Source organism: Volvox carteri (genome assembly GCF_000143455.1).
Source record: "Volvox carteri f. nagariensis unplaced genomic scaffold VOLCAscaffold_22, whole genome shotgun sequence".
In the NCBI taxonomy this organism is placed as follows: domain Eukaryota; kingdom Viridiplantae; phylum Chlorophyta; class Chlorophyceae; order Chlamydomonadales; family Volvocaceae; genus Volvox; species Volvox carteri.
Genome location: NW_003307565.1, coordinates 808,160 through 874,681, shown reverse-complemented (window position 1 = coordinate 874,681; position 66,522 = coordinate 808,160). Strand labels below are relative to the sequence as shown.

Genomic DNA, 66,522 nt, shown 5'->3' with positions numbered 1-66,522 from the left:
GCAGCGTCAGAGGCGGCGGCGGCGGCGGCGGCTTCAACACCGGCCGCAGCTGCCTCGTACGTTGGCACGACGAGCACGCCGCTGCCCGCGCTGCCCGCCAGCGTCGCGTCGGCGACACGTACGGCGGCACCGCCGCAAGCCACAACGGCGCTGCGTCCACTGTCGTCGATACGGCAGTCACGGACGTACAGTGCCGTACCTGGATCGCACGAAAGCAGCCCATGTCCCCGCGCATCCGCCACGCGGGTCGATTGCAGGTAAAGACGTGCCGCGAGGGCGGCGGCGACGCCGCCGTTCGTCACATCGCAGTTGGTGAGTACGGCAAGTGTGCCGGATCCGCGCGCCTCAATACTGAGATCGCATCCGCCAGCATTGCCGTTGGCGGCCGTCGCGGCGGCGGCGGGCTCTGCAGCCCCCGCCGCCACTGCCGCCGCCGCCGCCGGTTTTGTGTTGTCAGCGTATCGCAGTACACAGTCCGTAAGGCCCAGGCGAGCGCCGTGAAGGGCGCTGACGCAGCCGGCGGCGCCGCCTTCGTATGTTGTCTGCTCCGAAACCAAACAGCTTTTGGATCCGGCAGCGCAGCACGCCCCTGCCGTACTGTACAACAGCGAGCAGCCGCCGCCATCTGAGACGCACAGGGCCATCTGGCAACGTCCCGGCCATATGCGACAGTTGGAGACGCGGGCATAACCACCAACCACCTCAACTAATCCGTGGTTATCAACGTATTCGTTGGGATCCACAAGCTCATGCGCCGTGGCAGCTGCCACACCACCGGATCCTGGAACTGGAATTGAAAGTACGAACGGCGTGGCGCCCATAGTGCTGACAGCACGGCGCCGTACAGGCGGCAGGCCCGGCCCGCCGTTACTGCCGCCGCCGCCGCCATTGCCATCAGATGTGCCGTCGCTAACGCTAGCACGTCGGCCCGGCCCGCCGACGCCGTACACGCCGGCGTCCCGTGTCGTACGACCGGGCGACGACGTCCGCCGTACAAGTTTTGAGTACCCCGTCGCAGCGGTTGATGTCACCGCTGCCACCGCCGCCGCCGCTGCCGCCTGGGCGCCTGGCGACGCCGACGCCGCTGCCGCTGCTGCCGCCATGGAAAGTGCCCGCCGCCGTACGGCAGCTGACTGTCGTGCAGCTTCTCGGGAACATCCCAGTATCTCGACACCCTTCAACGTCAGGCTAGCGCCCGGGCCCACGTGAATGTACTGCAGGGAGGGCCAATTGTACGACAACCGCCGTACGGCGGCGCCAGCATTAGAATGCCTTACCCTAAGATTACCGCACCTTACATGTACAACCCATTAATTACGAGATAAATCAGAGACATCAAAAAAGAGAGAGAGAGAGAGAGAGATTATCAAAGGTTTAGGAAAAAACAACTCATTAAGCAGTACAATCGCACCAATCTGAGACATCAGTACGCCTTTTCGCGTAATGCATGTAGCTGTACGGTTTTTTTTATCTAAATAAACCGTCATACACGATCAAAACCTGACCAAAAAACTCCTGAAAACTGGGTTTTCATTTTCCTCAATTCTCTGTCCTTCTCCGAAACCATGTGGAAAGGCACAAATAGGGCGAAGAGATGGGTACGCAGAAAATTGCAACTTTGGCAAGGCCGGGTCCCGCATGCCCTTGGGCCAAGGGGTCGCAAGACCACGCCAAGCCATGTCGTACCACCCGGCCGTATGCCGTACAAATGGTAACTCGATTGCCGTACCTGATCGGCAGTTAGGAGCAGAGTCGCGTTGTACAATGTGATGTGCTGTCCGGGCGGGATGCTCATAACCTGCAACCGCGTATCTAGAGCAACAGAAAAAACGGTGGCGGTGGCGGTTGTGGTGGTTGTGTTAATGGTGGCGGTGGTGGCGGCGAAACTACCACGACAAAGGACAATTTTGAATTGGTTAATTTGAAACTATATTAAAGGTGGCCGACTGGTTCTGTTATTTCGGAAAAAAATTTAATAGCATACCGGACATTCTACAACAAAAAAAACAAAAAAACAAAAAATTTCGAAAAGCTGTACGTCATCAACCTCACCCACATTCCTTCGCCCACTTCCCTCGCTTTTTTTCCCTTTACAAGCGCATTGCCGTACTGAGCATTTAGTCACCGCCATCCCGTACTCGCCCATCCAACCATTTATCCGTACCATGCACGCACACATACATACATACACGGCAACACGCACTCGCTAACACGTCAGCTGCCAGCACAGCAAACCCCCTCCCGCCCTCCGTCACCCCGCCCCCCCCCTCCTTTCCCCCCACCACACCCCACAATCCCACCCGAACTCCCCCACCTGGAAGATTTCTTAGATATCTGCTGCGAGCACTCAAGTGCCCTGCAGAGCCGGTTGCAACCGTTTGGTTGAAACCAACTCGTAAAGTCTGGTGCCTGGGCGTCGTGTTGGACATCGCTGCAGCGGCAGCGGTGGCCAAGGCGGCGCCCAAATCGGCCGCAGCGGCGGCGCCGCCGCCGACGCTGCCGTCAGCACCCGCCGCCGCCGCCGCCGCCGCTGGCGTGAAAGGCCCGCTGAACTCACACCCACCCAGATCAAAAAACGTGGGGCAGTTGACCGTAGTCAGCTTGTCGAACAATTCCTGTAGGGATGTTGACCGACCCATGGGTCAGTGGGAAGAGGGGCAAAACCCAAATATCCCCTCGCGGGTCGCGACACGGCACGTTCGAAACAAATCCACACCCCACCTTTTTTCCCCTCGGGGCCATTTACTGCGTGGCACCTGTAAACTCGCTGATACGACAAAAGTACGAGACATGTCCCAGAGTACGACACACCAAAGTCGTTGCCGTACCTGGAGTCTGCCGCTCCGAAGATGCTCTGTCACCTGAAACGCCGACGGTTTCAGCCACTTGGGCGGCCGCAACGTAATCTCCGGCGCCGCCGGCACCTCCCCCGCCGCTGGCCCCGCGGCACCCCCCGCAGCAGCCAAAACACCCACGCCGGAGATATGAGCCTCACCAGGCGGGCCCGCCGCCGCCGCCGCCGACCCGGCAGCGGCACCAGCGGCGGCGGCGCCGCCGGCAGTCCCGCCGGCGGTGCGGAGGTCTGGCAGCTGCAGGCCCCTTCCTAACGCCGGTGCCGACTGTCGTGCGGCTCTTGTATGAACGAAAGGTGCAAGGCTTGACGGCGGAGTCGTCCGGCCTGGCGGGCCCGGCCGTGACGGCGCCCCTGGCGGAGGCGACGGGGGCAGCGGCGGCACAGCAGCAGGCCCCGCCGCCGCACCTGCCGCCGCCGCCATGTCGACGGCGCCGCCTAGTCCTATCGTCGCCTCCGTCAACCGCAAAACAGGCGCGCTGAATGCATTCAGTAAGAGAAGCTGTTGCGGTTGGCGTGATGAATCCTGTGTGTCGTGCTGGGCCTTATAACTTGGTTGAATAGGCTCTGGCTGTAGCTGCAGCTGCTGCTGCGGCGGCGGCAGCGGCAGCAGCGACGTAGATGTAGCCGATGGCGAGGAAAGAGGCTGTAGCCAGACGCCCTCGTTGTCCATATTCCCGTCGGCAGTAGCAGCGGTGCCCACTGGACCACGGGACAGTTGCACTTGCCGGCTCAAGGCCATGGGCGTTGGGGAGATTGTACGGGCAGCCGCAATGGGTGATACAGCGGCGGTGTGGGCGGCCGCCACAGCCTGTGCTGTCGTACCCAAACGGCTGGCTGCCGCCGCCGCCGCGGCAGCGGCGGCGGCGGCGGCACCGGGTGAAGGCAAGCCCCACCAAGCCTGTTGTTGCTGCTGCTGGCTGTTCTGTTGTCGTACATTGGTCCCGTCTGGGCTGGTGATTGGCGGCGGGGGCGGCGATGTCCCGCGGGGACTTATTCGGAGTCGCCCTTGTGAGCTCCCCGCTTGAAGACGGAGAGCAGCGAAAGGCAGCCGGGCAGCTGGCGGCGGTTGCGGTTGCGTCGTTAGTGACGGCGGTTGAGGTTCTAACGGTTGCGGTTGCAGGTTCGGAAGTTCACCGTACGATGGGGAATGCTGTACGGCATCGCGGTGCTCCAGAATAGACGAAGCGCTGTTGCGCGTGGTGGGAATGATGTTGTTGGTGAAGCTGATCTCGGCGGCCATGCCGCCGCCGCTGCTGCTTGCGGCGGCGGCGGCGGGAAGACCCCCGGCCTCCGACCGCGGCGGCGGCGGCGGCGGCGGCGACGGCGCCAGCCCCACTCCGCGGGTTGCCGCTCCAGTCGGAACCGGCAACGATGCGCCGGCAAAGCTCACGCTCCTGCTACGGCCAAATGATTTGGGTCGGTCCCGTTGCTGCTGCAGCCCCAGCTGCGGCCGCTGCTGCTGCTGCTGCTGCTGCTGCGGCGGCGGCAGGCCGTACTGTGGCGTTTGATCGTGCAGTGGCAAGTTGCTGCTACGGGTAGGCACGACAATGGACTGTCTTCCCGGCGCTGGTGCCGGGGAGGCGTCTGGGGAGGTGGTACGGCGGGGTACGGTTATTTCGTCCCTGCCGTACAGTGCCCCACCCATCGCAGTCGCCGCTGATGATGCCGCTATGGCGGCATCAGTCACCAGCGCGGCCAGACGCTGAGAGGAAGATGCGCGCTTGGATAGCAGAGGAGCATTGGGGCTGGAATTAGAGGAGGGAGCAGGAAGCACTGAAACCAGCCGCTGCTGCTGTGCCTGCGCTTCGATTCGGGAAGGACCGACCGTGGCATCCCCTGCTTCTTCGCCCTGCTGTTGCCCGGAATGGTAGCCTGCAATAGAGGCTGCATCCGATTGGCCCTGCGCAAACGGCAGGGCGGCAATCCTGCCGCGCAGACCGTTGGTCGAGTAAAGCCCGACCGGTGATACCGAGCTCATCTCCAGAAAGCCAGAATCAACGCCAATTTCATTTCCGATGCTCCATTGCTCGTCGTCCCCTGAGCTGGTAAGCAGCTCATTGGCAGGGCCCGATGAATCGGGTGCGCCGCAAGAAGTAGATCCGGTTTCCTCATCATCGTCCAAAATCACAGGCAGAGCTTGTGATGATCCACGTTTTTGTGCAGCCCAGGGCTGCGACTGCGGGTGTGAGTTTAAAGCGGGAGACGGAACGAAACATACTTCCTTTGGTTCTCGGCCAGCACGCATGATGCTAACGTTCTAAATTGAGCCATAAGAAACTGTATATTGGGGTGACACCTCCATCTGCCCGATTCGAGGGAGCATGTCGAACGAAGAAAGGTAGAAACAACAAAAGAAGCTGCGCATTTTGCAAATTAAGTTCACCATGCAAATCACATACACAACCGTAAAACTCTTACTTGTAAAAAGGTGCTTGGCAGCGCTGCACGCATGACGGCGTTATTCGACTCCCATATATGCCAGCCCACTGGAGCCGTCAGGCCTATGTCAGTACCCGGTAGCTTGCAGCCCACTAAAGGATTGAGCCCACGTCGTTGGGCATGTCAAGTCGCCTGGAAGTTGCGGGCGCCATAGCATGTAGGACTGCAGGAGAAGATATAGCTCCTTCCAGCAACACTAAACGCGCATGTGCAATATTATAAAGTATATAAAGCAATCTCATGTATTGTCAGTGCGCGAATGATGGCAGCGCACGCGTGTAAAAGTTCAGGTGTTTCAACACCGCCCTCCGTACCTTTTGACGCCAACCCACAGAAACAAATCTGGGCCTAAGCATCCAGCCCGCACACCTATATCCTAAAGGTCATCGTCTTAAACTGCACCTATTTGCATAAGGTTGGGCTAGGCATACCGATATGACAAGGTTCCGAAATATCGGTATAAATAATCTTAGCCGGCAACGTGTGGCTTCATCACAAATAGTATTAGCATTTTACAAAGATGGGGAAGACAGGGGCCGTACATGGGTTTGGAAGCGACCTGGGAAGATACTAGCATTTTCAGCGTCGACTCTAGTTCCAAAGGAGTAGGTAACCGCCGCAGGCGCACTCCCCCATATCTCCTATTTAAATGTCCAGGCATTGTCGTGGAATTGTTCGTGGACTTACGGCATCGTATGGGAAACCCAAAAATACGTTAAGAACGTGGCATCGAGGGGGTTTTCCAGGTCCTGTTCAGCGGTTTCCGGCGGAAAATCCGCTTGCTGTTGCAGAAGACCTATGCGCCCTGTACCTGATGTTAACTAAACATATTGTGCTAAATTCTGAGGTTTGCCTTGTGAAACAGGCTGTGTCCATGCTGCGAGTTGAACAGCTTTGGAACCAGGGGTCCTTCCGCGGACGCAACAGCTTCTAAGAGCTGCCCACGAGAGACCGCAGCAAGGAATAGCGACGCACAGCCTTCGATGCCCGCACCCTGCATAGATCTGTTCCTTGCACAGTCTCAAGGCAGAATAACAACTCGATGGGAAATGTCTGCGATTCGCTGCTTCCGGAGTTAATTCGATGAACGCGATGATGGGTGATATGCTATTTCTACAACTCTCCTACGCAGGCAATCGCTGACCCACATGATCCTTTCGTGACTTTGTCAAGGGATGGGGTTTTGGTCGGGGGAAGTGGCATGATAAACGTGGACGTGACCCCTTCTTAAAGCATGCCGCCGCGTCTATCCAGGAGCCGAGCTGCGCTACGTTAAGATGCACCGCTGGGGAAACATACGTACACCGGCACGCATCCGGTGACATTTGACCGTTATGCTGGACAACAGGCCGGCAACATTTCTCCTCATAATGTGGGAATCCATAAATCTTCAAGGCAGCGATTTACTCAAATGCATTGTTGTACGGTGGCGGAGGCCCCAAGAACACGCAGGCAGTGTAACAAGTTATCATGTCAAACACTTATCCTTGATAGAGTATTGGGCTCAGTTGTGCACTTGCACAGTGGAAGCACAGGACGATTAGTGGATTGCCAGGGCTCTTTCCGTCACTTACAAATTAAGAACCACGGAAGAACAACTTTGAAGACATGACTGTAACACAGTTTCGTTCCGTTGTATTAACCCTTAAATGATTTCATTATAAAGTCTGACTGGACGTGGCCGTGTTACCACAGCCTCGCGAGATGCTCCCAATCCGGCTTAGGCCGCCTGTACATCTAGCTATATGCGCAACAAATATTGAGGTGTATGCATCGCGACTTTTGCCTGGTCGCAGTTCCCTCTGCAGCCTCTTTCGGGACTGTCCGGCAGCGCGAGCTCAGCGTCGTCATGGCCGCAATAAGCGGCCAAACACAGCACAATCAGTAAATAATAGCACAACGCTCGCATCTGCAAGCCGCAGTCCGCGACAAAACACAACGACTAGCACATCCAATCAGCAGCGCTCATCCTCTTCCTCCTCTTCTACCTCGGGCGGTAATGGCGGCAGCGACCCTGACAACGAGCAGGGCAGCAGCAGCAACAACAGCTTTCAAATCGGCTTGGACCCTTTCAGCCAGCAGCTCATCATCTCAGCGCTCACAGCTGGAGCGGCATACGCCATTGCAACATTCGCACACCTGGACCTCTTACACGCGCTCCGCCTAGAGGAGGATGCGGTAGCCCTAGCCCTCCAACTATCAGCTCCGGTGCTGCTGCTGCTGCTGGCGGTAGTTGCCCCGAGATGGGCGCCGCCCTTCAAGGTAGCGAACATGGCATGTGTTCGCGACACCGGCCACCCGCCTGACTTGACAGTGCCTTGCTAGTACATGCCATGATAGAATATATTCATATGGCTACAACAGTTTTCGGGATTGCGTTTCCCAACACCTTCACAAAACCTGTTATGCGCTTGCAAAGGAGGCCCGGATTGCCATGTGGCCGGGCCGTTCTCTTGACATTCTCCCCCACTTGTGTGCGATTTGGGTCCTCCTTATCTTCTTGGATCCTTCTGGTTATCTTGCGCCCAGAAAAACGCCTCCTCTTCCTCCCCTATCCCTGCTGCTGTGGCCGTTCATGCTGTCGCCACTCCTGCCACGCGCACTCCGCTTTAGGGTTCGGAATTGGAGCGGTTGCGTCACAACTACTACATGACTGCACAGGTGAAGGGGAAGGGTGTTTGTATGTATGTACGTATGTATGGGTGGGTGGGCCAGGGTGAATGCCGGAATGGTATTGAGGTGGGGTGAGGTGGGGGGTGAGGTGAGGTGAGGTGAGGTAGGGAGGAGGAGGGAGCCAGCGCGGGAGGGGGAAGGGATGGAGCCCCTCGGGTGTTGGAGGAGTGTGTATGTATGCATATATATGTATGTATGTTTATATCTTCTGTCGTACGTACTTTATACATCGGTCCGTACAGGTATTGCAGCTGTATTTGAATTTCGATGACGAAGATGACGACACCAGCAGTGGCAGTAGCGGCAGCAGCAGTAGCGGGACGGATAGCGGCAGTAGCGATGAACGGGCGCGCGTACGGCGGCGGTTACGGTTGGAGCAGACGGTTGGGTGGGGCACCATCAGCAGCGGCCTGGCGCTGATGCAGGTACGGGAACGGGTTGCTGCGTTGTCCCTCCTGGAACGTTATTGTACGATGCACGGCGTTGCGTCCGCTCTTCTTCTTGTACGACAGCCTTCCTCTCCCCTTCTCTCTCGCCTTCCTTTCCCCTTCTCTTTCTTTCCTTATAATTTATAATTTAAAACTGATAATTTTTAAAAAGATTAGAATATAAAATGGAAATTAATATTCAAAAAATTATCCTGCGAACCCGTTCCCCTGCGACCCCTGGACTCCTCCCAGGCCTTCACGGTGCAGCCATGGAACCCCCCCACCGCTAATTCAGTGTTCGGACTCGCACTGGCCGGTAGATCAGCACAACAACTGGCTAACGAATTTCTGGTAAGCGTGATACTGACGATGCCAAAAAAAAACCGTACGGCACCTCTCTTTTTTTTTGCTCCCATTGTACGAAACACGAAATAAGTCACCTCTCCGGGAACGTCGAGGTCCTTTTTTGATCTGCCGTAATATGTTATATACCCCCACATAACACTTCCAAAACATCCTAGGTTAAAAAGTACTACTGGCAAACCGCTAACCCAGATTAATAACCTATTAAAACCTGTTAAAACCTGTATAAAAACCCTACATTGTAACCCTGTATCAAAACTTCAGGTTCGCGGTGCCGGCTGGGGCCTCCTAAGCGGCTGGGTGGCGGGGGAGCTGCAGGCAGCGGACGCCTCGGACGGGATCCTGTTCTTCGGGAAGGTGTTTGGCGGCCCGGACGCGGTCAAGTGAGTGGGGGGTTTTGCTTTGTGTGTGTTTCGTTTTTTTTGGGGGGGGGGGCCGAGAGCCGCGCAGGGAGGAGGAGAGGAAGGGGGAGAGTAGGGATGAAGTGTCGATGGCAGAGTGAGGAGGATGGGGAGAGGGGTGGATGAGTGGGAGTAGCGGGGGGGCCTCCGTACACAACAAGGAGGTTGTGATATGGCTTACCGTTACCCACTTATTATAAGGCGATAGGTTACGGGGGTTGAAGGCTGAGGGGGAAAGACCTCTCAGTCAGTCTCAGTCCGCGCGGCGGGTTTTCTACACGAGGAGGGGAATATTGTATATAAGTAAAAGAAGTAAAAATGGCGACGTCGTCACCGTTTTTTGGTATTTTTTAGGGCTTTTCATCATGTTTCCCTTCCCCCCGCCCTTGCCCTGCACCGTCGTGTGTGTTTGCCAAGGTATGCGGCGGGTTTAGCTCTGGTAGCGCTCGCGCTTCCGGGGGCCTTATGGGAGGCGAGGGCTGCCAGGAATTTCGTTCGCGCGTCTGTGGTCGGCCCCGTGAGGGACGCCGCCATCTTCTGCACTGGTGAGAGCTGCTTGTGTTAGGTTGGGGGGGGGCTCCTTGGGCTGGTGGGAGGAGGTGGGGGGCGGTGGTGGGGGCGGTGGTGGGAGGCGGAAGAGGAGGTAAGAGTTGAGGGTGGAGGTGAAGTGGGTCGGGGGGAAGGTGAGTGAGTGAGCAGGAGGGGGGGGGGCGGGCAATGTTGGTGGGTTAGGTGGATGGGCAGGTTAAAAAAGGGGGGAGGCGGTTAGTGGTGGGTAGGCAGGCAGGCAGGCGGGCAGAGGGGGGTTTGTTTTGTTTTGTTTTGTTGCCCCGGGGGTGACGGGATTAACTTTGGTTGAGGAGGGCTGAGGAGTGGGCGCTGCGTATAGTGAGCGCTACCTCAAACGCCGTGTTGTGTTTTGCGCCTCGGAGCCGTCGACTGTGTGCCACCTGGTCCTCCTAGCTGTCTGTGCTCCTGTCTCCCTTGACCGTATTCTCGTGGCTCGACCGACTCTATAACGCGCTTGCTGACCGTGCCTTTGAAGGTTGGGATGGGAAGGGGGGAGGCCAGCTGCCAAGGGCCCTTACACTGCAGAAACTAAAACTGCAGATCTTGTAGGTCTGTTTGTTTATATGTCACTTCCAGCCGAAAATCGGCTTGCCTGTGTGGACCGTACCCATTCCCGAGACATACATACATACATACATACATACATACATTCAAACAAACAAACAAACGAAGTGGTGCTAATTTTGCCGTTGTGCACGCGCCGTACAGGCAACGGTGTGGACGAGCCGGCGTACTGCGACCCAACGGGATTTGCGATGATGGCGGCCCGGCGGCCCGCCAATGCCGCACCGGTTGCTGACGTGGTGACGAGGACTCGCGGCTGGCGGTCTGGTGAGGCGCCTCGGATAATAGTAACGTGTTTAGAGACGTGACAATGTGTTTTTGGGGGTATGTGTTTTGATGATGCGATGATGTGATGTTTTGATGATGCGTTTCGGGGGTTGGGGTTTGTGAAAAGGGGGGTTTGTGTGAGGGAGGAATGTGGGTGGGAGCGAAGAGAAGGGGAGAGGGGAAGGTCCTATGTTTTGTGTATTCTTGTGTGTTTCAGTTTTACTTTACTTACTAGGCGGAGTTTTCCTTGGGACGTGTTTTGCTCTGCACCGTCCCCGCACATTTTGCAAACCGTGTGTTGAAATGAAGTGAACTGAGTCGCGGAAAGCGACTGGTGCGGGGAATGAATGTCGTCAGCTTTGGGCAGCTTTACTGAAAAAGAATGCAAAAAGTCCAATGGGCAATCACGTGATGGAAATTGCTATGTGGCACTTGTGCCCCATGCCGTACTGGTACGACAGGCCCGGAGGCATCGTACAGCAGTGTGAGCTCTCTGGGTTCTCTGGACGTGGCGGAGTTGGACGAGCTGTCCGAGGACCAGCGAGGGGAGGCGGAGAAGAAGGGCCAGCCGCTGGGGAGAAGTACGGCTCCCTCCTCCACCATCCCCTCCCCCCCGTCCTTCACCTCCGCGGCCGCCGCCTCGTCATTGCACCGTTCTGCATCCGCTGCAGCTACCTCGCCCTCCGCGTCCTCGCCCTCCGCGTCCTCGCCCTCCGCGTCCTCGCCCTCCCCCTCCGCTGGATCAGAAGCGTCCCAGCCGTTGTCGCCTCCTCACCTCGCCTCCTCCTCCTCCCCCGTTCCCACGTCGGGTTCGGCTCCGGAACCTTCATCCCATGCGACGACGGAAAGTAGCTCCCCTTGGACGCCCATTTCGCATTCGGGTCCCCCGACTTCCTCTTCCTCCTCCTCGTCTTCGTCTTCGTCGTCGTCTGCCTCTTCCTTCCCTCCACCATCCTCCCCTACCTCCGCCGCCACCGGCACGACGTCGCCATCTCCGGCACCCGTTGTTCCGGACCCTCCCCCTCCCCCTCCCCCTCCATCCCCCTCAACAACCCTCCCCCCGCCCATCTCAGTGGGACCCACCCTATCCACCAGCAGTACGGCATTCGAGTGGGACTCGGAGGATATGGGTGTACTGCTTAAGGTGGAGACATTGCAGGTCAGATCGGGTCGGGTTTGGGTTTTAGGATTTAGGGGGAATTTTCAAGGCGCGGGTGTTATATCATATATCATATATGTAACACCCGATCCCGTTTGGGTTTGTATATATATATATATATATATATATATATATAATATACACATATACTATATGTATATAGGTTTGTGTGTGGCGGGGGGTACTTTCCAGCGGTGAGCTGTATTTGTACATGTTTGCGTGTATGTATGTATGTACATGTCGCTGTAAGTGGATGCTTTGGGGGGCTAGTGGGAGCGGGAGGAGAAATGCAAAGTGTTATGGTGATGGTGTGTTGTGTGGGAAAGTTGGGGCAAAAGAGGGAATGAAAGGATATTGGGGGAATGGCTGGATTGTTTTTGAGTGCGCTGCTCTCTGCGGACTTTTCCTTCCCACTCAGCTACCTTTGGGTCTGGTCATTATGGGTTGGGGTACTGTGCTAAAAAGGCAGTTAACAGGCGAAGCAGTACCCGAAAAAACGAGCTCGCCAGCTTCCTGGGTCTCTCAGCCAAGATTAAAAAGTAGGGTGGTGGTTAGGAGGGTGTGTGGCACGCATGGTGTGTGGAGGGAGGAGGAGCATGGTGTGTGGAGGGAGGATCATCAGCGGAACTCCTCACGTGGGGAGTTTGTGGGGTGTTTCAGGGTGTCTGGGCGGTTTTAGTGATGAAGGAACATCAGGGAAATGTTTTAGGGAGTGACTTCCCCACCTCTCAAATCACCTCCTCTTCTCCCCATCACCCATCTAAGCACCCTCTCTATTATGCATCCCACACCTACCGCAGATTGCCCTTGGTGCACTTGGCCATGTCCCCGCCGGTGTCACTCGTACTCCTATCTACTGCCTTATCCGTCTAGTTTTTTTGGTTTTTGGATTTGTTTCATTCGCCAGTGGTTCATCTTACTCCTACTCCTATCGCAGTTGGCTTCGGTATGCTTTTGCGTTGATTCTGGCCGTGTGACTCCTCTTGCCCTCCCCTTCTCTCCCCTCTTTTTATCTACAGGACAAGATTGCTTTTTCGTCGTCCATGTACTACCAGCTCCTGGCCGCCTTCGCTATCAACGGGGCCTTTTTGGCCTCAGACTGCAACTTGCTGGCGTCGTTTCTGGCGGCTTGGCTGCTGCGAACTGGACCGCTGCTGCTCAGTGAACTGCGTGCTCGTGCAGCAGCAGATGCAGCGATGAGGACGATGTGAAGAAGCGCGTTGGGAAACAAGTGCTTGGAAAGGCGAAAAGACGGGAAAGAAAAGACACATGAAAAAAGTTAGAGGCTAGAGGAAGTGTCTGCTTACAAAAGAAGAAATTTAAGTGCACAGATATCGTTGAAGTTTAATGAGCGACTGATGAATGAGTTAATAAATGAATGATGAGAAAGGAAGGCTACTCTGCATGAAGTATAAAATGGTTTGGAAAAGGAGGAAGTTTCGTTCAGGAGAGTACCCAGGGAGAGGGAAATGGGGGGAAATGGGGGAAGGGAGGGAAAGGGAGGAATTCACAGGCAGGACGTCACTGTGAAGGGAGGAGACAGGAACTACCGGTGCCGGGAAGCAGACATCATGTGTGTGGTCCGTGTCTCTCAGCAGGATTGCAGATGCTGGGGGGTGGGGTGAGGGTGGAAGATGCTGGTTGTTTAGGTACCCATGTTTTGTTTGTGACGTATTGCTTTTTGTTCACTTTCCCACGTAATAAGTAGGCTTTCGATTGGCTGCGTGGGTATCTGTATACATGCATAACATAAGAGTTAATGGTATTTCGCTCTGCGAGTGAATACTTGTGTGTGTGTATTGGTAGGCATTAGCAGCAGCAGTCTTGAGTTGGTTGGCGGTCTTTACTTAGTTGTGTGTCGGCAGCACACGTGTTTGTAGGATGGATGGATGCGTGGCAAAAAAAAACACTTAAGCAACCGGCGGTGGCATCACTCTATGGGCGTATGCAGAGTGTTCGGAGGCGCATGCAAGGAGCGCATGCTTCTCTGTGTGTAGGTTTTAGTTAGCAGCAGGGGTTGGCAAATCGTGTAAGTTGGCTGCAGGCCGGCGGCGGTACTCTAGTTCTACAATTTCCCTGGCGCCTCTGCCGAGAAAAAGCTGCACATGGTGTACGAGCCTCTTTCTGTTCGAGTCTACACAGCGTGAGCCAGTCCATAGAACCACAGATGTGTACGGCTGAATATAAATATTGTCAAGAGTCGTCGACTGATGCTAGCTTTGCTACCTATGTGATAAATCGATGTTATCGGTCGTACCTCTACTGCAGGTCGTATATGGCAACAAACAATGCGGTTACCAAATGTTTGGCATCGGTTTGATATCGCTCTCTCCTTGGCCCGCGTCCCGCACATGGCCCTGAAATCCTGATTAAACCTGTCATGACCTCATGTACCGATCAGTTAGTCCGTATCCTCTCGTTCTCCTATCACAAAAAGGTCCGACGGTGGTTTACTCCGGGATCGCCATTGCTTTCAGGGCTTCCCCCCATCGTCCAGCCGTGGGTGAGATGCATGCTGTCATCCTTCGGCATTGAGACACATGGCCTTCCGCATACAACCCAGGGCGGTGTCACACGGGCATCATGGCTGTAATGAATACTGAAGGAGAAGTACAGCCTTCAGAATAGACCAACCAATAGTATGACAGGCACCAAAACTGAAGGTACTTCTGACATCACACCGAGCGCTGCTGAGTTACCTATAATCACCTCCAAACATGTGCTGCAATGTCAATAGGAGATGCATGGCTGGAGAACCCTCATATGGCCTCTACCTGGAACAGCTCCCCAACTAGCCCCAGACCTGCCCACCACTGCACACCACCACCTCAGCAATACCTATGCCCAACCAGGGCCGCTGTCCAACCAACGGATGTGCACCCAACTCCCCCTCTCAGGTCTTAGACCACCTGCCCAGCACGTCGTGGATGATCACAAGCCAGGACGCCCTCAACTGGAGGGAGGATAATGTTGTATCCTGGACTTGTCAGAAGATTCTGACATCCGCTAATCGGTACTTTTCTGAAGTCGTGATACAACAAGGGACCGGTGTGGGAAGGGGGAGGAAGGGGGGGGACTCATGTAGAGGCAATCGATGCTGTTGAAAGGCTGTGAGCAGTACAACATCCCCCTGCCCTGATCACTATGCCCATGGCCTCCCGTCGGATCCAGCAGTCTGAAAGGAAAGGGCACCGTAAACCAGGATCACCATACCTCAAGGGCAGCAAAATGCATGTATTACCGGGCCCCCTGGGTGCCTCCACCACAGCCGGCCTGACCGGCCACCACCGAGGGAAACCCTTTGTCATCCAACAGGCACAGTAAGGCGCCAGTGCGCCCTCTTTCTTATGGTGGTTCTTCCAGTGCGGCCGCCATAAGTGCTGGAGTGGAAACTGGCCTGGAAACTGGCCAGGGTGTCCGGAGGTATAAAAATGTCCCCCCTGTGTCCTCAACGTAGGTTATGTGACATGTGGCCTGGGGTTCGGCTGTGAGCGACAAGATGGTGGCGGGGTTTACTGTCAGCTTTGGCAGATGCAAAGGTGAGGCGCCCGCAGGCCGCCACCGCACCAGGCCACGAAGTGGATCACCCACGCCTCCTCTGTGGCTAATCCTGCCAGGACGGCTTGGACAGCGTTTACCCCATGCAGGTTGGGAGCAATGGCAGCAGCAGCTCTCCAGTTTAGTGGCACTGGAGTGCCCGGGCTGCAGTTGCTGGTTGTTAGTTGCTGGTTGTTGGAGCGGGAAAGCGCCCCAACGGCGGTTACCTTCGGGAAAGAGGTCGGCAAATCGGTTTCCACGGCTGCAGGAGGGCATGATTTCGGTCGTGACAGCCTTTTACGAAGTCAAACACAGAGCTCGAGTCCAGCACGCGGTCCTACGGGACGCAATGGGGGCTGCAAATCACGTCTTTTGGTCAAATTTTGGTCATTAGTGGCCCGCAGCCGGGGCCTTAAGCCGAATTTCGGCTGCGCGTACTGTGGTACGGACCCGCAGCAACCCTCTGCAACCCTCTGCCCGCAGTACCCACAGGGTGTGCCGACCTCGGCTTCGGACCTATTGCTTTGTCGCAGATTCGAGAGGTGTGATAGCTTTAGTTAATCTTGATCACCCGTGGCCACAACGATCATTTATAGGGCAACGTTTTAGAAAAGCTACCTATATATCGAGTCCTAACAATGTGAACATAACCGAACTACTTCGATTTTAGCACGGAAACTAATATTTAAATTTTCCCCAAGCATGTTCACGCTTATGTCTGCGGATCCTTAATGTGGAACAGGTATGGTGTGAGCAATTCGTGACTCGACAATGTATACGACGACAATCACAGTGCGAACTGTCAAGTCTCAAACTATCGGTCAAATCATTCGCCGGTAAACTCGTATCTGTCAGGTGCAATAATTTCAACAACGACATCGCGGCCGGTAAGTGTTTGGTCGCTTCGGGGCGCTATCGGCGGAGGGCCGCTCTGCGCACGGCCAGGAGCGTGCTCGTCAGTGGGCCAGCCCGATTGCACGAATGCAGCCTTTGAAGAAAAAGATACGGCCAGGCCGCAAAAACTTCTCCCTGAGTCGCAGGCACCAGTGCCGGGGGGGGGGACTGCCATTCCTACTGTTCTGGAGGTGTAGCGCGAAACCGCGCCGGAAATTGCGGAACGCTAAGTGTTTGCAACAGTTGATTTCAGACGAAACAGGGCAGCATTTCGAGTACGTATTGTGACCACAGTGCCTTCGTATCAATTACCAGAACAAAAGGCTTTGGGTCACGATACGCGAGATTGGGCAAAAAACGTAGCAGGAAGTTTGTTTGACGTATGCCCCAAAAGATGTCATTTAAATTATTATTGCACATCCTATCGGCCATCTTAGTTCACATGAACTTATGGAGTGCCGCGTTTGTGGGCGGTTGAATTTCACACAGTAGGTTGATGCGAACGTTACGCGCGACCCTCCTACCTCCCAACCCTCCAACCCTCCTCTCCGTTGTATGCCTAGCATAACATACGTTTAAGGAATTTCAAACATTATAAGAACTTGTACTCATTGTTGTGGAACGTTTAAAGTGCTTATATACAGTGCGTCTTATTGCTGCGTTGACCGTTATCGTTCGAGGACATTCGCAAAGCTTACTTCGCTTAGCTCCAGTTGCAGGTGCGTGTGGTAAATGCTGATTAATCTGTCATCTAGTAGTTTCCTCTATGTGCATTTGCGCTGGAGCCGCCAGTTGTGCCGATTGAATAACCGGAACGGCGTATTGAGCTTCTGCTTCCATTTGACTTTTTGACGGCTTCCGCGTTACGCTTCTCGCAGGCTTTCATACCAATTTCCAAAAATGGTTTCTATGACAATGAACGATACGCTGAACCAGGTGGAGCACACGCCGCCCGTTCATAAGCGCATCCTGGACATTCTGCCCGGCATTTCAGGTGGCGTTGCAAGAGTCATGGTAGGTGTCTGATTTATTGGACGTATTTTCCTGTGTCTCCAGCTGTACAGGTATCCTGCATTCAATGTTTGCTTGGTCTGAGAGAAGCCATGTCAATGTGTGTGTGGTCATCCTAACTGTTGGAGCTCTGATACACGTATACAAACAAATCCTGATCATAATTTGTCCGTGCTCTGCACCCTGATCATAATTGTGGCGTTGAGGCCTCGTCCTGCTGGGAGGGGGAATATAAGTAAAGAGGTGAACGCGCCTTGCTTTATTAGTTTATTGGCCGTCAGTAAAGAATACCTAAATTATTTGCAAAATCTCCATGTACTGTCACATTTGGAAGTATCTGAAGACTTGCTGCGTTTTTCCCGCCGCGCAAATTAAAAGTGCTCTGCATCAGCAGCAAAAGCCTTCCCGACCGACGTCCCGTGCAATGCCTATACATGTAGCACCAGCAGGCCACCGCCAAAGCTTCCATCCGCCTCCTCATCCTCCCCGCTGTCGCTTTTTACGCAGATTGGCCAGCCGTTTGATACAATCAAGGTACGGCTACAAGTGCTCGGTCAAGGCACCGCGCTCGCGGCGCAGCTTCCGCCTTCTGAGGTGTACAAGGATTCATTGGACTGCGTCCGCAAGATGGTTCGCAACGAGGGCCCGTTGTCCTTCTACAAGGGTACCGTCGCACCGCTAGTGGGCAATATGGTGCTTCTGGGCATTCATTTCCCCACGTTCTCCTACGTGCGCAAGCAGCTTGAGGGCGACGACCACTATACAAACTTCTCCTACACCAACACGCTTCTGTCCGGAGCCGCTGCCGGAGCCGCGGGTTCGCTGGTATCTACTCCAGTAGAGCTGGTGCGCACCAAGATGCAGCTGCAGGTCGGTATCGAAAGCGGACGACGTGATAGGGTGGTGTCAGTTCCGTGTGCAAAGCAAATGTACGTCTTATCTGTGTGTGTGCGTGTGTGTGTGTGTGTGTGTGTGTGTGTGCATGTGTGTGTGTGTGTGTGTGTATTTTGGCGAAAGGGAAGGATGCAAAGTTTGGGCCATGGGAATTGAGGTGACCGTGCGCACAGCAATATAGACATTAATCGGACATGCTGACGTTTTGTTATAAACTCCTTATCTAGCATTTATATTAGTGACACTTCGATGTTTTGGCGGTTATAGTTGTCCATGTTGAATAGGGTGGCCTTGGCTTTTGGTGCGCCTCCCCGCCGCGCCGCGCCGATCTCTCTTTCTCCGGAATTTTAATCCCATGGCCGGTTGATAACGGAGGGGGTTAACGACCTTTGCCTCTCATTTGCAGGAAAGCCATGTCACGGTTTTTTCTGCGCACATACGCCTTCTTTTGCTTTACCTAGCCGAGCCATGTACGACGACACCAACCGTCACCAACCACCCTATCGTGTTCCCAAGCCAAGGAACAACATTAACACCATCCATAATCACGCACCCTGGTCTCTCAATTATTCCACTCAGGATCTACATTCACTTGCTATTTCTCAATCTATTAACCCTGCTTGCCACCCTCCCCACGAACCCTTGGATTGCGCTGTATCTCTAAACGCCAGCGCCGCGCCGCACTTGCCAGTTCTGTGGGTAAGTCCGCCGCCTCGTCCGCTTCGGATGAGTTTTACAAGGGCTCAGTGGACTGCTTCAAGCAGGTGCTGTCGAAGTACGGCATTAAAGGACTTTACCGAGGATTTACTGCCACTGTGTTGCGAGACATGCAGGTGCGGTGTGTACGTGTGTGTGCGTGAGTATGTGTGTGTACGTGTGTGTATGTGTGTGTACGTGAGTGTGTGTGTACGTGTGTGTATGTGTGTGTACGTGAGTATGTGTGTGTACGTGTGTGTATCTGCATGATGCTGTTCATTAGCAATATTCCACGACTCCCTATCTACCTAATATGACGTGCGCTTCTATCTAAATGACGTACACATGAGCTCAGAGGAAGTGTTCTTGTAAAAGGAATTGCGCAACGTGGCGGCTTGGGGAGGAGGTTAGATGGGTGGGAGCAGGTCATGAATTGGGAAGTCGTGGTCGCGTGCTCAGTGCACGCGGCTCGCTGGATGAGGCAACCAGCGGCCGGTTCCCGCCCTTGCATCCGCAACAACAACCCCCCACATCAACAGGGCACATCAATCAAATCTGTTGTGCAATGAATGGCCCCAGTTCAGCTCCGTTCAATGAGCCGTTGCCCGTTTGCCCGTTTGCTTTCCTCCACACGCACCTGTGACGTTTGCTGGGTCTCTCACTCACCCAAACCCTTGCTGCATACATACATCCCCATTTCGCTACATACAAAAGCTGCTGACTTAAAAAATGAAAAAGATGTTATATTATTATTATTATTATTATTATTATTATACCTGATCTGTCTTGTGCTTTGTTGACGTCTTGTCTCAGGGCTATGCATGGTTCTTCCTGGGCTACGAGTCGACTGTGAACTACTTCCTGCAAAAGGCAGGCCCAGGGCTGCACAGCAAGGCCGACCTCAACTACATGCAAGTCATGTCTGCGGGTGTGGTGGCGGGTTTCGGACTGTGGGGTTCCATGTTCCCCATCGACACCGTCAAATCAAAGCTGCAGGTGCGATGAATGCGGAATGGAATCATTCCTTGGACGCTCAGCTGCGTCCCCCCCCCCCCCCGTTAGGATTGCCGGGAATTGCATGTATGCACACACCGAGATATTTTTACTGCATTTTCTCATCGAGACCCTCCGGCACGTATCTTCGCTTCGTCTGTATGTGTATGCCCCTGGGCCGTCCCCTCGCCCCGCTGTGTGTGTATGTGTGTATGTCCTCCACAGTTCTCACACTTCCTACCCGCCTATCATCCGCAGTATATATCCCCCAACAGCTCAGCCCCGTGTAAAGCTCATGTAGTCACACACCCACGCAACCACTCCCAACGCACGCATACTCGTCTATGTCGTGTCGACCCTGCAGGCTGACACGCTGGCCACGCCTCAGTACCGCAGCACTTACGACTGCCTGTCCAAAGTGCTCAAGTCCGAGGGCCAGGCCGGCCTCTGGCGCGGCTTCTCGGCCGCCATGTACCGCGCCATCCCAGTCAATGCGGGCATTTTCCTGGCGGTGGAGGGCACCCGACAAGGTATCAAGTGGTATGAGGAGAATGTGGAGCACTTATACGGAGGCGTTGTTGGCCCGGCCACTCCCGCCGCCACCAGCTAAGGGCCATCGAGCGGTACGGGGGCATGGATGATGGGTGGATGATGGGTGATGGGCGGGCCGGCACGCCCGCATGCCTGCGAGACGGGGGAGGATGCATGGTGAAGGTTTGGGTTGGGTACTCCTGGTTGAATGGTTGGGGGTGAGAGGCGATAGGGGCCGCCAGCCTGGATGCCTCCGGAAAAGAGAAATGAGATTGGTACAGGTTTGGGTACCGTATCGGCGGCTGCAATGCAAAGGTACGGCCGGTGGGGTAGACGAGCCCCGAGAGATGCGGTTGCAGCAGCGCGATGATGGCGGCCTTTGGATGGCCAGGTGCATCTGCTGCTGGCTTTTTGGCTTATTCTATTTAGCAAGTGCCATGTGCTGGATGCTTCTTTTTATTTTGTACTTTAGTTGCTGATCTGACCTTTTTTTCGCAACTCGACGGCTTTGGGTTTTTCCGGAAAGTGGATTTGGCAGGGAGAGGGAGGGAGAGGGAGTTATGGAGAGAGGTAGGAAGAAGTAGGAATGGGCATGAGAGAGATATGTTAGGGTGGGCTCGCCATCGCGAATGGAAATCCCTCAAAACCGTGAGATCAGAAGATATGCAGCAGGTCTGGTTTGCAGCTTTAATGAAGTGCAGACAGGCAGCTTGGAGGACGGTTGGGGTGGTTGTTGGTTGTTGGTTGGTCGATCCTGTGTGCCGTTTCAGTTGAGTTTTACCACGAGCGTCCTCATATGCTCTTTTGAGTTACATCGCAATTTGCAATGCGGTGCAACCTGTCTCCGCGGAGTCGGGTTGAGCTGTTGCGCAAAAATTATATGACTAAAGCGTCGCATTGGATATGTCTGCTGCGGCAGGCATGCAAAATACTTCTGAGGGAGAAGTGGATGTTTTAGCGAAGAGTGGTGAGGGAATGCGGCGACTGGATGTACAGAGTCGGAAGGCTGCAGGGAGCACAGTGAATTTGAGACTGTATAGTGGCGAAAGTCTGAAATGAATGCAAGCTGATATGGTTCCGAAGTGGATATTTGCGCGAAGCGTGATGTGGCTGTGTTTATCTTGAACTAAGTCTATCTGCAGTTGAGGACTGTACTGCACGTGTACTGAGTACATGAAGGGTCTGCAAATCGGCGCTGAGGGCGGGCTGTGGTTCGTTGTGAGAGTGTGAGCATGTACAATTTCGCTTTACAAGTGCATTTTAAAATTTGGAAAAACAAATCGATGCCGTATCCAAATCGGAAGCTACAAATAGCAGCGTATTTTATAATTGTACGCCGTACTGCAAATAGTTCTGCTGTGCGCTCTCCTAATCTCTTACTTTTATTTCTTTTAGATCTGCTAGATTTGGTTGGATGCTGGTGGTGAGTTGCTGAACCCAACGAATACATTCTGAAGCCGGATGGGGTGAATGGATTAGGGTGCCCCTCTCGCAGGGGAGAGCAGGGAACTGCCTCGGGAAAGCGGGCCGCTGGTGAAGCTATACCACCCTGTAACAACGTACATACATACATCCACCTCTCCATTGTCCGCAACCGGTGCAAGCAAAATCTTTATCAGATTTCGACATGTTTTCCCATTAAAATTACAGCTACGAAGCCAATGAAACCAATCCGTACGGTTTGGGAATTCCTTGTTGGACCGTTCGTTAGCTAACGTCAAATGTAAGACTCATGACAAGCCTCGCCCAACTCAGATGGGAATGGAAACGTCGTCATATTATCATATCATCCGCCCGTCTACCTGACTACCCCCCGCGGTGCAGCCCACAGACGGATCCATCTAGCTCGCCAACTTGGCGGCCCCCACTACCATCACCACTGGGTCCGCTATTCATATGCCGTCAAAGCTGGAACGTGCCGTGACCCTCTGGAACCTTTGTACGGCAACCCTGTGCATGTGGCTAAATATGTAGATATATAGATATGGCTTCGGTGAATTGCGGGGCTTGAAAACGCAATCCTTTACATTGCGTGCATAGCTTCCGGGTGTGTGTGGATCAGTGCGGATATAGTGCAGATGCACCCCGGGTTTTATCTGTAGATGCTGCAGGCTTTTGATTCAAGGTGTTCAAACGCGGTATCCCGCTTTCTGCCGTGTCGTACTACACGGTACTGCAGAAACCTGTCAGGGTGTGCAACTTTCGTTCTGCCTGCTTCTTATGTTTCCAGTTTTAGTTCATTTTATCATGTACCCGCTGTAGAATTGGATTAAGGGTTACTTTTATATGCGCGCTTGCGTTGCCATCGCCTCGCGCCTGAACGGCATTGTGTGTTTCCGTGTCACGGCACCCAGCTGGATTAGGACTGGGCCCCCCATGCCAAAATTAAGGTTACAGTCACACGACGACGACGACGACTGCAAAACAGCAGCAGCTACACGATAAAGATTACGACACGGCCAACAGGATTAGGATTTGGACCGGGGTAAGGCCTCGAGGTTTGCGGCACTGGCGGGCAGGATTAGAACTGGGATACTGCAGCGGAATTTGGATTACAACCACCCGCCCCTAGGAGATGGATAAGACCAGACCACCGCTCTAGGATGACGCATGATGAGGAGTGGTACAGCGCTCTCTCAGAGGACTCAGGCTGACCCGCACCCGCCTCATCGAGATGAACCTTACGTTCGCAAAAGGGCACCCGTGCGTATTACCAGGTCTCGTGAACACGGCGTGTTCGCGCAATAAGCTACAAGATGATGATAGACTGAAGAAATGCATTTCATCTATTAAGATCCATGCACCTGAAGAAATGCATGCACCTGAAGAAATGCATTTCATCTATTAAGATCCACTTTAGGGGCTGTAGCGGTTGCTGCAATGTCCGTCTGCTGCACGACACATAGACACCTTGAGTGCCTACTGTTCTTAAACCCGGATGGTTCCACTGAGCTGATAGGTGCGATGGAGAACTTCTGCAGCTTTTTGCCTTTTGGCCGGCAACAGGGTCAGGCAACGAGAGATGGAGCACACTCGACAGGGAGAGTGGCAGCCCGTTTGGCCTTTGTTTGCTCGTCGGCATCTGTCAGCATATGCCCTTAATCGTTAGCGCAAAAAGGGCAGTGATGACGGAAACATGTATGCTTCAACAAACTCGAGCATCGTTCAGCAAAATGGTGGCAACAAACGGAGTGTACATGGCGGAACACATGAACATAAGGCACAGCTTTATTTGTGCTTAAACTGTACGACGACGACGCTCTTGAAATCAGAAAACCAGCACATGTCGTCACATAAGAGGCGCTTGCATCAGCAGCTGTCCTCACTTCATGCTGCAAACCTTTCAAATCGTTTTATATCATTCAGCAGAGTCTTCCGAGCTGAAAAGAAAAGCTTCAACAAGCGCTCCTAATAAAATATGCTTTATCGACACCGGAAAAAAAGTTGATCTTCGTTCCAGACCTGCCTCCAAACCCCGAAAAACGCAATTTATACTATAGCGCAAGCAAGCTGGATCCAGAGAAAGACACACAAGCAAATGCTCGGAATGAATCTACAACTAGCGCAAACTCCCCACCGGACTGCGATCGCAGGCATGTTGCCATGTGTGACATCCCACATATATTTCTCCTCACAAGCACCACGCAAAAGCAAAACGTTAAAAAACAGCGAACACGCCACGCTTTATGAAACACACCACTTGCCCCCCCACCCTCTTCCTCTTCCCACCCATCCACTGCCCTCGCACCCCAAATCCTCCATTTCACCCGCCGTACAAAATATAACTGGCAATGATGACAAGCGTAAAAGGCAACATCAGCTCCCCAGCTGCACAAAGTCGCGTGTGTCTCCTCCTAGACCACGGAAAGGCAGAACGCGGTGCAGCAACGTGCGGCCGTGCCACCTCAAAGAAACAGGCCCTCTCCGTCTTCTCCTCCGTCCACCCTACGGCCCGGAGAAAACGGCAAGGCCAGACCACTGCAACTTCAGATCACATGAGATAAAGCCATGTGAGCGCGCGCGAGAACACATACAACACAACAACACATACAAACACACATCACCACTTGCTTCGATTACGTTACTCGTATGCCATCTTCCTCCCCATTTCCACCTCCTAGCTTAGGGGTCAGGTCAATCCACCTAAACACACAGTCAACTAAACACTCGCCGAGGCAAACAGAGATCAGTTTTGTTCATTGAGCACACGACAAGACCCGTGGTGTACACAGTCGCGCCACTGGCAGCTGCAGTTCCCGTTCCTTTCCCGTTACGCTTAAACGTTCTGCATATGTCTGTCTGTCTGTCTGTCTGTCTGTATGCATGTATGTATGTAAAGGCAGCGAAAAGCCCCCTAGGATGCTCACGTAGTGATTCAATCCTCCTCCTCCCGCTTTGCCTGGCCTCGTCAGTTACCATAAGTTACGTAACTCCCAACTCCCAACCAACCGTGGAGGTAGGTTCCCATATACGTCAATCTCGTAACCTTGGGCTGTACCGCCAATCTCCGTACACCACAGCGGCAGCGGCGATGACGACGGCAGCAGTACCGACGACGGCAACGGCGATAGCAACCACCCGAAGTTTTGACCTGGCGTATCCGTTTTACTGATACACACGAACGTGTAAGTGTCGGTACGAGCTTGTTTTGTTATTTTAATTAAAGCAGAGACCAGAATGATGATGATGATGAAGAAGAAGATGGAGAAGTGCCTGGAGCAGCTGCCAGTCAACGGGGTCCGCGCTCTGCCCTCCTGTACGGGCAACCATACCCAGTGCGCCATGCGCCGTGTAACGCTCGGCGCGCCCCGCAGGGCCCCCTGCTGCCTCCAGCGTGTTGCCCCTCCAGCGTGTTGCCCCTCCAGCGTGTTGCCCCCCCCACCACCAACACCACCACAACAGCATCCTCGGCTCTGAAGTAGCACCGGAACCTAACCGCCGTCTTTGCCAGCAACAACAGCAGCAGCAGCAGCACCGCCGCCGCCGCTTCCACCGCGGCCGCCGCCACCGCCGCCCGACGACCCGCCGCGACTTCCAGCACCGCGCTGCTGTTGCTGCTGCGGCTGTTGCTGCTGTTGCTGCGGCTGTCTGGATCCCCTTCCGCTGGGGTCCTGGGGCCGCGCGTCGGCCGTCTCCGCGGCTTCTGGTTCCGGAGCTGGTTCCGGCAGGGCTTCCAGCCTTAGCCAGGTGGTGAACATGGAGCCCTGACCGATGATGTCCAGGCGGCCGCGGGGGGAGAGCTGTAGCAGCGGGTCATCTGGCACGGGTTTTAGGGTTTTAGGGATGGGAAAACAGTGGGTTTTAGCGCGAAGTAGGGGTGATTAAGTGAGGGAGTGCATATATAGGGTTTCGGGTTTTAGGGTATTCATTAGGGTTTTTATAGGGTCTATACTGTTGGGTTTATGTTCTAGGGTATTCATTGGCTCACCCGTCCCAATGGGCCCAACTTCGCCGCGACCCATGGGTCACCTACTCAATGATGAATCACGCCGATCTAGCTCCATCATAACTATTGCTACACTTCTTCTGAAATAGCCGTACGCATCCTGTCCAACTGAAAAACTCCAAAGACAAACCAACGGGACCCATGGGTCCGCACCGCGACCGACCCGGGGGTCGAACCCGCGCACGACCGACTCATGGGTCACCCAGACCGCGACTCACTCGCTTTTGTGAGCAGCTCCGATGTTCTATCTGACACGTGGATCGCCATAGCCCGGGAGGTGGCCTCCATGAAATAGGCCACATCCACGACATCACCTGAGGGAATGAAGCCGGGGGCAGAGAGTACGACAATGAAGGACAGAAAACTAGCTAGAAGGAAAAACCCCCAGACGGATACTCGGAGTCGGGGAGAAGAGACGAATGCCATGGAGTGAGGGCACAGGTAGGGGGCATGGAAATGAAAAAAATCCTAGATGGGCAGGAATGCCGTGAAGAGCGTCTGTATGTGCCTGTGTCTGTCTGTCTGTCTGTCTGTCTGCGTGTTGTCTTTTTGTTATACCGTGAGATAAACTTTTCGCAAGGTAACATCAGTGTGCCGTACGAAAGAACAAGCGACGAAATAGGAAACGAAATAGGAAACAGACACCACTTGGCAGTTAGCCCCAATCTGTTAGTCAGTTATCAGTTAGTTACTTGGCACGTGGCACGTGGAGGGCGAAAAGAAGTTTTTCCTTTCTCCACTTTTCCGTACCTCTACCCCACCGTTACCCCACTTTTCACCCGCCGAATATAACCAAGCAACCGCGATCCCCGCCCCTCTCTCTTGCCCTCTTGCGGGGCCGGGTGACACACACAACCCATACGGAGGCTGCTCCCCCAGTGACATAACCCGCAGCGATACCTAACCCTAAGCTGTAGCTCTAGCTGTACAAACGTACGTATGTACGAATGTACGACTGTATTGTACGACTTAACCAATTGTATGATTTCACGACCGTGCCTTCTTGCGCAATGCCGCATATATCCCTAATCGGTCAGTCCAGGCTGCTGCTTTCCTCAAAAGGTGGAGGAGGAGGAGGAGGAGGAGGAGGAGGCGGAGGAGGAGGCGGAGGCGGAGAGTACGTTGGGAGGAATGGGCTCCACCGAAAACTCACCGAAAAGTGAAAATCGCGGCATCTTTGAACCCACCACCGCCGCCGCGGCCGGACCTGCAAAGAGGGGCCAGGTTCAAAAGGAAATTCGGACGGGCGGGAAGCTGGATGATGGGGCGCAGGTCGATTTCCTTCCTCTCACGAAAAGAACACCGGGGCTGTCTTTCCGAGACATAACTACCTAGCATGATGATGCAAACGGATGACCGAATTCCTCTCACCAGCCTCACGACAGCGGAAGTGCGACAGGGGGTGCGTGTGTGTGAGGGGCAAGAACACACCAGGGGCACGGCCACCTCCAAACCCGCTCAGCTCATCACACCCGCTCAGCTGATTCCCCGACAGACCGCCCGGACTCGCCCCATCTAGACAACACCCCTTCCCCCCTCCCTCTCTCTCCCCTCCCCCCTGCACCCCGTCTTTTCCCCATCTTCCCCCTCTCTCCTCTCTCCTCGCCTTCCCTTTCCCCTCCCGCCGCCAAAAATATTTCAAACCCCTTTTTCCCCCTTCCCCCCGGGTGGATGCACTCACCGGAATGCAAACCCACACGAATCTGGACGCGGAAGCCCCCCACGCCCCGAAACCGCGATGTGGCCAGCACCAGGTCCCGGGCGCATGCAGCCACACGGGTCGCCACCGTCACCGGCTCGTCAGGTGTGGGACAGCCGCCCACACACAGGAAGGACTCGCCTGTATGAGGGAGCGTGGGTGGTGTGTATGATGTGTGTGGGGGGTTTGGGGTTGTGGGGGGGGGGAGGGGGGGAAGGACGAACCACGAACGAGTGAAGCTGCTGCCCCAGGGCAAGAGAGTACCCGGGTGCGAGGGGGGGTGCGTGCGTGGGTGTGGGGTGCAAGGCGCAAGCTATCAACAGGGACGCCTGCTGTAACGGTATGTGTGTGTGTGTGTATGTGTGCGTTACATATCGATCCGGGCCTGGCACTGGCCAGTATGTACGTAAGCATGTATGCATCTCTTACCGCTTCTACGAATGCGAACCAAGCCGTATTTCTCAATAATCGATTCGTACATCGCGTGTACGTCATTCAGCAGCTTGACTACCTGCGTGGCACCATCACCATCACCATCATCATCATCAAGTGCGGAAGTGCGGAGGGAAAGAATTAACTGAAACAACTAACTCCTGGGGTGGAAAAGTAGGAATGCAAAACTTACGGAAGAGAAGTCGTACTATATTGCCGTACTGTCGTACCGTATTTGATAATGCTGCCGTACATACCTCCAGGGTGGGTACTGAGTCTCCCTGCTGCGGCTTGGCGGTGGTGTACCGTACGACATCCGCGTACAACACCGTAACACAGTCGAAGTGTTGGTAGTAATTGGATCCGGTGCCCAGGACGCGGATAACCTGTGCGAGCGGTTGGTGGTGGTTGGTTAGTTGGGTTGTTGATGGTTGGAATGGTTGAGGGGATGGGCGTCCAAGGGTAATCAAGGGTATGCGCTGATGATGACATAGGTGCTAGCTAGCCCGCAGTAAGAAAGCTGTCAAGCTGTGAATCGAAAACGGCCGTCGCAATCACAAACACTAACTCACAGTTACAAAAGTAGCGGTTGAATTTCAGTTACAGCACAAAATACGATGACGATCAGGACAAAATCAGGAAAAGAATTGTGTGTAGCTACATTCGTCCGAACGCCCATATACACTTTTCCTCACGGTTGTCGTACATACACACGTACACACGTACACGACGTACCTTTTCCGGCAGCATCGCCTGCAGCATGGCCATATGGCGCCAATAATTGAAGAGCATCGAGAAGAAGAACGCGCTCAGCACCAAGGACGCCACAACAGTCGCCGCGATCAGGGGCCCCTCCCAGGCGGTTTGCCAGGCTGTTAAACAGCATTCCATTCAAGATGGAGTTGGGGGGATGGATGGGTCGAAGAAGCGCGGGTTTGGCGCGGGTTTGGGCGGGCCGCGGAGCCCGATCAAAACATGGTGACTTCTAGGTCTGTTCGTCTGTTTTCGGTCAGGGACGCACCCGATAGGGCGGCTGTACCCTGAAGCGGGTCGCGGAATGTCAGTAGTAGTTGTAGTTGGGAGTAGTTGGAGAGGGGCAATGTCAACCGTTGTGGTGGTTAGTGGGGAGGAGGGCGACACAGACAACTAGCTAGGTGGGGGTACGGCAGGGCTGAGGGACCGCAGCATGGTAGGGGTGGTAGAGGCAGTAGCGGGTGATAGGGTGGTTGTGGGTGGTTGTGGGTGGTTGTGGGTGGTTGTGGGTGGTTGTTGTGGGGCATTGACACCCGTATGTTACCAATTTGCTGAACTCACAAAGGGACATTTCGCAGAGAAGCCGGGAGAGGTGCAAATGCAGAGATAAAAAATAAACAAAGCGCATGGAGAGAGATATGGATACACCTACAGATGTACGTACAGATGCACGTACATATATGCGTGTGTGTTAGGGTGTGTGTGTTTTTCGATCGCACCGTCATCGTGATCGACAAGCAGCTCCGCCCCCGTCTCTGCCACCGCAGCCGCAGACCCCGACCGCGGTCCTGCTAGCCGTACGGGTACGGCTGCCGTACCCTGCCGTGCACGTGGCGGCGGTGCACTGGCCGCTATGTCCACCCCCTGAGATCCGCCACTGCCGCTGGGAAGTACGGTGAGCCTGAAACCAACCAGGAAAGCAAACAGCCACAGTATGCATCTTCATACATGCATACTTACATGCATACTTACATACATACATACATACATACATACATACATACATACATACATACATACATACGCATGCGCGACACATACACACACAGACTCCTCTTTTTGGAAGGGTTTTGCTTGCTGTTTTTAACGCTTTTGTTCTCCAAAATGTTGCTAGTGCTTCCACTCTTCAGATTAGCCCCGTACGATTCAACAGTATCCGTACGGAAAGAAGTGCTGCGAGACCAGATATGTGACATCGACGTTCATGCTGGAACGAGCTTAAGGTCCGAGCTGGGGTGTCGTACACACACACACACACACACACACCGCAGCGTTCAGACAGCCGGCACAAGGCAAACGCAATAGCCCAGCCCAGCCACGCATGCAGTGCCGAGATGTTCAAAACCCCCCGCGCCGTACATCCGATTCCGTACGCCGTACCTGTACTGATAATTCTTGTCCGACAGGCCTTGTAGTCCCGTATCGGGGCTGTTAGCCAACGCATTGAGCGAGCCCAAGGCCACAACAAAACCCCACAGCTTGGTTTCGGATCTGTACACGCACACGGTTATCATCAAGTCGTACGGCAGTTGTACGGCAAAAAGGGCACGGGGGAGCACAGGGCAACGATTACGAGGTCAATGGAGCATAAGGTTAAGCCCACGCCAGTACCGTGTCAGGATAGAGGCGGAGGGAGGAGCGGAGGGAAGAGGTCGCTGACAAGATTTGCTGAGTGTGTTCCTGTGTCACACGCTCCTTAATTAACAGACACAATACCACGACGCCACAACGGCAACCGTCCCCCTCATCCTCCTCCTCCCTCCCCTCCCCTTCCCCCTCCCCAATCCATGCTCCTCTGCCCCCCCATTACTTCGTTCCCAACCCCAACTATCTCCCTACTTCCACCCTCCCCCCCCCTCCATTCCCTTTCCTCCCCTCCTCCGTTCGTGGTTGGTCTTTCTCCCTTTCGGAAGAGCACCAGCAGGAGGGCGAGGAGAGCTCGCGGTGGGTGGGTGGGAGGTGACGAGGACAGCTCGCAGGGCCCCGCGGGGAGAGGAATGGCGCCAAAGAGGGCAACATCGGAATCTTTTCAACACCTGCCTCCCCTTCAAACCCCGTCCCGGGTACCTCCAACACCCCCACGCCACGCCACGCCACGTCACGCAACAAAACCCAACGCACGATCCTACAGCGGCTCGGCCCACCTGGAGTCATAACAGGCTCCGGAGCCACATATCCTGTTTAGGACATCATTCGATAAAGCGTTACCCCAGGTTTCCCCCGCGGTCACCCCGGTCACATAGACAGGATGGTAAACGGCGACCAGCACCTCGGAACGGCCGTTGGCAGTGGTTGTGGCGATTGTGATGGTGGTTGCAACGACCGGCAACTGCAGCGCAAAAATAAGGAATTATGGTTCTCGGTCAGTTCTGTCTGTCGGCGGTATGACAGTGAGTGCGGATGCATTGACGGGCCCCCTTGGAAACCGCGTGCCTGCTTGCAAGATCACGGGTTGCCTAAAGAGGAGGCATGTTGTAGACGTGTGTTTGTGAGTGCATGTGGCTTAAAATGATACGGGCCGCCGCCCGGACAGCGGTTGACGCAAGGGGTGGGGGGCACCGTCACCGCCACCGCCACCTACTATGGGGGAACCTAGGGGGGCCCCCCGGGTGGCGGGGACCCGCACTTGTGTTTTGCGTGTGTACGTCCTACCTAGCCGGATTGGCAGCTAGCCGTTAAGATGTTGCTAAGGCTGTGCGTTCCTTAAGAACAGGTACCCGAGTGCTCGGTGTGTGTGTGTGTGTATTGTACTACGACTGTTCTTGTAGTAGAGGTTCGGGGCGAGTGTCCGCTGTCCGGAGCGAACACGCCTGTTGTGATGAGTGTTGTGATGGGTGTTGTGATGGGTGTTGCAAACATGCAGGAACCTGGAACCACCCTGGATGGCAGGGCGCTGTCATCAACGTCACGTCAGCTGACGTGATGCTGAAGTGAGCGTGCGGCGCTCCTCCCCTCCGACGCCGTCACCCACCACCACCTACCTGCTCTTGAACTGCAAGCGCTACCGCCGCCGCCGCCGCCGCCACCGTCCCCTCCGCGCCCCGTTGATCCAGTAAACTGCTCCCAACCGAAAACAGGCCACTGCTGCTACCACTGCTAGCGCTGCTGTCAACCGGTGACGTCAGCAGCGAGTACGACGCGTTGACGGTACCAAACGGCGCCAGCAGCACCTGCCGCAGCACTTGCGCAGCCGTCGTGGGCGCCTCCGCCTCCGTCGTCGTCTGATGGGTGTAAGCCCATCATGTAGCAGCATCACGGCAAATTGCGAATGCAGCGAAGACGGAGCATTATGTAGTGTCCCGTGCGATTGTAGGGTTGCGTTTACGGCTGTTGGAATGTGACCGACACTCGTATACGAAGAATGGTAGCAGCAGTAATGGGACCCGGGGAGGGGGTCCAAGGCGCTTTGCTGTGTTTAACAACGACACCCAGACACAGGGGAATGACACCCGGGAGGTTGGGTTGGGTTGGGTGGCCATTCCTGCCCTCCTCCTCCTCCTCGTACCCGTCCCCCTCTTCCTCCGCCTGCTCCTCCTCCCTCGCTCAAAGTCCCCCCCGGCACTTCTTCGGAACTCCCTAACTAACTCCCTAACTAACTAACTTCCCACCTGCCGCCCGGGCAGTAGTCGGGGCAGTAGCGGCGGCACAGCGAGGCTCAGCACCGCCATACTAGGCTGTTGCCGCACCAAAGACGCCAGCGATGCCGCCGGTTGTAGCATTTGCGTGTCCAAAACAAGCTCCAGCATGGAGGCCGCTTGCCTGGCCACCGTGGCAGTGTTGTCCTGATTAGGAAACGGGGGGACAAGGAAGGGAAGCCGCCGTACGGCCCAACACGTATGGCATGCATCAGCAACGGGGGGGGGCTGAAATGTCACTGCGGCAACTCAAAGCGCTGATTGGAGAAACTCGCTCTCTCTCCCCTCTCTTCCTATATCTGTCTGCCCCACCCGTCCACTGCATTTTTGGAAAAAAAAGGACCGGACCAACCATACATGCAACATACATACATACAAACATTCCACACGGCACTGAGTGGGTGTGCTTTATGCGTGCTCTGAAGATTTGAGCCGGGGGGCCCGGGGAAATGGAGGGCCGATTGGGGGCCAGTGCGAACCACTGGCGAGTGAAGCAGATACCAGAAACGAGGAATAGCACAGACATGCGGCCTTCTGAGATATCTGGGGCCGCCTTCTTCTCGGAAACGAGGGCTGCCAGAACACCCACTGGGATTTCGATATCCTTCGTCGTTATCATCATCATCATCATCACCACCATCATCATCATCTTCTTCTTTTCCTTCTTTATAATGAGGGGTAACAAGAGCCCACAATTGAGCTTTGATACGGACGGGGCCCGATACGGAACGGACAAGGACTGACCGGTGGACACAGCATACACGCCCATCATCATTTTTTAACTCCCCCTCCTCCCGACCTGCCGTATACTATTGCCATATGTGCCTTGCCATGTCGTACCCGTGCGTGTTGCTCGGCATGCTGCGCAGCTATAACCACTCCCGCAACCCCTCCGGCGATGCAAGCTACCAGAAGCAACAGAGGCGCCACGACAACTGAGGGATGGCGGCGGGCGACCTCCACAACCGTCTGACGTTTGAATTCGAATTTGAAATTTGAAAGGGAATATGGAGGGGTTGGGGGACGGGCATGCGGAGATCAAGGAAATGCGTCCTGTGGGGATGCGTCCTGCTCTGTCAACACGTCGGCAACACGTCGTGGACGGTAATCGGAGGAGCCAGCGCAATGGTGGCGAAGTGTCGCCTTCTTCTTCCATGGTGAGTGCAGGAGGACTGGGGTGCCCACCCAGGGGCAAAACCCCTGGCGGCGGATGGTCGCCTCTTTGCCCTCGCTGGTGTAGCGGGGGTGATATGTGAACCACCGAGGTGAATGCACTCCCCCCCCATGTCATCGCCACGCCGGGACCATAACCCCGTCAGGCCGGCCGCACCCGCTCTTGGTTCCAAATTTTAGTTGGACTAATCCTTGGCAGTACGGGGAGTTATATAGAGATCTTTTTAAGAGGCACCGTTATTTATGTACTCCGCACCCGGTTCTCCGTCCCCCGTCCTTCACTAAACCCCTTCTCATTTTCGCCCACCTAGTCCATTCTTTTCTTCAAAATGTAATGGGCCCAACCCCCTTCCACAGTTCACCTTACGATACGCTTAATCATCAATCAGGTACCCCTTCTAAGCAAAACGAGTCTACCAGCATCACCTTCAACCAGTAGACCAGAGTGGAGCGGGCGTCGCAAGCAATTCCGTTCGCAGGCTCCTGACCTGGTGTATCCACCGCTGACCAAAAAGCCCGCCGACTTTGCCATCGCATAAGCCCGCTTGTAGCTTGTTTAAAATAGCTGCTGCTTTGGTGGAGAAGGCTGGTCTGTTTGGAAAGGGCGACTTCTTTGGCATCGGCCTTGTTGCTTTGAATTGAATTGCGCGCAAAGTCACTTGTATGGACATAGACATTTTGCTGGGATGAGCGATCCGCAGCCGTGAACAGCGGCTCGTAAGGAGGCTCGCTCGGCTCAGCCATCGCTATCCACAGTACGGATACAGGGATCTGATTTGCCTAATGCGAAAAAATACTATACAGATAGAAACAAATACTATGAGGAGGACAGTGGCCTTGAACAGCTTAAGTCGTAGGAGGGTCTGCGAACGTAGGAGGTTGTGGGCAGGTTTGCATGCTTGTAAGTCATGTCGGCAATCATAAGAGATATTCCAAAATCTATAGGCAGGTCCAAGTTTGCAGACCGTATATGCTTAAATTTGGCGAGTGCCGAGAAAGCGGGATAGTACGGCACAGGCAGCTTTATTAGTGATATGGCGAAGGTTGGCTCTTGGTCGGATAACCTGCTTTGTAGACATTAGTCCTAGGTATTTCATGTGACAACATCGGTTATCATAGAAATCTCGACTGATCCTGCGTTAATAATGCTTGGTCGGTGGCGGTTGCCTGCGTACGAGACCATATACATAGAGCTTTTTACTGAGCACATCATGAAAGCCAGCAATTAGGTTCTTCTCAAATGAGGCACTTTTTGATTTCTGTAATGCCGTAGCTGTCGAAATTTTGACCATGTGGAAAAGCAAAGAAGGCAAGGAGCGGTTTCACCGAAGGATATTACAAGCTCGACAAACAAGGGCTTATTAAACGAAGCCGCTGAGCCATGCTTGTCGTCATTGCAGACGTGGATAAACTTCTTAGGTAGACTACCTGTTCGTATCAACGTACACTGCATAATTCACTTTATGTAATCTTTTTTTAAAACAAGTATTTCACAAAGGGCATTTAGGTGTGACAAATTTGCGAGTTGGGAAACCGCTCCCCATACGCGGCTCTTGTGTACACGTTCGATTGCTGATGGTGCGCGAGGCGGTGCGGCTTGGCAATAGAACATGTTTTGGCGTCGCACGCACATGGTTTGTAAAAATGCGGGCATGAACAAGTGGCGTTGCGCGGCACACACGGCAACACTTCATGAGCGCTGTGAGGGATGCACGCGCGCGCACACGCACGCACACGCACACACACACACACACACATTCGTACACACACATACATACATACACACACACACATACATACACACATACATACACACACATACTTGCAAGTGTTCACTAACTTCCACAATTTCCAAACACGACGCCAATACGATCGATCGATCACCATTAGAAGCTGAGCCAGCAAGAACTAGCACGAACATTTCGTTGCTCTTCTCTTCTCTTTAGGACGTACGAAAGCGTTAATAAAGGCGCAGCTTCGAGTGAAATATTATTCACTTTGCTGCATTCAAATATAACCAAAATAAAAGCAACGACGGCGGTTTTATGATGTGGGCGAAGCATTGATAGAAGACCGCTCATGTCACCCAGGACACCACCTCCAAATCTTTACGCACGCATCAATCCAGTCCAATCTCAGCATGGCTGAGTTCGAGGATCAATGGATTCGCGCAGGAAACTTCTCGTCATTGTCTGCACTAAGGGTGATAGGTAACAGATTGTGCACCAACCATAAATCGAACCAGCCTATATCAAACGAGCATACAGTACCGGTACAACTTTGGAGGTACATGTCGATGTACGGGAAATTGGGCTACGTGCGAGTAATAACCCCCCTAACTTAGGGGCCCTAAGTGTGCGTGATGATGAGTAATGCTACATGCCAACCACATACACCACACAAAATCAACCAACCAGCACAGATAGTACGACACTCCCCTGACGTACATTCCAAACTCTTGTGGGGCCTCGCGCGAGTGAGTGCACGGACGCATGGCGGAAACTCTACATTTTTTTCGACTTTCGTATGATTCTACCAGGTAATGCGATTTCGCTCGGTGCTTTGCTGCGAGCAGCCCGACAGGCTCACTATATATATATATATATATATATATGTGTGTGTGTGTGTGTTACATGGTCGTGGGGGTGCGTTCCCCGTACCTGCAAACCGCCCTAATACGAGCCGAGGGCTCAAGGGCTGCCAGATCGCCTATAAGCACACCATCCTACCTCGCACTTCAGACAGAGCAAGTGATAAAGGATACTAACGACCAAAGGGAACGATATAGAGTTGCGGTGGGACCGTGATATACGCTTCAGCTCCTTGCCAGGCGTTCAGGTTCCCACTTCATAGCGTCCTTCATATGCTCGAAGCGTGGGAAATCCATACCAGATCTGATTTTGTCGTACACCGGGCAGTCCAGAGAGAAGCAAAATGTGCTTCTCATCCTCGCTATGGCTATCACTGCCGCAGCAGGGGCATACTCGCTCCTCTCTAAGTATATAACGCCGTCCCTGTAACGCTTACTGTATCCAGGCGGCCGATCGAAAAAACTAGATCCAAACCCTAAAGCCGCCGCCACGCAAATAGCGTCTAAGCCAAAAGTCTAGATTCTGCCAAAATCGTCCGCACCGACCAAAGTTAAGCTTAGAAAACCCTAAGACCAAACCAGACGCGAAACAATCCAACAAAGTTCTCGAGGATTACGTACTCACGAAGCATTACAAGCCGTCCAACCCCGCCTGCTGACATTTGAAACAGGGAGGCAGGTGTACAGGAGATCGCGGCCAAAGTGGGTGCGTAACACGCAAAGATGCAAATTATTATTTCACACCAAAAGGACGCGTACACGTCACACAGAAGCTGACGCGCATTCTACGCGCACTACACACAAAGGCCCTGGGATGTTGCTTTTGGCAACTCACAAACGGGGGAAAAAGGATATACCTGCAGACTGCGAAATAATACATGCAGCAAAACATATACGTATGCTCCTTGTTGAGAAATCCTTCGACCTGGCGGGGCACACGCGACCACTAAAATCCGCTTCGAAGTTATCATACATCAGAAAATACGGGAGAATCGCACGCGCGTGAAGATAGACCGGAATAGAAGCGCGATCCCTGCCTTCTTCATTCCGCCGTTCCGTCCCACTTATTAACCAAAACAATACTCCAACGTCATTCCACTTACCAGCTATCTTAATAACAACAACTGCGGCGAAACTGTATCACGTATGGCTCATGGCGACAACGGGCGCAACGGTATATGCACAAATATACTGTATTTTACAAGGCCGTACATACAGCCGATTACATAATTACCACCATACATCAACCCAAATGCTATCGCTCATCACAACCAACAACACAAATTCAAATCCACTAACAACGGTGCCGCTTTTCCCACCTTACACTCCGATCGCGCGCCGTTCAAAATAATAAGTAAAACGCACCAAGGATTGTGAAAAAGGAGGCACCAGGATTATTGGCGCTTGCTTCTCCATAGGCAGGCGCGCGCATATTGGACTTTTTAGCGCAATAACAACTTATCTTAATGATACTGATCGCGATAATCGCAGCAGTGGCGTTGATGAGGCGGGAAACTGCGAATCTACAGGATCTCGCATCCAAACATCATTCCACACCGCACCAATGCGCAACAATAACAGCCGTACATGACGAATTGCAGTACATAAAGTCGGGCCATGACTTACGCGCCTACGAGCTTTAAAGTGCCTTTAGGCGGAGCCTGGTCATCACGTGATGTATGTGCACGTCATCATGCATATCATAGTTCAAAACATGACTCAATAAAAACGAAACGAAAACGCAGAGACGAGGAATACTTCAGATTACGACATCTACAGACACTACATGCCGGAACCCCCCCAATGCCGTAGCAGGACCGGCGAATCTTCGGACTCTCTACGGGGGTGATGGGCGATGGGGACAGAAGGGAAGCGTGACCGTGTCGCGTGACATCGCCACGTGACGTCGCCGCGTGACGGCGTGACGGGTTAGATGACACCACGAGGCATCGTGACGTACGTTCGGTACGGCAACCGCCATAATTCTAAGCAACACCGTGAGGGGCTCCGAAGAGCCGCTGAGAAGCAACAACCAGCAGCGCAGCGCAACCTAGCTGAGCATAAGCCAGCTGCTGCAGATAACGCCCAAAGAGACCCTCCGCAGGCGGAGCCCCAAACATACAGGCGGCCGAAACCCGCGAAACCCGCACGGGGCGCGAACAGTAATCGTTCCGGCTCGTTGGATGTGTCCACTAGGGAGCTCCATGATGGCCAGCACCGAACACGCACAACGTTGGTTTACGTCTTCCTGACGGCCTCTGGCCGCCTAGTACTGTATCGAAGCAGATCGAAGCAACCAAACCATGGCCAAATAAATACATGACTGAACAACCAACCAACTGGATAGACAAACAGCCGCCGAACAATGCTTAAGCAGCACTTGATTATAATGCTGCTGTAAAAAAGGAACTGAATGACCACCTCTTTACAACTGCATGGTACACATGTGTATAACAGACATACATCCAGTGAACATGCGCAACAGAGACCGCGTGGTTCAGCTCCTCGATGTGGGCCGGGAGCACACCTAGGCACCAAGGCACACGCGCGCGGGGCTTCGTTGTCATCAGCAGCGCTGCCGGACATCAGCATCGGCTGACCAGTTTTACCTAGTAGCATGAACAAAGCCGACTACCAGCAGCAAAACCTTCCACATACGAGCTCACGCAAATTCAACATCAGCACGAGCCGTAGAACAAATCCTTCCTAGCAGAGCACGGAGTGGCGCTGCTGCTGTTCTTACCTGTTATGAAATCAAACTGCAGGCCTTTCTCAGGGAACATTATTATTATTATTATTATTATTATTATTATTATTATAATTTTTAAATTATAGTTTTGATAAAACCATTGGATTAAATAGAAGCACAGCTTTTTTCCTCGCCTCCCTCCACGCGTCCTACTTTTTTCGCCGATTCGCCGTCCAGGGTTTTTTTACTTCTCCGTAGACTTAATCTCTCCATATAGTTCTCTAATCCCTACAATAATGGAGGTCAAATCAAACACATGGCGTGTGCAAGCCCTTGCGCGCGCGGTGCCTTCCTCCGCAACATACAGCCATCGCCATTTTTTGGCCAATAAAACGCCTTTGCCCGCTACTGAACGCCCCCATCAGGCAGATGAGGATGGTGATGGTGATGAGGATGGTGAGGATGAGGATGGTGATGAGGACCCGTTTTTCGACACACCGCAAAGGAAGCATTGAGCGGCGGCAGTGACCTGCAAAGTGGACTTTGGCGGCACATACATGAAGAGCTGGAAAGCCGGAGCCCATAATGAACCACACCATTTCGACAATCCCTTACTTCGCACATCGTACAAGCCCCGCATTAATTAACTTACTACTCCTCGTATCCATTTAATATGTTGGCCCACAACTCCCCCATGGCCGGCCTAAAAAGACGGTCCAAGACGCAAAATTAGGGAGGGGAATGTGCTGTTTTATAAATGAAAGGGTAGGCCGACCGGGGGCGTATGCCCACGGCCGCATGCGCGTCCCACTGTTGCAGCCGCACTTGGAATTGCAATCGCCCGGGCGACTCAGCAGCAGTCAGCAAGCAATAACGCTGCGCATTGAAAATGTCTTTCTTCTAAACCACTGACCGAGTCGGCAAAAATCCGGTACAGATAACACACACACACACACACACACACACACACACACACACACACACACACACACACACACACACACACACACACACACACACACACACACACACACACACACACACACACACACACACACACAAATTGCAAATAGCCGTTTGACGCTTTAAAAAGCCCCAAAAAGTTTCAAAAGGCTTCAAAAAGCTTCGAAAAGCGCCAAACAAGCTATCCGCAGCGTACGCAAAGCTCATTTTTATCTTTGTGTGTGCTGCGCTCCTCGCATGCGGAATAGATGAATTGATCGATTGCTGCTGGTTGGTAGGCAAAAGCGGGTTCAACGCGCAGATCGCAACAAACAAACGAACAAAAAGCGCGCCCAAATAAGCTGCACATACTGGTACCACGCCACGAAAAAGCAAAACCGCTACACAATCAGCTCACTGCAGCATACAGCTTTCCCTTATATCACTTAGTGTTTTCATACTTCTCGAAGGAAGACGGAGAAGTAATATAGGTACATTCCTCCCTTCGACTCGGTCTCGTTTTGAGCGAGTCGTCGCACAAGAGACAAGCACAGAAAAAGTTCAACTCTTACATCTGACAACCTAACACTGTAGCAGCAACCACCAACACCGCTTGACATGCGCACGCAGACATTCATGCACCCACATCGGCGGCTTGTTTTCCTATTTCAGCTTCAGATTGATAAAAGAAACACAAAGATTCGTTCATCCTGTCCCCTGCGTAGCTATACCGTACAGCGATATGGGATGTGCACACACGTTTTGATCGGCGTTTTCCACGTCTTACAAACCCCCCAGTAATAAGCTTGCATCATGGGGCGATCAGTGCCCCGACTAATGCTGCTTTGGACTGCCTGTGTGTGCCTATGTGCTTACCGGCTTGACCACCACCCCGTTTGACAACATGATTGCCCCCTCTCCCACGCAGACCGCACCCTAAGTTGCCGTTACTCATCAAATCAAATACTTTGTCCTTCGCCAGTTTCTCGAACAGTATCTCGCAGCCGTTAATTAATCTTGTCTTCGCGCTGTATTAATTACTACGCGTACTTCGTACTTGGCGTCTCTTCTCTTCGTCGGGGATGGATATAGATTCAAAAATGCACGCCGCGGCGTACCAACCGTGCCGTTATCCCTCGCACACGCATATACGCCGCAACAACCAGCACCACCACCGTCGTCCAATCTCTCGAAGGTCAAAACTTTCACACGTATATCCATTTCATATCGTATACAAAATCTCACACATCAATGATGCGCCGGCAGTCCCTCACCTGCCGTACATTTACCAGTGGCTTGTTGTACTGTCATGAGTCCGTCGGCGTTACACTTCGCCGTCTGCTTCCCCATTGCCGCCGCGGCCGCCACCTCCGAAACACGTCAGCACTATACCAGTGTAGAGGCGCGGGGGGCGAAAGAGCGCAAGGATCCCGCGGGCCCCGCAACCCCCCCCACCGCCGCCGCCGCTGTCGCTGCGCTTGCTGCCCCTGCAGCGGAAGTTGATATTAGGCGACGTCAACTTTAGCGGGCGCGCCGCCGCTGCAGCCTCTGTCGTGCCAAAGTGCCCTGCCGCCGCCGTCTTGCTGTCGTCGCACTCACGCCACGCCGCCATCTCCTCGAGCCATGCATCATCCGAGTCGCAAAGCGACCTGTGGATGCCGTACGAACGGGCCTGGACGTGTGCGCCGTCGCCATCGCCGACGCCGACGCTGACGTCAAATACGCCTTCCAGCGCCGCAGCTGCTTGCTGCCCGGAGGAGCCGCAGGCCGCGCCCTCCTCGGCAATACAGTCCATGCCGCAGGGCGCCCCAAGAGAGACAGGAAGGCTGCCGACAATCGCCTCCTCGTCCATCGCCAGCCCTGAAGTTGCAGCACAGCTGCCTGCTGCCGCCGGCCCCGTCGGCAGCGGCAGCGGCACCGGAGCTGCCGCCAACGCCGACCCCGCGGGGAGAGATGCACCCGCATACGGGATTGCGACGCCAGCTGCGGAGACGTAGCCCAGACAAGTCCGCCGCCAGCGATGTGATCCCGTGGCGCATAGCTGGTGATTGCGATGGTGGTTGTGGTGTTTGAGAGTTCCAAGATTGTAGTTATTGGCGCCGCCGTCGTTGAGATCCAAAGAAGGGAACTCCGATGAGACAGAACATACGGTGCCATCGCCGTCGCCGTCGCTGCCGCTGGCATCGGGGATGTCGTTAAAGAGAGCTTTCCAAGCTGCTAACACGGCGGCATGGCGAGGTTCGACGCCGCCACCGCCGCCACCGCGGCCGTACTCGACCATGTCGCCGCTTCCGCCAATGCTAGCAGGCACCTCCACAGATTCGTACCGCTGTGGCGCTTGTGGGGTGTGGCGGAGGCTTAGTGAGGCGCTGTGGTAACCGCTATCGCCATCAACACCATCATGCCCTCTGGCACCTACTCCATTGACAGCATCCACCCTCGGGAAGTCCTTGCCGGTGCCGGCCGCGGCATAATTGTTTTCCTCAATGTTTCCGTACATATCCACAGTAGACCGCAGTTGCTGTTTGAAGCTGCCGTTGGCACCACGGGCGCCTGCGGGTTCCACACCCGCCGCTACTGCCGCCTCCGCTACATAAGCCGTACAGGTATCGGGCCCGTTATGCCGTTGGGACGCGTGCTGGAATTGAGGGGCGCTACAGCCGCTGTACGACAGGACTTCGGCGGTGCCCCAATAGTAGCCTGACTGCGACCACGCGCTACGCGGCAAAGGCGATGGGCCCTTGACGACGCGTCGTACAGCTGCGCCGCCTCCATAACCAGTGACTGCAGCTCCTATCCAAAACGCATTCTCCGGTGTCAAAACATCTTGGCAATACAGGGGATCGTCCTGGCTGTACTGCACGAGATCAGGCGCTGAGGAGTTGCGGTTCATTTTGTTGCCTGCGACGACCGGTCCTTTGGTTACCGCCGCTGCTGCGGCGGGTGCTGCTGCTGCTGCTGCTGCAGCCGCCGCCGCCGCCTCCGCTACAGCGGCCGGTAGTACAGCCGGCAGCTGTGGCTTTGGCGGCGGCGGCGGCGGCATCTGAAGCTTCTTCACTCGGCCCGGCCGGAACCTGGGTTTCTGAAAGGCCCTGCCGGCGGCGGTGGCGGCGGCGGCCGCAGCTGCAGCGGCGGCGCCGCCGTGCAACTGGAAGGAACGGGAACCTGCCACCGTCACTGATGCTGCCGATGATGTTTGGCTTGGGCGCTGAACCGCACTTTGGTAATGACCCCGGGCGCTCCGGGGGCCCAGGCGGCTCAACACGGAATCCATGGACATGGCCTTGGGAAGCGTGCCACCCTGCTGCTGCTGCTGCTGCTGCTGCTGTTGATAATGCTGCTGCTGCTGCGTCCTAGAACACGCTTGGGCCCGCTGCGGGAGGGGCGCTGCAGGGGTCGACATCGCCGTCCTCGCCGCTGCTGCGGCCGGTGTCACGATGGTGGCGTCATGACACCTCAGCACCGCGGAGTACGGCTGCTGGTACTGCGGTTGCGGCGGCGGCGGCGGTGGCGGCGGCAAGACTTGCTGGGAGATGGCTGTTCCCGGCGCCATCAACTTGCGATTGCCTGGCGTCGGCGGCGCCGGTGTTGTCGGTGGAGCCGCTGACGTCAGCGACGGCGCCTCGCTCGACTGCACCAGTGCACCGCTGGGGCCCGAGGATAGCATCCCAAAGTCCGACGGCCATGCTGCCGCTGTGACCTGCCTATCACCAGCCTGCGCCAGCGGCCATCGCCATAGCGTCCGTGTGCCGTCAAGCTTTGAGTCCTGTGCCTCGATACGACTGCCGGCGGACAAGCTGCGGCGGTGGCGGGACACTGTCGTACCCGCTGGCGACCGTACATCCTGCAGAAGATGGGTATCCTCCGCCATGGCCACCGTCACATGCTCTCCGAGAGACAGCGGCGGCGGCGGCGGCACTGTCACTGCCGCCGCCGCCACCACCGCTGCCGCCAGCGAAGACGGCGGCGGCGGCGGAAGCTGAGCCCCGATGCTCGGATGCTCCCGCGCCTGGCAGATGCCCTGTACGGCACTCCCGCAGCTCCGAGCCTGACCAGGTGCGGTAGGATCTGCCACGGCGCCGTACATGGCCCAAGCGCCATCGCGGAGAGGCGCTTCGTCATCGTCTCGAAGCTTCGTCATCGCCAATTCCCGCTCAGCTCCGCCAGCGCTATCGCTTGCAGCCATCGCCTTCGCCTTCGCCTCTGCCATCTCCTCTGCCAGTGCATCAAAGAGCCCCTTCAGCACAGGATTGCCAGCGATTACCTCGCCCACGTCCGCTAGGAACGGCATACGCAGTAGCTCCTCTGCCGTCAGCCGAGCCTCCGGGTCCAGCCGCAAGCACGCCATAATGAAATCCACGAGCGCGGGCTCCAGCGGCGCAGAACCACCACCACCACCGCCGCCGCCGCCGCCGCCGCCGCCGCTGCTTTCACCACCACCGCTGACTCCACCGCCGCAGCCACGTAGGCGCTCCAGCAGCGGCGGGCCCGGCAGCTGCTTGGGCCGTAGAAGCTCCTGGGGGACCTTGTGTCCCAGGGCTGCGGGGTCCAGCGCCCGCAGGTGTTCCACTGCTCTTGCCAGCAGAGGCGGCCAGGGTCCCGGCAGTGCACCAAGGATGCGCCACAGCTGGTCCAAGGAAGAGGTGCCCCGCAGGAGCACCTCCCCCCGGGCCATCTCAGCCAGGGTGGCGCCCAGGGCCCAGATATCTGTAGGCGTGCGTTCCGCAGGCACATGTGTGCCAGCGTGGCACAGCACAGCACAGCACAGCACGGCATGACGTGTGGGGGTTAGGGTTGGGGGCCGGGGGGTTACAAGATACCTAGAGGGGGGTTAGGGACTCCCCGGGGGAGGATTGACATTTGGGGATGGCTATGGCCTATGGGAGGCCTCAGGTGCTGTTGGAGCTAAGGTGGACCGGGGAGATAGTCGGACCCGCAAAGGGGACTCGTCTTCTGGGTGGGAGGCGAAATGTGGAGCCCAGATGCGGTCCGGTTCGGGAGGGGCGGTGGTAGGGGCGGCACATCCTGCTCGATCGGAACGGCGCCGTACCTGCGGGAGCTCCGTACTCATGGCCGAGCAGTACTTCAGGTGCACGGTATGGACGCGTCTGGACGTACGGCGTCAGCGCGTCCTTTATGCCGCCAGCTGCTGCCGTCGCTGTTGCTGTTGCTGTTGCTGCTGCTGTTGCAGAGCCCAGCTGAGGCGGTGCCGGTGCTGCGGCGTCCACCAGCTCAGCTCCCGGCACCCGCCGCGCAAAGCCGAAATCGCATAGACGTATTGTTCCGTCGCTAGAGAGCAGCACGTTCGCCGGCTTGACGTCTCTGTGTAGTATCTGGAAGGGCAGGGTGGCCACGCATCCGCGCCGGAGAACGGTTTGGGATGCTCACACTCTAGGATTCGAAGAAGCAGCATTCCTAAGCACCATAAAAAAACCGCAGGGCCGATATGTAATAGTAGTAACTGTTAAAGCGCCGGACCCCCCCTTGGTTCCTATTACTGCTTTCAACCACACACACACACACACACACACACACACACACACACACACACACACACACACACACACACACACACACACACACACACACACACACACAGACACAGACACAGACACAGACACAGACACACACACACACACACACAGACACACACACACACAGACACACACACACACACACAGACACACACACACAGACACACACACAGACACACACACAGACACACACACAGACACACACACAGACACACACACACTGCTTTCAACATATCCTGGTATGTATGAGTGTCGGTCACTTTCCAACAGTAACTGGAACTTAGACAGAAGAAGGTTGCAAAGGTTGATTAAGGCATGCGGAAAGGAGATTTGGAAGGCGCAAAATAACCTTGGCCAACGCCTCTCAGCCATGTGGCATAAACTGTCACAGAAGGCTTTATGCCCTCAGCAGGACGTGAGAGAGGCTCAATCCTTTTACTAACATGTTATTAACCGGGTTAAGTGAGTTTGGTATGCAGACGAACGAACAAGGAGATAAGAATGCATGTTCAGAACCTTATGGCAGCTACGCTGCTATCCGGGTGAGCAGTACAACGTGGAATGCCAGTCCGGGTTTTGAATTTGGGGGGAGTTGGCTTGGCCTTTCACGGTATCGCCTCTTGTTGCTTTTGAACATTTGAAGCAGTTGGGATTTGCTTGCTGGCGCGTTTTGTTAACAAGGAGTAACGTTCTGAAGCCTGTGCCAGTGTTTTGCCGCACTAGTAGCCCTCCAGCCACAACATCGATAAAACTATGAGCACTTCGCGCTTTTTTCATATAAGACGCCTACAAATATTACTCTCAAACCTTATCCCTTCTGGCAGCCGTAGCCCGTAGGACTACTGTGCGTGTGTTACATGGTTGGGGGTGCGTGACCCCATACCTGTAAGACTACCCATACGAGCCGAAGGCCCAAGGGCAATACTACAAAGCCATGGAGGAAAGGAAAACACCGCACATCAGCCCAGACTAGCGTCCAAAGGGGGTAATTGAGTTTCGGTGAGCCCACATACGTTCCAACATCCTCGCCAGACGTGGTGGTTCCCATATCATGGACTACTGACTGTGACTGGGTTTTTGGGTGCTGGCGAAGGTCAGGCACCTTTTTTCTTCGAGCGAGGAACGTCAACGACTTGTGCTCCAAAGCAACCAAGTCCTACTTTGAGTTGTATTTAAAGGACCAGTTTAAGAATATTACAATCAGCCTGCACGATTATTGTGTACGTAGGGTCTTCAGCGCCAGCACGAAACTCCTCCGCTGCGGGACAATTCACGTGCACGTGCTAGGATGGACTTCCATTATGGGAATCTGACGTCGACGGAAACTAAGTGTAACGTATAGAGGGGTGATGGCCTGTAGTAACTAGCCAGGGTACCTACGCGCATCTTTAACAGGGTCAAACACATCAGGCGTCACCGATGGCATCCAAGCCCAAGGTAGCGCCCATTTTATGCATAGCGACTCCATGCCCCAAAAATTAACAAATGCAAAAGGGGGATTTGGGTGCCCAAAACGCTATAGCTACTTTCTAGCGTGCGTGCGTGCGTATATTATTTGAAGCCGAAGGGCGGCACACCGAAAGAAAGGAAGCCATCAACATAAAATTGTTCGTTGCGTGAGTTGTTGTAGCGCTGTTTTGTCCCACCTTCCGCTGGTGGAGGTACCGGAGAGCCAGACAGAGCTGCCAGGCAAAGGACTTGAGCAACACAGGAGGCATCCCGCGAGGATACGTCTTGCTCAGGACACTTTGCGCACACCCCACGTCGATGAAGGGAAAGACGGCGTATAGCCTGCAGTTACGACTGTGGCATGGAAAGGCAGAGCGCAAAGCCCGCCTGTTAGGTCTAGTGCGTGAGAGTTGCTAAGTTGTTCCGACTGAACTCCGACTCTGCGCTAGTATCGACAGTGTTTTGTAAGCATAAAAGAAAAGTCAGCTGCGGCGCAACGTACCTGAAAAATGCTCGTTGCAGCTTTATAATGAGCGGATGGTCCAAGCTCTTTAGCAGGCGGATTTCACGTAGCGCCAGTCTCAGACCCTTCGGAATAGGGAAAGAAACGTTTACCTTGAGAACCTGGGCCTTTGCGGCACCGACCTGCTTTGCCCCATTCGGTCCCTACCTCGATGCGTACCTAGCGTACCTAAGCGCTTACAGGGCATGGCACAATTCATTCCGCCAGTGCCGCAAAACTTACCACGTTATCATTGTGAGCCCATTTAAACTTCTTGACAGCAACCAGCGACGGTGTCGTCTGACCATGTGCTCCTTTCTCCTCGCCGGCTGAACGCTCGCGACAAAGCAAGACACTGCCATACGAGCCCTCACCCAAACGCGAAACGTAGACATATTGGCTTTCCCAGTCCTGTAGGCATGCGCCGTCGCGCGCAACATGAGCGAAAGAGTATCGAAAGTTTTCGGCGTCGTTGCAGGCAAATTCTACCTGCATCGCGTTTTCCTCCTGTCGTTTCTCGCCCATAAAAGCAGAGCAAGCAGCCCGGCTCCAAATTTGGAGCTAGCGGTTGCCGTCAAAGGAAGGGGGACCCCATCAGACATGCAAACCGGTAATATAATGCATAATAAGTAAGTGGTCCACGTGATATCCTAAGGGTGTGCGATGAAATTCCTCGTCAGCAGAAAAAAATGTGCTCTGTACGAACCAGGCAAGTTACGAAACTACACCTTTTAGAGCTGGCAAGCTTCGTATGCCCCGGATGCTGCAACCTTATATGTTATGTTGATACTTAACCGGCCGCAAGCAAAATGGCGCTACAGCGTATTTGTCCTTGTTCTCATTCGATCAATAAAGCTCGCATAAACCCAGGAAACTTGACAGTTTAGGAATGAAGATTTATAACAGGTCCGGAATGATGAAAGACAAGAATGCATCGAAGGAATGAATACTTGGCCCCCCTTCAGGCAGTTTTTCGAACCACGTGACCGCAAAGTGTCTTGTAATTGATTTCCTCGGCGTGATCTTATCACGTGGTGCTTGGTACTCATTTCTCGAACTTTCTCTTAAAACGTTGAAGGTTACAGCATCCCTGCAGGCAGGAGTGAGCAAGTCGAACTATGTTTCTATGGAGTATGTGGAACCTTGGCGAAGTTTGTGGAACCCATGGAGTGTTGTGTATGTACCTACTCCTCCGACGTTGCTAGGGAAACGAAAGCCATGTTGCGTTTATTATTGAAGCTTATGCAAAGGTAAGTCAGTGCCGCCACTGTCTGAGTTACCAGACCACGTGTTATCCGAAAGTTTCTAAGCAAACCGTCTAGAAAGTTAAGGTTTTATGTGAATTCGGAGTGCCACTGTGCGATGTACGGACTTGAGTGGTTATGTGTCGCTGCGAGCGACTGTGCTGGTTACCTCGGGTTTGGGTGCTGCCCTGAAGCGGTTGGTCTGCAGGCCTAGTTGTCGCTTCGGGGCAGTGCGCCCACACCCGGCCGCTTTTCATCTTCATTAAGTGCTCCTGCTACGCACTCGCATGATCTGGTTTATGTCACCGGCATCGACACCAACGCGGCTGTGGCGAAAACACAGGGTTGGCGAGGGAGGTGATTATCCCAGCTGATGGCTCATCCGATGCATCATGTGTGTGCCGTCTTTGCCATCTGATTCTGAGTCTATGCAAAATACCTCTGGACGTACAGGCTCCTCTATGACCCGTAGTAGTGCACCTAGGCGCTGCCCTGCAGGCCCTGAGTCGGCTCGGGCACCAGCCACATCCACCCGAGTTGACTCGTGGTGCTCCCAGTTGAGGTTGGGACGGCTTTGCAACTTTGCTTGACACCTTGTCTGGCGCCGCTCCCCTGAAGATGTCCCTTTCACCACATTTGGGGTCTTTACTTGGGCCGTCCGCGGGCCGTCATCACCCGGGTTGCTGGACCAACAGAACTGCCTCATCTCACGCTACCAATGGAAACACGTCACACGTCGCAACACTGCTTGGTAGCCCGCTCTAATGACAACAGCAACGGGGACCGGCACTCAGACTGAGCGCCAAGTGAGCGACTGCGCACATCTGCACATGCAATGTCGAAAGGCTGCTGATAAGGAACTAATTAATTAAGGGAGCTAATTCCAGAAATAAATAAAAAGGCGATAACAGAAGAAAGCTTCGGCTGGCTTACGCTTTCAGTGCAAAGGGGCTATGGCTGATTTGGTGCTGGCGTTGTAGTTCAAGGGCATAACCATGTGTGCTGCCTCTAGTCAAGTGCCAGGAATGCCCCATAAAAGGGCATTAGTGCTTCCAGTGCTCCATGGCACGCCCCTCCCAAATTTTCCACTCCCACCATATGTAGGGCCATGAGGGTCCAGGCATTTAGCCACGAATGCATCTCCCAGCTTGTAAGACCTGGTGAAGTGCCTGCTGTATAGCCATCCCTAGGTCCCCCAGGTCATTTCCCCCATGTGCTTCACAGGATTCCTACCTCCCCCCCTGCCCGGACCACAACACCAGTCGACGTAAGTGCCCTACATTCACACAGTCCGGGGTGACAATGTTCTAGTCCCGGCCTATCAGTGCCACATTTATCCTGAGGTTGTAGCTATACCCTCGGGATTAAATCAATTACCAATATTGGTAATGGAACATCATCCACCAAGAGTCGCAGTCTTTGGTCGCGGATCAGTAGCTGAAACACCGGGCGAACATCATAATGGCATAAGGAGGCCATCCATCAGTACCCGGCTCCATGAGTGTCACTGCCATCTCCGAGGATGCAGAGTCTGACACACACACATTGTAACACCAGGCAAAGAGTACTCAGGGAGATGCTAAGGGAGCTGAACCCTTCTTACACATCTAATGGCCAACTAGCACAACTAGCACAACTCTGACATGCAGCTACAAAGGCAGGGCCCCAGACCCTCCCACTGAGGGGTACCCTGGGAGCAGCTTACATGGAACGCCCATTGCTCCTTCACCTGGGTCATGCCCCGATCCACCAGGCGAGCAGTAGCCTCTCCCAACGATCTCTCTCTTATCACCCTCGATGGAGGGAGACCCCGTGATCCATTTGCCATGTTGCTGGGCTTTGGAGGCAAACAGAGCACGAAGGGCCAAGCACCATGTCCCCAGGGAGCAGCGGTTTTGCCGCCGTTGTGGCACCAATAGCCAAGTCAAGGATGAAAAACACGTGTTATTGGAATGCCCAGCCTATAATGATATTCGTGTGAAAGAGGATTCGATCATCAACAGAGCATGTTGGAGGCCATGAAATGGGAGCCAGCACGTCTGGCGAGGATGTTGGAACGTATGTTGGGAGAGGGGGTTCATATCTTTACCATGCGCCCGCTACCCAGCAGACCCTGCCTTCCCCGACACCCTCATCCAGTCACCCCAGCCAACTTCCTTGTGGATCGCTCAGGTTCCGCACCCACCAAAGGCATTCGACGGAATCTGCCGGATCATCGGCGGCTCAACTCCGTTCTTGGTCAGCTCGCAAGTTAACGTTTATCCCAGGTCACCATCGTCCATCGACTTTTACCTTCCGTCACTGGAAGGATTTTCCGACCCTGACAAGCCTCGATCCCCAAACCTCCGGGGGCATCGGCGTTTGCTTTACCAGTAGTGCCTGACCTAGTATGTAGGATCGTATGTGGGCTCGTACCGCAACTCAGTTATTCCCGCTGGACGCTAGTCTGGGCTGATGTGCGGTGTTTTCCTTTTCTCCGTGGCTTTTAGGCGTTTAGGTATTGCCCTTGGGCCTTCGGCTCGAATGGGTAGTTTTACAGGTATGGCATCACGCACCCCCAACCATGTAACACACACACACACACACACACACACACACACACACACACACACACACACACACACACACACACACACACACACACACACATATATATATGTATATATATGCCATGCAATGCGGTGAACACCAGACACAGCCGCACCGGAGGCTTGGCCAAATGTTGATAAGAACAGCTGTGATAATATCCTCTCATATCTCTTTAATGACTTTGTTCTCTTGATCCGCCCACCCCATCCTAGGGGGTCGCCGATTGTAACTTTTATTTTCCCAGCTGCATGCAGCAGGGCGCGCCACAGCCGAGAGCCACCGAGCCCAGTTTAACTGTAAATTCCTGACATCGTTCTCATTTCCATGCCAGCTCCTCTGACCTGACATCAGCTAGGGAGGGCTAGGGCCTCGTCGAGCCCACTGATGAGTCAAATTAGTTCCCCTTTGCGTTTACCTTGTAGCACCAAGACAAATTCCCGCATAGAACATTAGCAAAAGGGCATTGGTGGCGGCTAATATAATTGCGAATCATGCTCGCGACCATTTATGCCTTCGGAATCGTTCGAGCTGATGCAAACAGCCTGATGGAAACAGGATGGAATCGCCACGCACGGTTTAGCAGGTTTAGCACAGGTGCGGGAGTCAACGGCTGTTGAGCGAGATTTCATAACCCAATTAAAATTCAAATAATGTGCCACGTTGTTATTACACTTGAGTTTTGTACACGAAGTGCCCAGTGCTTCAGCAGCTAAAACCGAGGAAAGTAATATGGTGCTTCGATGCTGCGGATATGGCGGATAGATTGCCCGGAGGCAGACGTGTTCGACAGCTTACCAGCAGGCTATAGTAGACTAGAGGCTGACGGACATGAGGTTTCAGTGAAGGCCATCTTGCGAAGATACCGTCTGAAACGCGGCAGGATCGAAGGGACCAGTTGCGGCTTAATGCCCGGCTAGGCCGTAACTCAGGCGCGATCGCGTTACAGTCGTCCACATATTAAATAAAAAAAATTATTAGATTAATTTGACGCATTAACACCTTGAGACCGGGTCATAGTCGACTAGATTGGAAGCGTCGAAGAAGTCGGAACGGTTTCTAACCGTGTCGAAGCTTTTCGATGATTCCCTAGCAATCTGGTAGCACGACTGGTGGCATACGCATCACTGTCAAAAGTATGAACTTATCAATCCACCGTTCCCGAACTGCCTGGATAGCTGAAAAGGGAATCGTCCACCGTACCAATAATGTATTGCCGCCGCGGCGGGATGCATTGACTGTCTTCCATGTCCAAGCTAAACCGATTAAACCGTTTTGGGGCAGTTACGCCTACGAGTGCCTACCAGGAAGTCTATTGAAGTCCAGTTTCATGAACCGAAGCAACCAACACCGAAATGTCAGACCCTCACGATTAATGTCAGACAAACTGAGAAGAGATGCTAGGCCAAACATATGTGGCTAATTTTAATATCAGGGTTAAGCACAAGGCCCAAGTCCGTGAAACTGCACGATATAAATTCCTTCACCAGCGATTTTTAGTCAATCGTTTGACATCCTACAACTGTAATTACCGATCTTAAATTAAGTATATAGCGACATATTGATTAACACGACATGGAAATGATGGCAGCACGGATGTATGCCGCGCTCTTGTTTGCCGCGCTTTGCTTCTTCAAAACAACTTATGCTTGCATATATAAATATGGGACATCGCTTGACTCACTGGTATGTGTTAAGACCAGCAGAGCGCCGGAACCCCCCGGGTCCTATTATTGGTCACATTTCAGCTGCCAGCGGCCGGCATGCATGCCTGTATCCAACCATCGGTAGCCGCATTACTACCGATATCCATATTCTCAAACATGCATATAGTATGAGCAGTTATCACGCTTTTGCGCAGTTACTTAACCGCTAATGCACTGGACACCGTGATTCGCCGTAGCGCCGGCAGGTTAAATCCATCCGATGTGCCTGCCAACTGTGCTAACTGCAGGCGGCTCCTAACGGCGGAACCCCCTGGGATCATGGCTTGCATGGAGACGACTGGTAAGCATGCCTGCGCTGTCGAAACACTCGTGCAGCCCCCTAGCCTTGTTTACACGGCCGCGCTTGCAGTATCATCGTTGCTACCGTTCGTTAGTCGACTTCCATTGCGGTTCCTTCCTTCCTTCCTTTCTTCAGGATTGGTGTGGACGCAACTGGAAAGCCTTGGGCCTGCATGAGCGGAATTCGCCAAAGCCCTATCAATTTGCCAAACGCAAATATCCTTGGTAGGACAGGACAACTTCGTGGTCTGCAAAGGGGAAATTCGTAGTCTTGCTTTGAAGGGGAATACTCACACCCACGTCCAGTAATCGGCACATTATTTTATTGATTTTGAAATTTTCGTCTCGATAAATAGCGGAACTAGCTTGTCGGTTGCGACATGATACGCCCTGTAATGCATGTTGCATGGAGCGCGGGGCTCGCATCGTATGGCTGGCTGTCGTTATCCTTGCACTTATGGGAAGCTTCTAAATAGATATCTTTAAACTAAAAGCCAGTTAGTTGCCCTGGTGAAGGCCTGGCTCCATCGCGACTCGTCGCGACAATTCAAACTTAGGGCTCAGCGACGAACGCGAGTCAAGCAATCGCACCATCGTACCTTCAGCTGAAAGTCATTAAAGGTTGGGGCGCTGGCAAAACCTTTCCGATTTCCCCGATTTTCAACCCTGTCGGCTGTCGTGTGCCACTCATGTCCACGAGTAAATTTGTGGAGCTCGTCGCATGGCGCAACCCAGCTTATGAAATCCAGAATCCTTCCCCTTTCGATAGCGTCCGGTCGTTCCGGAATCTGCACGCATTTTTTGTGTGTGTATATATATGTGTGTGTGTTTGGTTGGTTGGTTGGTTGGTCGTTACAGTGGGCTCTAGACTCGCGAATCGTAACGCCAGCGGGCCATTTGCTGGCCGTGCATTATTACTGCACCTGAGACGATCAGGGCCGTCGAGACACCCATCCAGACCAGACAACGCAAATGTCACCTAGATAGACAGCAGAAGGCGAGCCCAAAGGGAAGAAGGCTTCGAAACCCACAACCACGGGGGAATACATATTTGTCAATAGGCTCTCCAATTGGCGAAAGTCCTCGGATCGCCACCAGAAGGCCCACCAGCGAATACTGACAGGAGCTAGACGCGCATCGTGTTGAGGCTTCTTCAGCAATCCATCAGCAGCCCACGCAGGTCTCTTGACTTGAAACCCGTATCGATAATCGCTTGGAACTTTGCGTGTTTTTTGCTAGCACCTATTGTTGTGCGACCATATATCGCCTGCAGACAATCGCGGCAGCCGCATACCGCGCAAGTTCCGTACCCAATGGTCGTACCCAACCATCTACTCTAACGGCTCTAATGTGGAGGTTATCAACACAGGACACACCATTCAGGTTGAGTGGCTGTCGCCGTACGCAGCCGACGTCGAGATTGTGGTCCCAGGTGTGTCGTACTACGCGCCGTACATTCTTTTGCATGTCACAATGCGTGGGTCTGATGTGAACACCCTTATAATCATGTCTGCCATGCCCGCTTGCTTCGCCATTACAACCTTACTGCGACTTGACCCTGAAGTCATTAACTTATAAGCTGTCCCCCATCCCTGTCTGTTAGCGTTATGTTACTTGCTGCGCACATTCTGCAACGTTGCAGCTCAGACGATGCAGCTTTCGGCGACCTTTTGAATGACCACAATGTGTTTCCTTCAATCCCATGTTTCGACCACCGCAAAACTCCATTTTTCTTCCCTCAGCACGCCAGGACCGCAACACACAGATTACCGCAGTGCTGAGTATGAATGAGAACGATCAGGCCACAACCGTCCAGGCCACGCCGCTACAGTTCCACTTCCACACGGTCTCCGAGCACCTGATTGGAGGTAGGTGGCGCGAAGCATTGCCGTGCACTTGCCTCTTCTGGCTATGTGGTACGATGTGGGGGACAGGGGGCCACATCTTCACCCGTGGCCGCTACCCGGCAAAATCCTGCCTTCCTCAGTATTTCGGGGCACCCTCATCTAGTCACCCTAGCCGACTTCTCAGTGGATCGCTCAGGTTCCGCACCCACCACCGGCATCCAACGGAATCTGCCAGATCGACGGCGGCTCATTTCTATTCCTGCTCAGCTCACAGGTCTACTTATCCCAGGTCACCACCGTCCATCGACTAGGGGCACGCTTACCTTCCACCATCGGAAGGAATTTCGACCTTGACAGGTCTCAATCCCGGAACCTCCGGGGGCATCGATGTGTGCGCTACCAGTAGTGCCTGAACTAATGGTATTTTGGTCAGGAACGAATGGTGCATGGGCCACCGGATATACCCTCAGCCAACAAACATTGGGTAGAATGGGACGTGGAGATAGATCGGCCCCTTCTCCGTCTAACGTCTGAGGATCCTGCTCCTTGATCGTCATTTTGGATTAATCTGCCACCATGGTTACGTGGCGCGGGGCGCCCGCATTACGGTGCTCTGCTGTTGTAAGGATCTCTCTCTTACCATGTCGACATACTAAATTCTTTTCGGTTCCAAACGACATCCAGCTCCATTCACTCTGCTGCGCCCTTGGTGTCCTCCTCCTCCGCCTGCTCGCGCTCCCTCCCCTTCGTCAGGCGAGTACCACCCTCTTGAGCTTCACATCGTCCACCGTGTGACTGACCTGCCCGCCTGCACCGCCGGCTGCTTCTCCGTGACGGGGGTGCTGTTCGAGCTGACTCAGTCGGAGGACAACCCCTTCCTGGAGGCCATCTGGGCGGCCATGCCCATGCGCGAAGGGGTGAGGAGGAGAATGGGTGAAGGAATGGGTGAAGGAGGGGCTGCGGTTAGGCCGAGGATGTGGTCGGGTTTTGGTCGGTTTGGAACCTGGTAGCCGACTCGAGGCTTTCGCAATGAGTTCTCGAATCAGCAAGTTCCTGCATTACAGATTTTTCAAGGACGGTCAGGTGAGGCTGCTAACAGCAGTAGTCGTCTTGGGGGTGCGGGAGGGTTTTTCCCCCACTAAAAGGCGGTTTAATTTCTGTGTTAAAGCGGAAAACATCCGCTTCAAGAGCATGAGCAGAGGTAAGCCCTTCCCCAATCACCCCCATCCATTGTAAATCAACCCGGTGCCCTATCGCGCAAAAAAACGAAACCCCTGCAGGCCATCAACTATTTGCCTCCGGACGCTCAAATCCGTCTTGAGGAGCTTCTCCCTCCCCCCTCCTCCCGCGAGTATGTCACCTACGAGGGCAGCCTCACCACCCCGCCCTGCTCGGAGGGGCTGCTGTGGCACGTGATGCTCAAGCCGCAGAAAATTAGCATGGCGCAGGTGAGAAACCCTGTTCCCTGATCAGGTCTGTCGAGGAGAGGGGGAAAGAGTTCGCGCAGATGTGTACGCAGGAAATGGCTATATAGATGGGAAGCACGTGCCGGGGACTTGGTTGCGTCAAACGGTGCGGACCTGTCGAGAGCTTCGATCAGCTCCCGCACTTCATGAGACCCACCTGATCGACGAATCGCACCCGCGGTCTTTGTGCTCGTGTGTGTTTGTTTTCTAATGATGTTTGTGCGAGAGAGCACGACATCGTGTATGCACGTGTCTACATGATAACATATAATAGTGTGTGTGGTTGTTACAGTGGGTATGTGTTGTTACAGTGGGTATGTGTTTACATGATGACATGTGGTGTATGTGGCTTCCGCGCTGCTTCAGTGCCCTCCCTGGCCCACGCACCCAGGTATCTAAGCACTCTTCTCTTTCTGCAAAATCACTTTGTGGACTTGTCCCAACCCCTCCGGACTTGGCCGTTTTAGTGGACCAAGTACAAGACGGCTGTGGGTTTCAAGGAGTGCAGCCTCAAGAACGCCACCGCCACCGCCACCCCCAGCGCCAAGTCTGGAAGCCGGCAGCCTCGCCACCACCACAGCCGTCACCTGGCTGCAGCGGCCCCTGGCAACCCCGATGACTGTAAGCTGGTTCCTGTGCCATGGATTGATGTGCTCCTTACTATGTGATAAGAGTGCAACCTGCATGTCTTGCAAGGTCAAGTTCACGAAGAGTGGAGACCGGTGTGCTGCAATTCTGCTTGCCTAACATTGCACTACGCATCTGCGCATTCACTCCTATTACCTTTACCACTTCCCAACTCTGCTGCTAAGATTCCTGAAAGTAGGAATCTGGCCAGGGCTATGGGGAATGATATGTACCAATAGCAGCTGCTATTAGTACATAGTACATTAGTTTCTGCAGATACTAACTACAAGTGCCGTGCCGTGCCGTGGTTCAATCCAAACTAATCTACTGATGCGCCAGCCACCATTTACTTGATCTCTCTCTATATATGTACCCATGGCGTGCATGCAGATACCTGCAATGTCGTGGCGTACGGCACCAACTTCCGTACGCCCCAGCGTCTGTTCGGCCGGGCAGTCAAGCTCGCTTCTTAGTAATAAACTGAGGTATTGAATGTACTGGTGCAAACACCGGTCTCCAGCAAATTTGGATCATTGCCTCTTTATTGAAGTAATACCTTCCATGTCCTCACAGGATGTCGTATGTCGTACTAGGATAACGAAACGTCCGCAGATGAAGATATGAAAGATACGTCGAGTAGGAACTACTAGTGATCTGAGAGATAGGTTTTCCTCCCGCGCGTTGCGTTAGCTTCAAAGCTGTGAGTAATTGGGCAGCGTGCTCGGCTGAGCTTCCGCCGAAGACATGCATATGAGAGAGTCGAATGAAGAGACTGACCTTTCCCAGGATAGAGGGGTTCAGGATTAAAAGCAAGAGAGTGGCCAGGCCCGTGCATTTTATCATTTTTTTTGTCTCATTTCGCGAATCGGTCATGTACTTATGCTTTCCATTTTTCCTGTCCATCCTGACGCTTTTTTGGTTTTCAAATAGTCAGGGCAGGACGCCGCTATAACAGATAGCTACGGCCAAGTTTATGTGTGCTTTTAGCGGAGTTTAGACGCGCCTCAGGGGTCTCGGAGAGTTTTCGATGCTACCTGCGTGTGCTGATGGTCTCCACCGTCGCGAATTTAATATCGCAAAGCTTGGGGGATTTAGACAACTTAGGTTGTGCGCATTTGCGCATTACGTACATAAGAGTAGTATTTTTTGTTGCGGTCCTGCTCATGCGAGAAATATCTCTGACTCAGAGTTAGACAGCTTAGCAGCTGCAGCATAGATGGGTGCGCATATGCGCGCATGATATGCGTGGAGTCGTATTCTTATTACATTATTTCTCGTCTTCGAGAGACACCGCCTAAAGTGTATTCTTTAACAGCAGCTGCTTGCGGAGCGTGAGAGCCACCTACCTTGCGGCCCCATGTGCGGCAGTGCGCCGTGCGGTGGTGCGATTTGAGGTACCGAGAGGCGGCGGAAGCTGCGGAAGGAGTGCGCCACGTAGAGCCACGTGCTGAATCGCAGATGCCAGGTCCTCAGGCTTGCATTTCCGTGGCGAAATCTTTTAGAGAGCGCCGAGCGTAAAACGCAGTGTCTGGGAATGCCGAGATGTTATAGAGCGGTGTGGTAAGATGGAGTTTGGTGTGGTTCGGCATGTTGGATGGGCAGTCGCGGCGCTGCGCATCTATCCTGATGCCACAAGTGGGGCGCAACACCGCGGTTTTCATTAATAGCAATGACTGCTTTTTCGGAGAAAAATCTCGGAGGGAAAATTGGAGCCTCATTGTGTCGAAGGTAATACGGTGTTTGGCGGTTTTTTTCCTCTGCCGGTTTCGGTGTTATAATAGGATGCGGTAACAACGAGGTGGCTGACCAGGATAAGAGTTGAACTCACGACGCCTTACTTTACTCATTCAATTGAAAAAAAGTTTGTCTTAACGGCCGTTGCATATTGTGAGATCGCTGTATGTAATGACGCTGAAATAACTAAAGAATGCTGGCGCGCCTTGTGCGCATGCATCCCATCTCACGACACCATAATTAGTGTGACAGACCCTTAAGCAGTCTAGAGCCCACTGTAGCACACACACCCGCACGCATGCTATCGTGTCTCTCAAGTACTACCCCGGTACCGCCTCCGACGCCGAGTAATTGCCAGCGAACTACTGTTGAAGAGCAGCAGGTGTATGTGCCTGCCTTTGCCTTGCTTTTGCTCCCTTTAATTTCCCGTCTATTTCTGCTGTATATGTGGCAAAAAATAAGAAGGCTTGCACAAGGCTTCTCGTTTCAGGGGGCGTATGTAAGTATGTGCAGGGGTGGGCCCCTCCAAGGCAGCACGTTACAGCGCATTTCAGAGGTTGCGTGGGGCCAAACGCAGCAGTCAAGTATTGATAGGTGAGGGCAACCTTTGAACATATCTGCCGGATGCATTTGGGACCAAGTGATAATCGGAAGAAACACGCTTACCGCATGGGAAAGGACCCTGTCGTAGGTTCAAAGGCGGCAGAATTTCATCGAACAAATTTATTCAATATGCAAGAGGAGGTTGATGTGATGTTTTGCGAGGACGCTAAGGCGTGCTAAAAGGAAAAGAAGCGAAGAAACCCTAGCGACTACGTAATCTGACTAAGACTTCCGGCGAGGCAAGGGCAGCCAATCCTTGGGTTCATTATGCCGGTATCCTCCAGAAGAAAACAAGGTAATAATAAATTAACCCACTTCAGCCATCCCTCGGTGCCTCACAAGTCCAGATGCAATCGTTGTCCGTACTAATGACGTTCGACATTTCATTAGCTTACTCCGCAATTTTCCAAGGTGAATTTTAATTACCAAAGTACTTCCATTCTTACCGTACCCTCTATCCTATATCGTCAATTGGTGTCTACTCAGGTCCCGACCTAATCAGGTACCAACCTAACAGGCACGTTGGGCCAATGCCGACCAGCGGGAACTGTATGGCTTTGGAAAGTGAGAAGAGGTGCAATGCCAGCTAACGCATTTGAAGTCAAACTTGGTTTCGGTTTCAGCGCAGGGCCCACGACCGTTCACATCCACAATTAAATCTTGAACGAATCAGATGTTGCCAAGGAGCCCAATAACTATTTTCCTACTACTCTTCTTCCAATTGTATTCTAGGCTCAATCCCACGCGCTTACGTCCCCAAGATACCGAGAGATGGCGGCAGCACGTTTGTGTGCGGCGCTGATATTTGCAGCTCTATGCTTCCTTAGCCATGTCACTGCTTGTGTATTCAAGTATGGGACTTCGCCTGATTCACTGGTGCGCAGTGTCGGGCGGCCGTTGTTGTCAGAAAGTATGGCTTCTTACGTCTATTTATGGCAATAAGAATATCCGAGAATAAATAGTTGCACGATTTTGCGCTTGTGTACGCATATGAGGCGCTGGGCACCCATTCGAACGCAGCCATTATGACACTGCATTTGGCGGATTGTAATTCGCCGAAACTAAGCCCAGAACAATCTGTAAACTAACTGCAGGAAGCCCCTCACGCCGGCACTCATTGGGATCACGGCTTGAATGGAGATGACTGGTAAGCATGTCGGCGCTGGCGCCATGCTGGCCTTGCCCATATTTGCATACCATGATTCGCACGTCGGCTTCATTTTTGTTCGATTAAGGTGGTTAAAGAGTCTTTGGGCTCGTTTGGAACGCAGAAGCTTGTGAAACTCGTAATCTATCCAAGTCGATTTCCATTTCGGTTCTTTCCTTCATTTCTTCAGGACTGGTGTGGACGCAACTGGAAAGCCTTGGGCCTGCATGAGCGGAATTCGCCAAAGCCCTATCAATTTGCCAAACGCGGAAACTCTCAGTAAGTCTGTGAACATCTTTCTGTGTCCTTAGATTGGCTTTTGAATTGCTGGATAAAATTGAGGAGAAAAGTTTGGGGGTTGGGGCATATCGGCGGCACCGGAGTACAGAACCGGGAGGGCCCCAAAGCTTACGCATCAGGATGATCTATCGTACGCCTGTCCTTCATGCTCATACCGTAAGCTTAAAGCCTGGAAAAGGCCTCCAATATTAGGGTTACTGTTTCGGTACTAGAATGACTTGGGAAGCTACAGCTCCAATCGCATCCACTGGCACGGCATAGTGCTCCTATGGTAATGCTATCCCTGGTGTGGGCCTATTCTCTGTCGGCAACCCTTGATGCTCATGACAGGAAAATGTTTCTATCCGCTGTCCACCTGCAGAAAATCGCGGCAGCAACATCCCGGACAAGTTCCGTACCCGCTGGTCGTACCCAACCATCTACTCTAACGGCTCCAATGTGGAGGTTATCAACACAGGACACGCCATCCAGATTGAGTGGCTGTCGCCGTTCGCAGCCGACGTCGCAATTGTCGTCCCAGGTGTGCCGTACTGCATGATTTCGTTCATGTATTTCACTTAGTTCCCGAGCGTGCTTGCATTCCCGCCCCGTCGCATTATTACGTACACTGCAACGGGGCCATGTCGCTGTAGCAATTTTCACACCTACAGGCGCCGCTGCCCCCATTTTCTAGCTTGCTAGCTGAGCCCGGCCACACGACCTAACGAAGCTCTAATGCATGCTTTGTGTCAGGCATCTTTAGCACGTGCTGTCCTCTGAGATCCCTAAGCCCTAAAGAACTGGATGTGCCATGCTCTATTTCATTTCCCCGCCCATAGCACGCCAGGACAGCAACACAAGGATCACCTCTGTGTTGGGCATGACCGAAACCGATCAGGCAACCACCGTCAAAGCCACGCCGCTGCAGTTCCACTTCCACACGGTCTCCGAGCACCTGGTTGGAGGTAGGTGCAGGAGTGCCATCCCATGCAATGCAAAGTAGCAGCAATGTGGTGAGCGATGTGGGTGACGGAAGATCACCGGCAAAACGGGCACTTGTAAAACCTGGTATGGACGAGTAGTGTGTCGGTTTTACCGGTGCAACTACCGTATGGTGGCAGCTACATGCCTGTTTGTTAAGAAATCTTGCCAGCCAGGCAAATCATTCCAATGTACTTAGGGTTGGAATGCATGGCCGACATAAGCCAGCTAGCTCCCGCAAGATTTGCACGAGTCGTCACAGTCACCCGTGTGGAACAAGCCACTCTCATAGGTTGTGACTTCCGGCAAGCGCGAGGCTTAGCTCGTTCTTAGCGGCGACAGATGTAGCGTCTAAGCGTCGTTGATGCTGGTACCAGCTAGACTCTGATTGATTGAGCGTCCAAGCCTTGCTAATTCAACCTATTCCTGGCTTCACCCTCCCCCGGTTACTGCCACTCAAACCTGGCGCCGCCCTTTGCCCTCCTCCCATAACGCCGCCTGGAGTTTTAGGCAAGCACTACCCTCTTGAGCTTCACATCGTCCACCGTGTGACTGACCTGCCCGCCTGCACCGCCGGCTGCTTCTCCGTGACGGGGGTGCTGTTCGAGCTGACTCAGTCGGAGGACAACCCCTTCCTGGAGGCCATCTGGGCAGCCTTGCCCATGCGTGAAGGGGTGAGGAGGAGAATGGGTGAAGGAGTGGGTGAAGGAGTGGCTGCGGTTAGGCCGAGGATGTGGTCGGTTTGGAACCTGGTAGCCGACTCGAGGCTTTCGCAATGAGTTCTCGAGTCAGCAAGTTCCTGCATTACAGATTTTTAAGATGTTACGGAGTGGATGGCTTCTGGTCCATGCCTGGATTTGGATTACAAACTAAGCAAGCCCGGGTCGCTAGCTGCTGCTGGTGGTGGTGCTGCCAGCAGCCACACCAAGGACGGTGAGGTGAGGCTGCGAGCAGTGGTAGTCCGCTTGGGGTGCGGGAGGTTCTTTCCCCCCCTGAAGGCGGTTTGGGGTTAATTTGTGTGTTACAGCGTAAGACGTCGGCTGCAAAAGCATGGGCAGTGGCATGCCCTTCCGCAATCACCCCCATCCATTTCAACTCGGTGCCCTATCGTGCAAAAAAACGAAATTCCTTCAGGCCATCAACTATTTGCCTCCGGACGCTGAGGTCCGTCTTGAGGAGCTTCTCCCTCCCCCCTCCTCCCGCGAGTATGTCACCTACGAGGGCAGCCTCACCACCCCGCCCTGCTCGGAGGGGCTGCTGTGGCACGTGATGCTCAAGCCGCAGAAAATCAGCATGGCGCAGGTGAGCGGTGTGGCAAACGAGTTCCTGGGAACGGTTTACCAAGTCATGCTCAGGGCAGGCTGCACGTAACGGGAGTTGTGAGCCGGTTGCGCCAGCTCTCACATCGCAATCATTAGCCACGTGGTGCTTGATTCGCTTTGATATATCAAAGTATGCGCATAATGATACGCCGGTCTAAATCACATTTACTTCCCAGCTTATGTATCTGCGCCAACGCTACCCTCCACCCAGCCACCTCGCTCTAACCCTCTCTTTGCTCGCCATCCGGCTTCTCAATTTGTCTTATTGCGTAATCTTGTTTCCTGTTTGCCCATCTCGCCTTGCACACAAAACGTCCCGGTTTTCCGCTCCATGGTCACAGTGGACCAAGTACAAGACGGCTGTGGGTTATAAGGACTGCAGCCTCAAGAACGGGACCGCTTCTGCCGGCAATGTTCACCAGCATCACCACCACCGCCGTTCTCTGGCTGCAGAGGAGGCCACGGGCAACGCCGAAGACTGTGAGTACCTACCTAGGCCTCTTGATGTGACCGGTGTGTTTTCTGGTTTGCTCACTTTGCGGGGCCCCGCTGAAGTGTGATGAGGAGGACGCACGGCCTGCAGTGTACAGCAAGCACAACGGCACCTGCAGCCCGGTGGTGCTGTAGGATCCCCTCCTGCCCAAAGGGCCTACTGCATCTGGGGCCACTTGGTCATCTGCCTTCACATTGCATCACGGTATAGCCGGGCTGCACGTTGATGGGGGGTTGTCCCCCCTGGGGCCCTTGGAACAGAGAAAAGTACTTTTACACTTTTTACTCTTTTTACACTTTTTACACTTTTTACAATTTTTACACTTGTACTTTGTCCCAGGGAACGCATCAAACCCGCATCCACCTGCATTACTCATTAGCGACGATGCGGCCCAATTTCTCGCCAATGCTCGCTCCAGCGGAGACTGTGACTTGTTTTGTCATTCGTGGATGCGCGGCATCGTCCTTTAAGACGAGGTCCTCTTGTGTGCGGGTGTCTGAGGGTGCTGTCACCATTGCCACCACTCTGGACTACTACAGCTACTACTACACAGCTAACTGCAGTGCATGCACAGGCGCCTCACATCACGCTCCGTGATTACATCTCCATGTGCCGTACCTGCCCCGTCGTTGCACGCAGATGACTGCAAGGTCGTGGCGTACGGCTACAATTACCGGGCGTCCCAGCGCCTTTATGGGCGGGCTGTCCGGCTCGCTGCTCTTACTTAAACTGAGCTTCGGGAGTAATGGCGTGTATATCCAGCGGATAGGTGTCGTGCTTAAAGTAATCTTCAGTACTCCATCTTCTTACTTTCTTTCTTTCTTTCTTTGCCACCACGGCGTGCCGTAACGTGCTGATGGCCTCCTGTTGGGCTCCGTTAAATATAGTTGGATGCTCTTGTGGGCAATTTCTAACTGCGCATACGCATTATGGCCTTTTCATGAAGCTTTTAGAGCAGGACAGTGTCTTCATAATACGTTGTACGGCGATGGTTTAACGCTTTCTTAACACTTTCTTAGCACTTTCTTCTCCTTGCATACGGATAAAAGTGCACGACAATGTCATTGTACGGCATCGCGCATGCTCGAAAGTTTATTTGTGCAGCATCACGGTGGTCAATTGCCCGTGGAAATGTAATGGTAGGGGTTGGCCTGTGTTTGGGCCCTATGTGCATAAGTACCTCCTAGGTTTACTTGCTCGTTTTTTTCAATCAATGTCAGCACCGTCCTTACTGACACATCCCATCTCTATAGTTATTCCCGGGATTCACCTTTATCGCGATTGGGGGCCAGCGGAAAAGGGCCTCAGGGCCCGGGGCGTGTACATCTTCGGACTTCAAAGACCGGTCGAGGTATCGTTGCTTAGGTCGTTGATGAGGCGTCGTTCCTTTAGGCCGAGATATATCACTTTGTAGTCTCTAACAGCAGGTGAAAGCAGACGCCAGTTTACGGACGTGGGCACGTAAGATTATCTTTGAGAATCTTACGATTGTGTGCCATGTACGATTGTGCGGCTTGTCGTACATGGACCAATCGGGGCGTCCTGGTGAGTCACCCAAGAGTGCCCCCTGGGGAGCATTCACTTCGCATTCACTTCGCGGACGTATGTATGTATGTTAGTGGCGACCATGATGAGATAGCGCGTGCGAAATGCTTCGGTGTTGATGCAGTAGATGATGTCCTTGCTCTAAAGCAGTGGCCGCGGCAGCAGCCGAGAAGACCTTGCAAGGACTAGGTAGGGTTATCGCGGCATTTCGAGGAGTTCCAATTGCCGCACGCCGTGTCAGCGCCATGGCGCGACAGCCTGGTGACACCAACAGCAAGGGGCTGTTTCTCAGGATATGTCTGGTGGGAGAGTCTTCGGCTAGTCCGCAAGTTTTAGGTCTTGGGTCCGGAGTGGCGGCAAGTGCTTGCATTTATGACAGGGAAATTCATTGGCTTCCCTTGCGCCATATTGTGGTCTCCAATGCGCGTGGTCGATTTACGCTCTGTTCGTCTGCCTCCTTGCATCTCGGCTGATCTCTTTCTCCTTAGGCTTAGTTATTAAAGTGTAATCCACTGGTTTCCGGTTGTCCTCAATGTGCAACCAGTTTTTGTCGCATTTCCGTACCGCTGTCGTGCACAGATCAGTGGCTTGGCCTTTCTCGGCACTGACGCGACTAGCTCCGTGCCGCCTTCCTTTGTTCCTGGGCGGAGCTTGCGAGGCGTGGTGAGGTGTCGCCGTCCGATTATGGTGTACTTCTGCGCTCCCCGTGATACTGGCGCTGCTCTCCGCAGGTCCCTCTTCCTACTGGCGGCCTCAGCCTTCCCGGGGGTCCGCTTCCCTCTCCGAATATAATGAAACTTTCATCCTTTGGCGCCTTCTGTGGGTTGTCTGCTTGCTGCCACCTGTTCCGTGTGCGGTGTTGGCTGACTCTCGTGTCTCGGGTGCTTCCTGCAGGATTCCTTCCCTGGCTCTGGGGTTGTTGCCAGTGTCGCCGCCGTCTCTGCCGGGCCCCCCGTTGGCAGGTCTTTTCTGCTGGGCGTCCTTGCCCAGGTTGGTAGGGGTGTCCGTTGGCTGCTGGCCCGTTCTAGCGCTCTCCTAAGCGGTTCTCTCGGCTGCAGGCACCTGCTCCCCTGGGTGTGGCCCACGGTCGCCTTGACCAGGTGATCGCTCGGCTCCGCCCTTTCCCCCTCATTCCAGCCGCGGACCAGGAAGCTTCTTACCAGCGGGGTCTGGCCGCGGCCAACCAGTGGCTCCTGGGGGCCTTAGCCTCTTCTACGGTGTCTCGCCAGGATGGTGCCGCCACTGAGTTCTTGAGTTGGCTTTCCAGCCATGGCCGTGGTCGGAACTGGTGGACTTGTGCACCCGACGATGTGCTTGTTTACATGACGGTTTGGTGGTTGCCTCGTCATCAGGGCCGGGGTGGTGGCCCCGCTGGGCCTGCAGCTGTGAAGTCCCACCTGTCCACCCTGAGTGGTTTCTTCAGCTGTGCGGGCCAGGGTGGTCGATTCGACGTCTCTACCGGCCAAGGCAACCCTTGCGATTGCATCTGGATCGAGGATTTCCGAGCTTCGTATCAGCGGTCCC

The 66,522-nt window shown here is 53.9% G+C and overlaps 9 protein-coding genes across 9 annotated transcripts in view; 5 read left to right on the top strand and 4 right to left on the bottom strand.

The window, feature by feature from the left end:
• VOLCADRAFT_117794 (uncharacterized protein) overlaps nt 1-5,099 on the bottom strand; it is a gene marked incomplete at both ends in the record, with an annotated part of 6,501 nt that extends 1,402 nt beyond the window's left edge. The window contains 6 exons of the mRNA XM_002951115.1: nt 61-1,214; nt 1,730-1,812; nt 2,315-2,615; nt 2,829-3,205; nt 3,260-5,030; nt 5,073-5,099. Of these exons, the coding sequence (XP_002951161.1) occupies nt 61-1,214; nt 1,730-1,812; nt 2,315-2,615; nt 2,829-3,205; nt 3,260-5,030; nt 5,073-5,099 (3,713 nt within the window). The remainder of the gene's footprint in view (nt 1-60; nt 1,215-1,729; nt 1,813-2,314; nt 2,616-2,828; nt 3,206-3,259; nt 5,031-5,072) is intronic.
• A 2,203-nt stretch (nt 5,100-7,302) lies between these two features.
• VOLCADRAFT_117792 (uncharacterized protein) lies at nt 7,303-12,929 on the top strand (the record flags this gene model as incomplete). Its single annotated transcript, XM_002951199.1, has 10 exons — nt 7,303-7,555; nt 7,907-7,954; nt 8,218-8,391; nt 8,647-8,745; nt 9,022-9,140; nt 9,576-9,703; nt 10,437-10,559; nt 11,021-11,140; nt 11,633-11,718; nt 12,738-12,929. Coding segments are annotated over 10 exons (1,341 nt in total), but the record flags the coding sequence as incomplete, so codon positions are not given.
• Nucleotides 12,930-15,217: 2,288 nt separating this feature from the next.
• On the top strand, nt 15,218-16,346 carry VOLCADRAFT_91699 (uncharacterized protein; the record flags this gene model as incomplete). Its single annotated transcript, XM_002951198.1, has 4 exons — nt 15,218-15,257; nt 15,739-15,797; nt 15,998-16,142; nt 16,201-16,346. The coding sequence occupies 4 exons, from the start codon at nt 15,218-15,220 to the stop codon at nt 16,344-16,346; spliced, it is 390 nt and encodes a 129-aa protein (XP_002951244.1).
• Nucleotides 16,347-17,064: 718 nt separating this feature from the next.
• On the top strand, nt 17,065-20,353 carry VOLCADRAFT_61165 (uncharacterized protein; the record flags this gene model as incomplete). The annotated part of the gene is made up of 5 exons (XM_002951197.1): nt 17,065-17,163; nt 17,668-18,030; nt 18,759-18,887; nt 19,564-19,746; nt 20,108-20,353. 5 exons carry the CDS (start codon nt 17,065-17,067, stop codon nt 20,351-20,353), a joined length of 1,020 nt encoding a protein of 339 aa, XP_002951243.1.
• A 3,684-nt stretch (nt 20,354-24,037) lies between these two features.
• Nucleotides 24,038-33,014, bottom strand: VOLCADRAFT_91697 (uncharacterized protein; the record flags this gene model as incomplete). Its single annotated transcript, XM_002951114.1, has 13 exons — nt 24,038-24,219; nt 25,939-26,034; nt 26,874-26,927; nt 27,402-27,560; nt 27,849-27,930; nt 28,109-28,237; nt 28,587-28,723; nt 29,324-29,505; nt 29,985-30,095; nt 30,749-30,933; nt 31,586-31,825; nt 32,213-32,386; nt 32,829-33,014. 13 exons carry the CDS (start codon nt 33,012-33,014, stop codon nt 24,038-24,040), a joined length of 1,917 nt encoding a protein of 638 aa, XP_002951160.1.
• A 5,985-nt stretch (nt 33,015-38,999) lies between these two features.
• Nucleotides 39,000-44,308, bottom strand: VOLCADRAFT_91696 (uncharacterized protein; the record flags this gene model as incomplete). Its single annotated transcript, XM_002951113.1, has 3 exons — nt 39,000-39,220; nt 41,089-42,490; nt 43,097-44,308. The coding sequence occupies 3 exons, from the start codon at nt 44,306-44,308 to the stop codon at nt 39,000-39,002; spliced, it is 2,835 nt and encodes a 944-aa protein (XP_002951159.1).
• VOLCADRAFT_61175 (uncharacterized protein) lies at nt 44,249-47,613 on the bottom strand (the record flags this gene model as incomplete). Its single annotated transcript, XM_002951112.1, has 6 exons — nt 44,249-44,340; nt 44,684-44,765; nt 44,862-44,966; nt 46,814-46,970; nt 47,119-47,204; nt 47,362-47,613. Coding segments are annotated over 6 exons (774 nt in total), but the record flags the coding sequence as incomplete, so codon positions are not given.
• A 4,931-nt stretch (nt 47,614-52,544) lies between these two features.
• Nucleotides 52,545-57,367, top strand: VOLCADRAFT_61206 (uncharacterized protein; the record flags this gene model as incomplete). The annotated part of the gene is made up of 9 exons (XM_002951196.1): nt 52,545-52,634; nt 52,903-52,955; nt 53,091-53,179; nt 54,228-54,386; nt 54,697-54,822; nt 55,555-55,718; nt 56,082-56,249; nt 56,735-56,888; nt 57,285-57,367. The coding sequence occupies 9 exons, from the start codon at nt 52,545-52,547 to the stop codon at nt 57,365-57,367; spliced, it is 1,086 nt and encodes a 361-aa protein (XP_002951242.1).
• Nucleotides 57,368-59,926: 2,559 nt separating this feature from the next.
• On the top strand, nt 59,927-65,521 carry VOLCADRAFT_109791 (uncharacterized protein). The gene is made up of 9 exons (XM_002951195.1): nt 59,927-60,107; nt 60,326-60,378; nt 60,569-60,657; nt 61,040-61,198; nt 61,497-61,622; nt 62,149-62,312; nt 62,773-62,940; nt 63,302-63,440; nt 64,093-65,521. The coding sequence occupies exons 1-9, from the start codon at nt 60,003-60,005 to the stop codon at nt 64,179-64,181; spliced, it is 1,092 nt and encodes a 363-aa protein (XP_002951241.1). The 5' UTR covers nt 59,927-60,002; the 3' UTR covers nt 64,182-65,521.
• Nucleotides 65,522-66,522: the final 1,001 nt, after the last annotated feature.

What these genes read in the sequence shown, in the direction of transcription:
- VOLCADRAFT_109791 (XM_002951195.1), top strand. Translation starts at nt 60,003, where the DNA reads ATGGCGGCAGCACGTTTGTGTGCGGCGCTGATATTTGCAGCTCTATGC. An exon ending in GCCAAACGCGGAAACTCTCA is followed by an intron (nt 60,658 to 61,039) that starts GTAAGTCTGTGA and finishes GTCCACCTGCAG; the next exon opens with AAAATCGCGGCAGCAACATC. An exon ending in AGAAAATCAGCATGGCGCAG is followed by an intron (nt 62,941 to 63,301) that starts GTGAGCGGTGTG and finishes CCATGGTCACAG; the next exon opens with TGGACCAAGTACAAGACGGC.